The 72,089-nt window shown below is 39.3% G+C and overlaps 3 protein-coding genes and 1 long non-coding RNA gene across 6 annotated transcripts; 2 read left to right on the top strand and 2 right to left on the bottom strand.

Moving 5' to 3' along the window:
• Window positions 1-7,537: 7,537 nt before the first annotated feature.
• LOC146483213 (RYamide receptor-like) lies at window positions 7,538-9,345 on the top strand. The gene has a single exon (XM_085106250.1). It carries the CDS (start codon window positions 7,911-7,913, stop codon window positions 8,895-8,897), a length of 987 nt encoding a protein of 328 aa, XP_084962376.1. The 5' UTR covers window positions 7,538-7,910; the 3' UTR covers window positions 8,898-9,345.
• Window positions 9,346-12,626: 3,281 nt separating this feature from the next.
• Window positions 12,627-22,152, top strand: LOC146483212 (uncharacterized). Its single transcript, XR_014863905.1, has 3 exons — window positions 12,627-12,701; window positions 15,334-15,423; window positions 21,502-22,152. It is a non-coding gene; the product is annotated as an uncharacterized LOC146483212 (long non-coding RNA).
• LOC146483211 (ABC transporter ATP-binding protein/permease wht-1-like) lies at window positions 20,865-25,721 on the bottom strand. Its single transcript, XM_085106249.1, has 5 exons — window positions 25,184-25,721; window positions 24,296-24,344; window positions 23,057-23,243; window positions 22,176-22,247; window positions 20,865-21,562 (listed from the first exon to the last, which is right to left on the bottom strand). The coding sequence occupies exons 2-5, from the start codon at window positions 24,304-24,306 to the stop codon at window positions 21,389-21,391; spliced, it is 444 nt and encodes a 147-aa protein (XP_084962375.1). The 5' UTR covers window positions 24,307-24,344; window positions 25,184-25,721; the 3' UTR covers window positions 20,865-21,388.
• An 8,823-nt stretch (window positions 25,722-34,544) lies between these two features.
• LOC146483210 (sterol regulatory element-binding protein cleavage-activating protein-like) lies at window positions 34,545-63,684 on the bottom strand. 3 transcript variants are annotated; one of them, XM_085106349.1, is made up of 25 exons: window positions 62,998-63,684; window positions 61,582-61,726; window positions 60,650-60,807; window positions 59,656-59,814; window positions 57,905-57,981; window positions 56,793-56,910; window positions 55,586-55,694; window positions 55,176-55,257; window positions 54,961-55,087; window positions 53,638-53,750; window positions 52,440-52,534; window positions 51,746-51,844; window positions 50,390-50,456; window positions 49,320-49,549; window positions 48,142-48,461; window positions 45,204-45,591; window positions 43,967-44,082; window positions 43,150-43,393; window positions 42,144-42,452; window positions 40,951-41,036; window positions 39,633-39,975; window positions 39,354-39,434; window positions 38,331-38,543; window positions 37,519-37,581; window positions 34,545-37,425 (listed from the first exon to the last, which is right to left on the bottom strand). In XM_085106349.1, the coding sequence occupies exons 1-25, from the start codon at window positions 63,168-63,170 to the stop codon at window positions 37,243-37,245; spliced, it is 4,098 nt and encodes a 1,365-aa protein (XP_084962475.1). In that variant the 5' UTR covers window positions 63,171-63,684; the 3' UTR covers window positions 34,545-37,242. The 3 variants fall into 3 exon arrangements, with proteins under 3 accessions (XP_084962475.1, XP_084962474.1, XP_084962473.1); XM_085106348.1 differs by having other exon boundaries at window positions 42,144-42,464; window positions 49,320-49,546; window positions 62,998-63,678; XM_085106347.1 differs by having other exon boundaries at window positions 42,144-42,464; window positions 62,998-63,677.
• Between the last annotated feature and the right edge of the window lie 8,405 nt (window positions 63,685-72,089).

The raw sequence follows: 72,089 nt of genomic DNA, 5'->3' as shown, positions 1-72,089 counted from the left end.
GCCCTGCCACCAATACCTCTGCTTAAGCTTGTGGAACGTTTTGTGTATACCAAAATGAGCACTAGCTACATGATCATGAACATTAGACAAAATCTCGTACTTTATTGACTGTGGTACAGCGAGCTGAGAAAAGGAATCACGAACACTACGCTTCTGATTGCGATCTAAACGGTAAATCAAACCATCCTGGCCTAGATAAAAACTATCACTTGTCAGAAAAACTTTCCTTGCTCTCTTATCACTAACAGGCAAAACATCATTCGCCAAGAAATCTATCATTTCACTTAACTCAGGGTCTCTACTTTCTCTACTTCTCAAGAATTGTAGACACCTGTGGATCTTCTCACTCAAGAGCGCTTAACTCAGTATCCTCGTAAGGACTCCTAGATAAACTATCAGCGTTGGCATTCTCTCTTCCAGGACGGCGAATGGTATCAAAATCATACTGCTGAAGAAGCAACGCCCACCTAGCCAAACGACCTGTTGCATCCTTAACGTTCATTAGCCAACGAAGAGAACTATGATCAGAAAAAACTGTAAACTTACGGTTGCACAAATATGGTTGAAATTTCTTAATTGCCTCCACTAGTGCCAGGGCCTCTCTTTCGGTGGTGGAGTAGTTCCGCTCTGCACAATTGAGACCGCGGCCATTATATTGGATAACAACCTCTCTACCATTCTTATTCTGCGCAAGTGTGAAACCTATTCCCGAAGAACTTGCGTCAACATAGACTAAAAATTGTTCCTTAAAATCAGGATATACCAAAATAGGAGCAGAAACTAAGGCACGCTTCAACTTGTTAAAAGCGTCCGCGCACGACTCAGTCCAACAAAACTTATCTCCCATTCTAATTAGTTGGGGCGGGATAATTCTGTACTACACGAATCTTACTGGGGTCGGGACTAATACCCTCAGGAGTCACACCAAGATACTCTACTTTCTGTTTAACAAAACTACACTTTTTCGGATTCAACTTGACATTTGCTTCACTCAACCTTGTAAACACTTCTCCAAGATGAGCCGAGTGGTCCTCGACTGATTTAGAGAAAATAATTATGTCATCAATATATATCAAAAGCGATATTCTAAACCCCCTAAGAACATGACCCATAAGTCGCTGAAAACTAGCACCAGAATTAGTAAGACCAAAAGGCATAACTAAAAACTCGTAAAGACAATTATGAGTAACAAACGCAGTCTTTTCACATGCAGAGGGATGGAGATCAATTTGCCAATAGCCTGACTTTCAGTCCAAAGTCGTAAAAAACTGAGTGCCACACAAAGCATCTAAAGTATCAGAAACAAAAGGCATGGAAAAACTATCCTTTTTCGTAATTTGATTAGCCTTGCGAAAATCAATGCAAAACCTGCTAAAAGTGTGCAAAACGAACATGACCATCTTTGTTCTTAACTAAGACTACGGGTGAACTCCAAGGTGAAACTGATTCCTGAATAATTCCTTTCTGAAGCATTTCTCCTACTTGGCGATCGATCTCTTGCTTACCCTCAGGACTAGTACGGTAAGGCCTTTCTTTAATTGGCATAGCATCCCTAGTATCGATCACATGTTGAACAAGTGATGTTCTACCCACATGAGTAGTAAAGGGCGTGAATATAGGTAAGAACCAATCAGAATTGAGTATTTCGTCTCTCGACCAATCATATTACGGTATTTTTTGGAATGTGTCATGGCGACTTTCGATGGCGTTGTTCCTTTTTAAAAGTAACACAACAACATAATTGACATGTTTCAAATAGTTTTAATAACAAAAATCACGCAATGTTTTGTTTTACACATGTTAGATGTAGTCTTTGTACCATTTTTAGTTTCAAGTGTGAATAGAACATTCTTCCCCCTTAGAAGAGGTCGCAAATGCATTCTGGACTTTCGACTTCCATGTATTCTACAATGTTTTCCATGTCACGAATGTTACGATCTGCATATCCGTAAGGATACGTAACAAAAGGTGGTGGGGTTGACAACACGTTTATCGAATACGAGACCGTATTGTTTGGTTCTAGGAATGACACGTAATTCTTTAGTGGCTGGGTGACGCGTGAAGAAGTAGGGGTTGACCACATTCACTTGTCGTCTTTGTGTTTGGGGCGAAGTAATTTCGTTGATGACATTTTGTTTTAAGATGGGGTAATTGAGTTGACTGGCGCCACGCACGTTGCTGAGAGTGAACCCACGCACTTTGCATTCTATTTTTCCCTGGGAAGTTTGGTAGCCGTGGTTTTTGGGACCGCCTGACGTGAAGTCAACAATGTGATCACCCTCAGTCAACTCATTGGTTAATTCTCCCAAGTAGTCACCAGTGGCGAGTTTGGGTTCACCAGGACGCTGTCGGTAAATCACTGAATCGGCGTCAAAGTAGAGAACTTAATGTTGGAGGGTTTTGAGGTATGAATACAGTTTTAGTCGTGCGTGGCGTGGCGCGGCGATAAAGATGTTGGTTTTGCCGTTTTCCACACACTCGTCATTGGGGAAATTGTAGACTATTTCGAGCCGTTCTTCGTTGCCGATGCATACGGAAGTGATGTCACGTAGCGGATCGAGGACCACCTGGTAAAGTTCTCCAGGCCTGCTTACAGCGATTGTGGAGGATTTGTTGAGATTTTCGCCGACTTTTCCCCAGAAGGAGTTCAGCATGAGTTTGGCAGTGGCTTTTTTTCCTGGGTTTTTGACGACGTTCTCTGGGTCGAGCTGGATGCCTTCGCCTTCAAAGTAATTGGCCACGTATTCTGCTTTTTTGGCGGGTGTGTCAACTTGGATAACCGCTGGCTCCTATCTTGATTTTCAGCCAGGTGTTGACGTATTGCTTGAATAACCCTTCTTTTTGTTTGGATGGGGGAAAATGCCAGACTTCGTAAATTTGACGTATGACATAACCTGAAGTCACCGCTTCCTGTAATTCGGGAGTACACCACGTACCGACGAGTTGCCTTTCTTCTACACTGTGTTTGCAGATGTGACTTCGCTCCGCCATGGTTTTGGCCGTTTCTGTTTCTACACACGTACGACATAGGGGGAAAGTGAGTTTTCCACCATGACGAAAAGGTAGTAAGGATGAAACAACCCGTGGGGAAGTAGAATGGTGATTTTGGCCAATCCGAAGAATTGATTGATGTCGACATTTTCTAACCCAACGGTGATGATGTCTGGATGACCGGTAGGATAGACTTTGTACTTGTTAACCCACGGGTAAAGGGAAGTGACGTGTTGATAGTGTATTTTTTCATTTTCGTCAACGTGGTGGTGGAGTTGAACGGCGTTGGTTCTCCCCCCGAAAAAGGCGTCGCGCAGTTGAAGGGGTGAGACAAAATGTTTGGAGGCTAGAAAATCCTTTAGAGTTTGGTTGTTCTTGCACTCACGTTTCCAGTCACATTACCAGACGGTGACGAGGTGATGTCCTTCGGCTCGTATCTTTTTGGCTTTGCAACGAGTAGCGATGTATGAGTCTTGGAGGGATAATTCTGGTCGCCTCTTGGTGCATATGTGCCTTTTGTCCGGATAACAGCGTAGACAATCGTGGAATAAACACCCATTGAACTCTTAGACGGTATTTGTTGTGCTGTCTTACCCATCTACGAGGTAACCAGCAATGCGGACTTCACCCCCATTGAAGACGTATCTGATTCTGTCTGCGGCGGCAACACCCGGTTGACTCAATTGTTGGTTTTTTCCACGTTAACCATTGTCTTGGTTGGAATGATTGATTGGTTTGAGCGCTAAGCCAACCTTGAGGCGGTTCAATAGCAATCGTGCGAGGCTCTAGACACTTTTGACGCCAGTAGCAATGACAAGCGGAGGCGATGGTGATGCATTTTTCAAGAGGATCGAAGTCGGCTTCTCGTTTGAGTTGATCGATGAAGGAGCGGCATCCGGCTTTGAGGAGTTTAACATCGGATTCGCAATAGGCTTTCATTTCGTCGACGAGATTGAAGCGATAATTGGTGGCGTCTTTGTTGGCATGCCATTGTAGAAAATCGTCACGCTTTTTAGGAGACATTCCGTCTGGGTCATAGAATTGAATGTCCGGTATCGTTCCTTTGTATGCTTGGTTTTCGGCTGTGTTGAAGAGATGAGGAAAGTAGCCTTTGTGAAGTTCGGTGAGACCAAACTTGACTGGAAAGGCTGAGAGTGGCAAGGGAAGGAAGCAGAGGGAATCCTTGAAGGTGATTTGATCGGAACGAAACGACAACACTTTGGCACCGATTGACACGTTGTTTGTTACTTCTCTGTGGTTTTCGTAACAGTGTTGCAAGAGAAACATTCCATCGTAACCTTTTAGATTGTGGAAGAGGACAAACTACTTTTCTGTCAGCACCATCGACTTCTACAGCTAATTCTTCAAGTGATTCGATGAAGGCGTCGGTACAGTTTTCCCCGTAAAGAAGATGGCATTAGTTGGATTCTGACGTTTCGTAGCCAATTAATATGTTGTGTTCGTCGGTGATGGCTTCATGTTCGGCATAGACTAGCAAGGGTGGTCTTCTTTCCACTACAACCATTTCATTTTCCTCTCCAACGACGACACGCCCTAAAACATCTTCGGGTGTTGCTTTTTTTGTCTTGGGTTGATCATCGTCTTCATCGACGGGTTGAATGAAGCAGAGTTGTTTGGAAATTTCAACGTGTTTTTCACAGTTTCTGCACTCGGCCCACCCACATTTGTGACGCGGGTCTTTGGGTTTTCCATTTCTTTTGTATTCCACGAGGTAGTTTTTGCAGCACGAGGGACAGTATTTGTTGTAGTCGCAAACACTCTTGGTATTGATCGTACCTTTTTTGGAGTGGTGCACCAGACATTGTTGACCGAAGAACTTGAGATGACAAATTTGACATTCGACGTTGGGTGTGTCGTGAGCACCGTTGGCAGCCTGAGCGGCATCTGAAAATTTTTGACAGGCACGATCCAAACAACTTGGGCATGAATTCGTGTTGCATCGGTGATGCTGTATGTCCTCGTGATCATATCCTCGCTTACAATCGTGACCAAAGTACGATTTGTTTAGAAACCCTCCGTAAGAAGTACACCCGTCGAAGTGTTCACCATCTTGAATGAGGAGAAGGAGCTTTGGGGTAGCGACGGGACCTGCATCGGTTTTGTTGAGTCGGTCTGCGACGGGACCATCATCGCGGTTGTTGAACCTTCGTAACATACTTCTAACAAAACGAACTGCATAACTGGCAAAAAACTAAACAAATCAAGCTTGCAATGGCTTGGTGCACAAAACTAAAAGAACATTGTCCCACTCACAGAGTATCCAACAACAAGGTAAAGTTCTCCACCAAATATGTAGAATAGCAACCCGCTTGCAACTGCAACGGAGGAACTGGGAGTCTTCTTTGAACAAATCTTTATTCTTCTAGTGGCAGCTTAGCGCAGCTCAGACTTACAACTGACACCTAATGCTATTTGCGAACCTCTCTATATACTATAATTGTACACATGTTTGGGTTTGCTGACCAAGGGAGCTCTAGTTTCACACTCAACTGCTTAACTCAGTGTGCGAAAACATATACCTACATGCTTGACAATAACAAGTGGAGGACCACCAATGTAAACTCCATAACAAAAGGACAAAGTTAGAAAATAAACCCTAACAAGTTTAACAGGGCCAATCAAATCCAAGGTCAGCTTAAATCCTCAAGCATGCCTACTTAAAAATACCACACCTAAACTCGACAAACCCTTTCAGAAGACGGTACTACTCCAAACCTAAGGAAATGTCTCTAGAGGCTCAAACTTGAATAGAACTTGAATGACCTTAAACAAAGAACAAACTCTAACCGAGAAATACCTTTAAACAAAAACCTTTAACTGAAACTACTAAAAAGCGTTCTAATAAAAATGATTCCTTTTGACTTTCTAACACTAGTATAACAGACAAAAACGGCAATAGTATGCGGCAATGTAGTAGTGAAAATCACGAAAGGCTATCAAAATCACCAAAATGTACCAAAATTTAAGAACTTTTACCAACAAAACACTTATCCTATGATGAAGTTTACGTACATATTTTACCAAAATTTTCATGATAACTACTTACAAAAACCTAACTCAGTAACGCTACCGGTTAGTAAAGTTGGGATCTTGCCCGTCATAAAATCCCTGTCTAAATTTCAAAGTATGAAGCAAGAGATCAAAATGTTTAGTTTGGAAAATCAAATAAATCACTTGATATGTACAATAACGAATTACCACGGGGACATTTAAAACCCTATTTTTTTTTGTCCACTTGAAACTTTTGAATTGAATTGAATTGAATTGAATTGAAAAGGCCTTTTCAATCTATTTACCGCATACCACTGTGTTCTACAAATGGTAATTTTTAACTGTCTGAAAATACCCATCACACTTTTTTTATCTTCGTCTAATACTCCTTTAGAGTTAGCTCTTCAGTGGGAAATTCGTTGGGTACGTCGTGATGGAATTCTACAGTTGAAAGTGAAAAATTACTTCACATTTCTTGTATAAGGGCTTCCACATCTGTCACTTTTTCTAGCTTCAAGGTTTCAAGGTTCGTTTATCTCACACTATTTACTTTAAATTAACATAGAAAGAAAAGTGTAATTACAACAGATGATTACAAGATAAAATAATTACAGTACAGATTCTAATAAGATTAAATATAGAAATACAGTTAACTATAAAAATGAGCGAAAAAACGGAACGACGTTTCGGTGTCATCCTGGCACCATTATCAGTAAAGAATGCAACAGAAAAGATAATTTATACATAAAGTGAAGGTGCGAAATAGAATAAATTAAATAAAGACTAAAAGTAACTGTCCGGTGTTCATTCAGAAGATGTCATAAAATGAAAGTTTTGTCCGTTAGACAAATAGTTTTGCACAGATGGAGTCTGACTGGGTGTTTAGACTCGGTCTCTTCTTTCTGATCCAAAGCATTTCGAATATTAAACAATCAAGCTTTCCCTGACATTTCTTTAGGATGGCGAAGTTACTTGTCAGGTCGCCAATTGTATTCTATTTCACACCTTTACTTTATGTATAAGCTATCTTTTCTGTTGCATTCTTTAATTGATAATGGTGCCAGGATGACACCGAAACGTCGTTCCGTTTTTTCGCTCATTTTTATAGTTAACAGTACAGATTATAACTGAAATGTGTGTGGTGGTCAAAGTAGCAAAGGCTTTCTAGTTGACCACCTCCTACTTTTAAGTAAACAAAGAAATGACTTTATTGGGATATTAGAAAATGTAGGAAATGTTTGTAGAGCCTAGGATTAATGTACAAGAGAGATTTACATGTATATATAAACGAAGGTATGTTAGAGATATACTGAACCAAGCACGAAATCTAAACGGGACAAGCTTAACAAAAGAAAAACAAAACAACAACAAAAAAACATACAAACAAACAAACAAAAACAAAAAGAAAGGAAAAGGACAACACATCATCAGCAGAAACAGCAGCGACAACAAAGACCAAAATATAAGCAGACAATCATTATTATTATTATTATTATTATTATTATTATTATTATTATTATTATTATTATTATTACAATTCCTGCCGTATGACAATCGTATGACGTGATAACAATAGCAATTTGATTACTCATTGGGAAAGTCCCTGTGGTATGACATCATCGACTTCCTGTTTTTCCGACAATTGCGACTTCCTGTTCATGAGATGTCGACATCACAAAGGATCGATACTACACGAGATCACATGCCGGGATCACAACTCGGAGATGGGCCATGAAAAGCAGTGCATTTGTTGGGTCGTTTGACTCAGATCCAAATCGCTACTGAGATAGATGAAACTGGGTGTGAGTTCAGTTTTGGCGTGACAGCACAAGTAGTGCATAAATACTGCAACACTTGATCCTGAGAAACCAGACGAGTATGAAAGAAGCAACAGAAAGTCAGCAGACATGAACACAACGGAGAATGAATCGAACTGCTCTATTTGGTTCAATCCTACAGCAACCAAAATTGAACAAACCTTTGCTTACTGCTTGATCTTCGTCGTTTCGCTGCTTGGGAATTCTTTTATAGGAATAATTGTATACAAAACGCAAAGTTTGAGAAAACCGATCAACTTTTTCATCCTCAACATGGCCATGTCCGACCTGCTGTATCCAATATTCCTGGTCCCACGGGAGCTTACCTATCTGTACGCGGACTCCTGGCTTACCAGTGGTCAAGCCTTGTGTAAAATGGTTTCCTTCTTAGCTTTTGTCTCCATTTCTGTGTCTATCCAGAGCCTAATTCTGATAGCAGTGGATCGATTTGGAGCTGTGGTATTTCCCCTCCGTTCCCCAGTTATCAGTTTTAAGCTGTGTCCATTCTTCATTCTCGGCACCTGGATCGTTGCGATATTAGTCTCCTTGCCATATTTCTTGGTGCGGAAACTTACTGAATATGAAAAACAGCTGCCTTGTAGCTTACGGTGGAATGAAGCCTTCAGAGATTCCTCACTCCCTAGAAATTATTTTCTTCCAGGATACGTTGTATGTCTTTATGTCCCCGCCATCATGTTGACCGTACTTTACTCTATCATCGTTATCAAGCTCAAGTCACAGAAGATTCCAGGCGAACAATCAACCAACGCTGAGCAACAACGAGCGAAAAGGAACAGAAACGTGTTAAAGATGGCCATTGCTATAGTGTTAGTGTTTGTAGCGTGCTGGATACCCGTCAGTATTTGCAGCTTACTAGTATTATTTGCACGGGACAGTTTACCTTGTGGCTTCTTTATATATAGGCATATTGCCTATTTTATGTCTGTCTCAAATTGTGCCATCAACCCTTGCATCTGCTTCTTTTTCAATTCCAGTTACCGCGATGCTGTAAAGAGACTCCTCAACTGTTTGCGCGGTGCAACTGTTTCAGCTCAAGGTGCAGCACGGAGGGAATAATTTTCCAAAGGTCCCATCGTAACCTAGCCAATAATTCGCAAATTAACGTCGACCCGTAAAAGAACAATTAAGGCGAAACCGTAGATACGTTTGATTTCTACTTAAATTATTTTATTCCGTATTTCACGTGAATTGCAAAGTGAAGGAACACTTAAAGTGAATTATGGCTTTTTAAAGGTATAACCGCTTTTGTACAAACTCCTAAATTGTAGAGAACTGAAAAGATGCTGACTAATCGAAAATAATTAGAAATTTGCCTGTTATGCCTTACTAGTTATGTTGTTTAGCTTTTGCCAGTGCGCATTCAGAGAAACCTTGTTAAACAGCTAAGAGCCGTTCTTTGAAACTCTGCCTGTCAAAAAACATACAAGAGAGATGTCGAAAGGATTTTAAACCTTTCTTTTCTGGGATACCCCCGTTTAATCGTTTTATCATTAAGAAAACGCTACTCAGCTTACAAGATATGTTCTGATCACTGTGAAAAATAAAATCATTATTAAAATATTGTAGTGCATCATAGTATTTAGCTGCACTCTTGTGTCTCGCCTCCAACTTTCAGCCCCGCCAAAAATTAATTAAATACCACCTTAACTTCCTGTTCGATCCCATCTCCTCACTCCTCACTGTTCAGCAATACTACTTTCTCCTTGTTTTTACCCTGCATCGTCTTTTTATAAGAAAAAAAAAGAGGTGCAAACATCATTATAACTGAAGAAAGTCTAAAACGGTCCTTTAAAGTCAGCTGCCTTCCTGTGAATTAACACATGTGAAAAAGTTTGAACCGATCTCCAACCATTCTTTGGACAAAATTTGCCTTTATAATGACTTTGTTATTGCCGTGAAGTTTCGAAAGTAACGTCAAAACTTTGTGGCTTCTAACATGATAAATCCTGAAAATAGCCGGGAGCCACAGAAAGTAGCGAGACCAGGTTTTTTTTTAATTCCGTCGATAAAACAATACACATACCGGATGCCTTTTTTGTTTTCCAATCCATAGTCAAATTTTTAATGTACAATACTAATATCTTCGTGCATTGACAAATTGAACATGATAAGGCACTTTCAACAAGGGAAAGCCTTTAGCCATCATTCGTCCTTGACATCAATTCACTAAAGGCGTAATGCGAAAACTAAACTGGTGTTATTTCGTATTAACAACAGGAATGTTTGAAACTTGAAAAAAAACTTGAAAATTCTATACACTATACACTATACACTGCAGTATAAAACGTATTGGTGTGTCATGGACTAAAAGCACTGAGTTTAGCTATCCTCCCATGAGTCAGGAGAATTCGATTTCCTCTACGTCGGCTGATTCCATTCATGCGGCAGTCCGGTAGACCATCGAGGTACGTCCATTTCACTGTCCCCCCTACTAGAAATGGGCAGTGCAATACCACATTTCCCAAATGAACGGATAACTGTCTCTTTCAGCCGACGCGAGATCTCTTGCCATGTCGTGCCCAGCCATTTCGTGAAAAGCACACGGCGATCACACAGGACAAAAATCCAAGTTTCCGTATTTCTTAAACCTGACGTAAACATGAAAATGCTCATTTACTTCACGTTTCCTTGTTGTCAGGGGTAGTATATGTTTGCATATTTTGGTTAGTCTCTCCACAGTCATTTCTTTCTTTATCTTTCCCTCTTCTTTTTTTGTCTTTACTTTTCTTTTCTTTTCCTTTCTTTTCGTTATTTTGTAGCTGAGCGAGTGAAAAAAAAGAGCGCGCGCTGAGTACGAGTTCGACGGCGTAGCGGTCCCACTTTTAAAAGGCCTTTACAACCTGGGCTGAGTTGCTCGAAGCATGGTTAGCGCTAATCATTGGTTAATAGGTATTAAAACCTATAGGTTGTTATGGTATTTAACCCGGGTTAGCGCTAACCATGCTTCGAGCAACTGGGCCCTGGAATCATTAGATCACATTATTATATGGCCGTGTCTCAAAAGGACTGGAAACGATCAAATTCAAGAACCTGATTGGCTAAAATTGATATTGACGGCGGTCTAGATTTTCCTATCTAGACCGGCATCTAGACCGATTTAATTTAACATTTGTCCTCAAAAAGTTACAAACAAAATAAGAAGAAAAAATTGGCTTGTTCCTGTTAATACAGTACTAAATGGAAGAACCAGTAGCCCTGAACTTGGAAGCAGGTAAAGAGAATGAGCAAACGTTGCAAATTTGAGTCCAGCCGAGAAGGCTACGAGCAAAGATGAAGTCGAAATTGAGAAGTTTTTGCAAGCGCAAAAATCCAAAAACTCTCAATACAAGACTTAGAGCGACTTAAACGCAAGAAAGAAATTTTGTGAGTCAATGAAAGAGTCTAGTGCAATTGAAAACATACCTGCCAACGAGCTCGACCTTCCTTTGTCTGAATTTTTTATCTCCGCTCGTAAACAAGATGGCACCGAGTACGAACCGTGTACATCAAGCGGTTTCCAGCGAAGTTTTCAACGCCACTTGCGTGAAAAAGGAAGTCTGATCAACAAAAACAAGTGAAGATGCCCAGTTGAATTTTACAAAGTGTTTCGAAACCATCGTTCCGAAGCCATGTTAGATCCAGATGCTCCTTTTTATCTCGCCGTGAATCACCGACGAAAACCAAGTGTCGAAGTATGGTATCTGGATAGGCCCCTCGGAAAGAATGAAATTGGCAAGTTCCTCAAAAACGCCTTTGCTTCAGCCAAACTCAATGAAACAAACAAGAAGGTTTCTAATCACTCCGTTAGGAAGACCAGTGTTGGACGACTCCTCGAAGCAGACGTTCAGACAAATTTCGTTGCACAGCTAAGCGGTCATAAAAATTTGAAAAGCCTCGACAGCTAGCAGTTCAGCATCTCTCAAGCGACAGCGAGAAATGTCTACTGTCCTGAATCGTGGACCAGATACATCCGCTCAGTTCGAAGAAAACCAAGTCAGTGCCTCCACTACAACTCAGCAAAATGTCTTCACAGTCCAACAAATCCAACCTCAGGCAATTTTTGAAGGCTGCACATTTAACCTTAACGTTTTCTGTGGTGATGAGTCAAAGGTCGCAAGGCTGAATGAGAACTTATCGCTGAGCGATTACGGCACAGACAGTCATTAAAATTTGTTGCACTTTTGGTCGCATTTTAGAAAATTTTCGTTGAGCCTGTAGGAAAACAACGGTTACTTTCTCTTCATTCATTGACGAAGTTTGTACAAAGACGGTACTTTGAACAGTTATTTTTGTCCCGTTTGGACTGGAGATTAGTGACAGAAGTAAGCCAGCTAAATGCTTGAGCCCGCGCAGGGGAACAATATACTTTTTTCCTTTTGATTTCCTGTTTGGCCGTATAATAAACATCTTATTAACCGAGCTAGGTCGGTCTGTATGGGAGAATCTTGACCTCGGTCGCTGGTACAGACCTCACTGCGTTCGGTCTGTACTGGCGACCTCGGTCAAGATTCTCCCATACAGACCTCTCGCTCGGTTAATAAGAACTAATTATGGAATTCGTGTAAAGTTGCCACTCGCACGAGAAACGCGCGAGTTGCGTGTCAGTTCCCATGCACCTTTGCGTGTTTGAAACCGGTCAGTTTTGTCCATCTCCTACATGTAGCAAGAACTATACTCAACATGTGACAGAAAAAAAGGTCAGTAAACTTTACAACTGCGCTGTTATTTTCCCGCTGTTAAGAATCTTTTCATACCGTTGCATATATAGAAAACTTTATAAACACCTAGTTTGACTTTCAGTGTGTTGAGCTGAAAGCTAACAGAATTCGGTCTGCAAAACTGCAAGACACTGCAGCGGAGCTAAACAGGCAATGCGAACGGGTAAGCTTAACTGTCTGCTTTGTACTTTAAAGTGGTTACTGGTTTCCTTTATCAGTGCATATTATAATAAGGTTTACGAGACGAAGGGACACAAGCTACAATTTTAGACAAGGGGCTCAAACCCTTGGAAGCACAATAACTATAGGAATTTGTATGGGATTTTAGAGTTTGTGAATTTTAGGTGAAATCCGTGCATCAGATTAAAATGTATAAATTTCCATTTAATATTGAACCAAAATTTTAGGCCTAGTGGCAGTGTAACGCACTTGTCATTGGCTTCCCGAGAGTTAGTTAGGGGGGGGGGGGGGGGGGGAACCCAGGCTGACAATGCCTTGATAGTGATTGGCTAGGGTATATGGGGAGTAAAACAATGGGAAAGGAATGTGGCACTTGGTTGAGCAGGCGTTTGCAGGGAGGAGGTAACATGAGTCCCCTAAAAACAACTGCGTGGAAGGCTAGACTTGCCGAGACCTTCATTTAAAATCCGAGACGGAGACTTATCTATTTTTATCAAATCCAAGCGAGAGACACTGCGATTCAAAATCCGAGCTGAGAAGACGTCATGATCTAGAAATCAGAGCACAAGACTTTTACAGCACTCTGTGCCTTGTGCCAGAAATTATTTCTTGATAAATTGGAACCAGTTGGTTTTTTATTAAAGTTATTCACTTAATTATACAATCAGTGACAGGTAAGTGCAACTACTTATTAGCCAGCTTAGTTACTTATGAAGTAACCTCACGCCTTTTGTTGTAGTTTTGATGGTAACACGCTCTTCATTTAGCTAATCAATAAAAAGAGCTTTATTGTAGCCAAATTTATAGATATTTATTGTGCTCTAAACAAACCAGCAGGCACAAAAACAGCAATTTACAAGCAGAATTTATCCAAACCTTAGGTTTCACAGTAGCAATGTTGCTCAGTCCTTTATTACCATAATTATTCTCTGTTTTGTGGTTGTTGTTCTATGGCGGTTCATTCAGACTAACTTTCTCGTGGCCGGCTTGCGAGACTCCAGACAAGATTCTGAGACCAGCTTTTTTTTACGGGCTCAAGATTCCAAGACTCTTGTTTGAGATGTCGAGATATCGAGACTCGCAGAAAATTTCCCGAGGCCCATGATTTTTCAAGGACCATTCTTTACCCCTAATTGTGCATTTCAAAGCTCTTGTATTTTTCGCACCGGTGATATCTTACAACAAGCAATGCACTGAGAGCTGTGTATTAAGCTATAGTTTAGGGGGATACCCAGTATGTACAACGAATAGGAAAATTTTTAATGTTTTTTTTTCTTCTTGTCTTTTGGACTTTTCTCACTCTAATTTATGACCTCTTCCATCTCTGTTGGTGTGATTTATAGCACACCCCAGAAAATACATGTACCTTTTAAATGGTATATCACATGTCAGGTCTCCCAGTTCATAGTTAGCGAATATTTAGAAACATTCAGTGTTTCTCTTGGGCAGGAAAGGTTTAAGGGTAGAGCTATCCCTTCACACTTCGTTTGAGTGCCTTAAAAATTTTGTTAATGATTGAGAAATAAGCATTCTCACTGGTGAAAAGTCCTACTATTTCAAGTGAAACAAGACTCGTTCCAATTCTCCTCTCAGTTTACCAGAAGCAAAGTCCCCACATTTTCCCCAAGAGTTCGGTCGTCATTAATCTAATTAGTCCCCACATTTCCCCAACCACAAGGGCTCAAACTTGTTGAAAAAGTCCCCATTAAGTTCCCATATCCCCTCACATCAGCCTTGGGTCCCCCCCCCCCCCCCCTTCCTTGGGGAAGCCAACAACAACTGCGTAAATCCCACGGGAGAGGAATTGGAAGTGAATTGATTGACCAGTCTGCGGAATGTGGCAGAACCTGAGGAGATTTTCTTCATACAGAGTCATTTTCTAAAAGAGATAAACAGAGAGGATTTTCTTTTTTGTTAACCTTCAGGGTGATTCATTTCTTCATCTCTTGCCCACAAAAACTTACATTAATCCTGTAACTGATTTGCATATTGCCGCCATTATTTTCCCGGCAAATAACAAGCACATGGTGTTGAAGTGCGCCCACAAATCGATTTTTTGTAAGAAGCTGCTGAAGCAATATGGCGCCTTAAGTAAATGTTATGTATTGACTTCCAATTGAAGTATCAAATTACATAATTTTTGTGTTATTAATTAACAGAGACAGACAGTGTGAAACCGATTTTCTTGTAGTATTCCGACATCATTTTAGTGGGGATGGAAAGGAGAGTCGTCTTCTAGCAACCAGTTTCGAATGAATTCCTTATTTAAAAATTTAAACACAGAAGCTCGCTACTGTTTATCCTGGGGTATTGAACAAAACGTGTGTCGTCAGCTGGCGACCAGTACTGAAAATCTAGTTGCCAGAACTCAATTTTTGGTCGCATTGGCGACCAGTGAGTCGCAATTTTGAGCCCTGAGGTACATGTACAATGTAGTAGCTACACTGTGGTAGGTAGAGACTAACTAGTGGTACATGTAAGGGTTAGGGATAGTATTGTAAAGCCCCTCTGACCCAGAGCTAGTGGACCCTGTAGTATCTACCAGTCATTAATGCCCTTAGATTTGATGTATCATTAACTTGTTAACTATTATTTTTCTTTATTTTTGTTGCAAGCGTGATCACGAAATACAGTCAGATCAACTACAGGCAGAGGAAGACTGTTGAGGCTGGCTTATGTCACCAGTGGAATTGAAGAGGATCAGGGTAACCATTACACTTATGTCGTACTAAAGTAACATTCATGTTTATTCAGTAGTAGTTACACAAAGTGTAATTATTAATGATGTACAGAGGCCGAGGCCTACTTGTACAATATCCCTGAGTGAACTTTTTGAGCCTTTCTGCACGTGCGCCATTTCATTGATGCTTAACAATTTCGCATAACTGATATTATTGGGTTGGCTTGTTTTGGTTTATACTATTGCACGGGTTCAAGGCAAACAAAGTGCAAAGTGTCAACAAATTACATAACATGCACTAAATGAAATAGCAAAGTTGTTATTTCTGTCCCAAAAACCAATGTCTTAATAGACCTTCTCTATAAATGGTGGCTGATTTTTCATTCTTCTTTATTATAATTATGGACAGGAGTGTTTTACTGAAAACTAAAATACTTGTAGAATCTGTAAACCACTACATCCGGGACCCAAATGATGTATTTTCTGTATGTCACTCTCGCGAGTGACATATCAGCCAATGACATCACGACTCCTGCCTTTGTTGTTGAATGAACTAATTAATTGGCCACTTGAACACTTCACAGAGAGCTTCAGGCAGCGCTCTTGATTTTTAACATGGGGGCCAATAGTGATGATCATCTAATTTCTCCTTACGATATCACTACTTCATTGAATATGAGAATGAAGGAATTAATCAACGAAGATATCCTGATGTTCATACAAATTCTCCCAACTAAGCTCAAGGCCAACATAGTTAATTGAGGGACTGGTTAGGAAACCTTGCCATGAAAACAATGGTGCTGCAATTTATGTTGGAAGGGTCGCGACCCTGCATAATCCTTTGTTTTAACATTCACACTACAGTTGAATATCTTAACAAAAACGCTTTGATTGGTCAGTTGCTCCAACACATTCCAAATTCTATTTATTTGTTGTTTGTGCAGGGTCAAGGCCAAAAAGGCAAACAAAAACATGTAATAAAGATGTTTGTCAGGTTTAATTTCATAATCATTGCCTTTAATTAACTATGATGCCAACAAAGAGCAAAGTGTCAAACTATTAATTCTAATACTGCTAAATTTAATGGCAAAATTATTGTGTCCATGAAAAGAGCATGCTGTCTCTTTCATTTCTGGTAGAATTTTGTATGGCTTCAAAATAACAATGCAGCTCCCAACAAATTTCAGCGCCAAACATGAATTCACTTGCACTTATCACCGAACAATTTGGCTTTTGTGTACATACCTTCACAAACATGGAAAAATGGTAACAGAATGAATTTTGGTTGTTTGACCAATAACTAAATATGCAACCGATTTATTTAACACCAGGACTGCCAGGACTGGGTATAAAAATATGTCCGGTTATAAAATACATGTATGGACTGTGAACTGGCTATAACATATGGACTTCTGACTAAGTCTAAAAATAATATGGATTGCATACTGGGTTACTAAAATATGGTTCGAGGGCTGCGTATAAAATATGGACTGTGGACAGTAAACACTGACTGTGGACTGGGTAGCCAGTTTGTTTGCCAAGTGCAAGATCCTTGTTTTGTTTTTTTTTAAATAGGGAAGACATAGGTTTTTTTGTTAAGTATGAAAATTTGAGGCAGCCAAGTTGCACCTGTCTACGTATGGACATCTGGAAAAATTCCTGAACTAAATCTCCTGGGGCTGACTCTTTCATGAGTTGCGAGTTTGCAAGTTGCAAGTTGCAAGTGTTGTGTTTACCAAACATCCTGGTGACCAGATGGTCCATGGTTCACTGCAACAGTGGCGAAACAGTATAATTATGTATGTGAACATTTTGACATTTTATGATGTAAATGCGTCTGTTTATGAACTGTTGGAGAATTGACACAACTACAGAATTGTCAGGTCACTGGAAACTTTTGCATCATATTCGATCTGAAAATCAAACTACTAAGTGTTCAACAGAGAAAACCATTTGGAAAGAATAGACACCAGAGTACTGAACCTAAAAATTTACTTCTGTAGAGGGTTTCCAACTAAGATGGACGTGGCCTTTGCTTGACTCGCATATCGTTCGGACTACTCAGCTTTCCGCACACATGCCAAAAACTAAACCTGAAAGTTAATGTGCGTTTGTGGTCCATGTCTTGTTGTTTGGGTTATTCGTAGTTAACCTTAAAGAAGCTACATCACGGACAGTACGTCTTGACAAATTGGGCAATTAATTTTAAATTTTGTCAATCAATTCGTAACTTGGCTGAAATTATGCTTGATTCTGTTTGGATTACTATTACCTACTCGGTGTTTGCCCTTTGTAAGAGCATCCTTTCTTAGGTTTCTTTTAATTTGAAATCAATTTTATCCATCAGAAAAAAACTTGAGATATTAGATAAAATAATTATGGTTCTTCTAAATATGTGAAGTTGAAGTGTTCATGAAGTGTGTCGAGTTTTCATTGCATGATGTTGTGTTAACCCTTCCTCTTTTGAAAGTTACTTGTTACAATAAGAACGTTATAAAACAGCTTTTACTTTATTTGTACAGTGTTCCCGGTAAATTTTACCTCAGCATATAAAGGAGCCTTCCAAACGTGGAAAATTAATAATTTATAACAGCCACAATCCTGGCCAACAGTCTCAGGACACTTTTCAAAACCCTTGCAAATTTGTGCATCCCCCTTGATCCCCTATGCAGTGTTGATTTCAGGAGCCCTTCACATCCAGAATTATGGCACTGGCTCTTTCAACATTGCTTAGAGGAGGTGGTGGGGGTGGGGAGGGTTCACGAGGAGTGGCTGAAGTGACTCGCAAACTCACAACTTACAAACTTGCAACTCGCAACTAAGTTTATCTCAAATCTCTACTCTTGTAATAGGCATGGTCTCAAATCAACTTGGTATTATTCAATGATTTTTTCATTAAATGACCTATATCAAAATGTTAAATTAGTGTGTTAAAGGTCTTGCTATGGTGTGATGTTGCATTCATCCTGAAATTTTCTCGTAATTTGTCAAGATCAAATTTCAAACTATTCAGATTTGTTTCAAAGCAGCCAGACCTGCAGAACAGGAAGTACACGCATTGAAAAAGAAAATGTAAAATCAAACTCCGTTTTCTCACTCTTGTCAAAGGCAAACTTAAAACGAAAATGGAAAGTACAATTTCGTTTCCGATTTCACAAGAAAACGACAAAACGAAAATGGAAAATCAAATTTGAGTCTATTCGTTTGCTGATGTCTCATGAAAACGGAAAACGAACATGGCAATTTAAATTCCGTTTTCCGGTGTCACAGGAACATGGTTGGCACTTAAAGGTACACGCATTCAAAATGTTCCTCAGATATTAGTGCGTCAAAGTGTGTCGGGCTTTTACGAAATTCAAAATATTTTTTCCGTGACGTGTTACGTCTTGACGCGACTACAAAAATTTTCCATTGTCCAACTTTAGGATAGGTTTTCTCATAAGCCAAAAGCAATAAAGAAAAAGCCCAACACCCCTTGTTACCCTATTATCTCCTGATTGAAATTGGCAGTTTGTTTGGATGTGCGCCTTTACGTGACAGTGGGTAATTCAGTTAAGTTTACGTCGCTAAAATTGAGTTTGCATCCCTCTGAGCGCTTATTTATCCAATAAAATAAAATAAAAACCTTGATATTTTGGCAATCTTTTGAAAGATAAATTATTAATTGAAATTAAATAGCTTTACATTGATATGTAGTTTTCAGTGGTTTCATCGAAAAAAGCGCGCGTACGCAAGATTTCCCTGAAGACACCCGTGAAACCTATCAGTAACCTTAATTGCTTCAAGGTCTCACTACTATGTTCGGTTCGGTTTTATCATGTTTTATTGAAAAACACTGTAGGGAAATCACAATTTACTTACAACTACAAGTGTTCAGTTGTGAATTTCCGGATAACTGAGTGATACTGATAAGCCTCCGCTTATTATATTATGTGCACATACGAAACTTTTAATTGTTTAATTTCTTTTTTTCTATGTAGAAATCCTCCATAATTGGCCATGGTCTTCCAGGCATTCCATTGTATGTCAAACAACGCAAAACGTTCATAAGCGATCAACTTTGGGCAGATTGAGGACAGGAACCGGTCCCTCCCGTCTATTGATTTTTTTGTTTTGTTTTTTTTTTTTATCTTTTTGTCTTTTAATCAAATGGTATTTAAGTTGTTTTATCAGTAAACCTAAATGAGTTAGATTTTTAAATTTCCAGGAAGCATTGGCCCCCACCCTCCCAGGCTGGCACGCCTATGGTACGTGATTGCAATGTAGGCCCTCTGTTTATTAACTTTATGGATCCACTGCGGAGCTCTGCACGCAGGTTCACAACTCGCTATTGATTATTTTCGGTGTTTTCTTTTTTTCTTTTTTCCGCTTTTAGTGAGCTAGGTCTGAGCTGCAAATATACTATATTACTAGTCTCACACAAATAGTTTTTCTTGTTTCAAGATCTCGAAAACTAGTAGAGGAAAAATACTATTCATTCCAGAGGGTTTTTTTTCTCTTTTCTTATTTTCTTTTCTCTTTCAGATCCAGTACTTTACTTTTGTACCCTAGCTTAAATCAATCAGTCTTTACCATTTTTCAAAGAAGCTTTATCCGTCTGCCCCAGACGGATAAAACGTCTGGACGAATTTAATTCCACGAACGGTTTCATACGTCGTCGCTTTACCAACGAGTTTAACTTCTTGTATTAACTTACCTCTGCATTATATTCTACTGTAATGCGACGCACGAACTAGGCCTTGCTTTAAAGGGGAAGTATCATGGGGTTTTTTATATCTTTTGTTGAAAATGATGAAATAAAGACCTTCAATGAGCTGCCAAATAATTCTAGAATGACGAGAGGAGAGAAATCAACTTAATTCTTGAAAGGAACAACTCGTGATCTGTTCTAGCGCATTTTGGAAACAAAAATGCGAGAACTTGAAAAACATTAGCCTAACATTTTTCAAATTTCAATCCATACCGGCCTACTCTGTTTCTTGCCAGAGGCACTAATCGACAGTTAAATTGTACTGGGGTGATGATTTTTAACAAACTTGACAATTATTTCGTTGTTTCTGCTGACAGACAAGTATTTTTGGGTCTTGAAATGACAGCAAATTTGCGTGATACTTCCCCTTTAAACTTTGGGCAAGGAAATATATGTTTATTATATTATTTCATAAGAGGGCTAATTTCTAAAGAAATCGTGGTGCTGTGTCGGTGAGGAGTAGAAACGAATGTTTGGTTTATCAGCAGAGTTGATAAGGTACTTTGGCAATCATAAAGAATTCGAGTGCTGGCTGTTCGAGCGTTAGCCGTTACAATACTATATCTATTTAGCCGTTCGTTAGAGCGATTACGGTCTTCATTCTTAATTTACCTTGCTTTGGGAGATAAACACAAATACACTGTTACAAGGCGCATGCGCAGTTCAAACTGTTCACATACATACATACATACATACAACACCGAGAAATTCTATATTTTATATAAACCAGACATGGCAACGCTCAACAAACGCAATGAACTCCTGTCAACTTGCAGACACAAGCGAAAGTTTCTCCTCAAGTTCAACCGCATCCCTAAGGACAAATCATAGACTTACAAATATAGCTTCCTATTGTTTTCTACTTTTGAATTTTCTATTTTGTAACGGTTCTTGTAACGGTTTTTGTCAATATCCTATTACTGATGTATATGAACCCCAGTGATGCTACAGTGTATATAGAATTTAACTGATGAGTAGACCAACTCCTCGTTGGTCCACGAAACAGTTCTGTATATTCTCTATATGAAACGATATTGAGTAGACAAGTATTGTTACATACATACATACATACATACATACATACATACATACATACATACATACATACATACATACATACATACATACATACATACATACATACATACATACATACTGATACATACTGATACATACATAGTTTTTTTGGTAAAGCAGGTTGGGGAATTGGCAAGACATTAAGTCCTGATGTGGACCTGCGCTATATAAAGGAAAGTCGCAAAGGATAAACTACATATTGAATTCTGTTTTTAACCAAAAATAACCAATGAATTACCTCTGAAGCAAATGAGAGCCTTTTCTTTTCTCCTCCAGAGATTCCACGTAGCCGTCCTGGTATTCCAATGTATGTATCAGCACACTTTGTCAGGCCGAGCTGGGAAAGAAAACCAACGCTGTCACCGAAGACAAATGTGAGCAGTTACTACAAACAGAATTGATGTTCGGTTTATCAGGGGCACCCAACGAGATCTATTTCTAACTGGTTTTGATCTTTTTAGTCACAAAATTACTGACAACAGATTCATGATGCTTGAGAATGAAACACACAGAGGAGATCTTCAAAAAAGTATAAAATCCATTTAAATCAATTTAGTTCAAACATCTTACTATGTAGACAGCCGAGTCATCTCTTATTTCTATCATTTGGGCTCTTTGTTAACAGTTGTCCGAGAAAGACGCCAGGGAATCATAGATCACTGAGCAAACAAGGACAAATTTCGTCATATAGAATGCAAAGTTAAGTTTTAATCTGGCTACAATCCCACACCGAAACTGAGATCATGACACCTAGGCCCCGTACACACCCTCTCCCGTAGAAAACTTAACAGCCCAAAACTTTGGTTGTTCCAAGTCAAAACGCGGGTGTTTATTTTATTTATTGTTGTTGCCGTTGTCGTTTTAACTTTGATTAAGGGGGCAGGGGTGCTATAGTGGGCTTGTTCCGTCAAGTTCATGGTAGACTTTTTTCTGTGATTGTGGCTTCATACCTGAAGTATCACTTCCTCGACACGTTCTATCCGCTGTTCATCTGAAACGTTCTTGCCCATGCGCAGAAAAGCCTTCACACAAACATCACAACTTCATTAGGAGACAAAATACCGAAGGAGACACGAAACCAGTGGTATGTCGCTGTGTCTTAGTAAGGCAATACTTCAAATTAGGCAAACGTGTTCATGCATGTTCCATTATAATCAGATATGAAATCTCGCCAATGCCCTTTTTGCTTCCCCCATCTTTCCATAGAATGTTTGCCGTGCTTATCTTCTCCTGTTAAAACTTTACTCCATTGACTCTTAATTATCGTGCGGTGCCCAGTAAATTTCGGAATATGCAAACAGCAAAATTATTCAACAACAGTTTTCGAGAGTTAAACGAGCTGCTGAATGACCAGGAACGATATGAGATCGTTTAAAGAGAAATAATCACTGCTTCTTTGCGGTTGACGATAAAACTTACCCTTTTAGACAGCTTGTCAAGGCTGTTACGGTCGGAGATACTCAGCCACTGAGACCCTCCTTTCTGATTAAGAACTGGCTAAGGGACTTCTGAGTGTAACCTCCCACGCAGTCGTTTTTAGGGGAGTCGTATTACGTATACGGCTGGGTTAGAGAAAGCACTGCTTTTAGCCCAACATTTGAGGTATTTCGCGAAAACAAATTTGTAAACAGTTAAATTTTGCTCGATAGCGGTTAAACATAAAGCGAGGGTCAATTATCTAGACTTTGCAATTGGCTAAACGGTGGTAAAGGAATGTCGATCTCCAGTAGGCAGACGTTTGTGGGGAGGTGGGTAATATGACTACCCTAGACACGACTGGGTGGGAGGCTACTTTGAACCTTGAGACCATTTGCTTTATTTAATCACCAACCTGAAATGTTAGATGTTCCTTCACGGTCAACGATCCAACGAAGAGATCTTCTTGTTGAATGTAAGCAGATATGGCTGTGGTTTCTGATCCAATCGGCCGATCGTTTACCTCTACAGTTCCCCTGACGTCCATCTGACTGATGTTACGATGAGCTAACACATTCATCAGGGTGGACTTACCAGCGCCACTACAAAAAACAAACAGATAGGTGCATTTAGCTGAATGCCCAACGAGTTTGGAACGGTTGACTAACATGCATATGCGTTACAGGAGCCTGCGTGGTACACGCTAGAAAAGGGGAGGATAGAAGGTATTCGGATGCGCGCGCAAATCGTGGGAGCGCGAGGGAGAGGGAAAAAGAAGCTTCCTTTTCCCTCCCACTCCGCCCTCAACCACCCCCCCCCCCCCCCCCGTCGCCTCCCTTCCCCTTCAGTTTCTAGCGCTTACTTCAAATAAAAAATAAGGAAACAAAGCACTCTATTTAGCACGGTAGCGCAAACTGAGGGAACTGAAAATTAGAGAAAGTAACATTAAAAAGGGCATATATGATTCTAAAAATCCGACTGGTGGGAGACTGACCAAATGACTGTTTACAAAGCGTAACCTACGATTTGAATACAGAACCATAGAGGAACAAAGAGGACGACTTGAACTCGGAGCCTTAGGATCAGAAAGGTTTTTTCCACCTATACAACGCGTAAATAAATTGTTCATATTTATTGAACATGTTTCTGTTCAGACAGTTTACTTTGAGCGTAGTGCATAAGCTATACGACACTGACCTTGAGCAAAAACAGAGCAAGACAAAGTAAAAAGAGCAGAATCCTAAGTAATACTGAAACCTAAGGTGACGGCTGTATAGTTTATCTGTGATGTTACTCCGACTAGTAATCAAAAATGTTCGGATTGTGTTTTTGTTAGGAAGGAAAAATTTTGGACCACTTTTTTTTGGTCAGAAAAACTACACGTTTAAAATTACCTGTGATTAAAGTAGCACATGAGAGGCGTACCCAGAGCGAATGGCAGAAGCCCCGTTTTTACTTCCAATGGGAGTCCATCCTTCAGACACTTGTATTTTTGAAATTTTCGTTAGCCAAACCAAATAGAGGGATAACAATGAACAACTCACTTAGCTGAAAAGTGATTACCCAGAAGAAACACACAATTATTTTTCTTTACGTTAATCTGGGCTGAATGAGTATAAAAGGCGCGGAAAGTTCAGTATGACTGTGTTCTTACCTTGCACCCATGACAGCCAATAGAGTACCACCTTCAAGTTTTCCGCTTACTGTAAAAAAGACAAGATAGAAACCTGGCTGAACTAAGCAAAGTATATACGAAATTCCACGAGTTTGAGAGCTAAGCTTATCCCCATCCCTCTCTTGTCACATTGTTGTCCTTCTTCTTGACTTCTGGGCATGGGCATTAAATGTTTGTCATATCCAGCTGGCTTCAAAGAAGGAAATATCAACAGATTCAAAAGAGACTGACTGCTTAACAGATGTCATCTTATAGCAACATTTGGAGTATTACAATTGAAAGAGCAAAAAAATTACCTTGTCGCCACCCCTGACTTCAACATGAGAACTGAAGAACGTTTTACCATATTTCGAATAGGTGTTAAAGAGAATTCAATGAGCCATCTGTGTTTTGTGCAATCACGGGGAAGCGTATAACTCTCGTTAAAACCCCGGTTAAAACGGATCAAACCAGCAAAATATCCGCATAGCCAGCAACTACAAGTAGCACACCATGGAAGTACGGTTAGACATTTTATTGCGAGGATCATTTTATTTCTATGTTCTTCGACCACTTTATGTAAATCCCATACAAATTCTTCTGTTTTCGCAGTAACCGTTTATATTACGCAACTCAAATCCTTGTAACACAACACCACTTAGAGATTGGGCTGCCTGTGAAAAAAAATGAGTGCTTTTGGGTTTCCGGTAGTGTTCGATCAAAATAAAATATCCCCGATTCACCCAGTTTGAACATTAAAAAACTTAATCCAAAACATCTCGTATGAAAACTACGACTACTACGGGTCTACTATGGTCGTAGACTGAAAACTCTGTCAAGAGCCGTTGAAAGTATACGCCTATCTCCGGAGTCTACAAGTGTACCTACCGTTAAACAAAACTTGCTTGCTTGTCGGCTTTTCGTCTTCCCCTGCTCCGAAACACAATCGCTTCAAGAACGAAGGTCCGGGAATTTCAACAAACACATCAATGTTTTCTCAAGAAATAGAGATCGCCTCCCTTGTATCTTCACCGGCCGTACTACTGCCAGGCAGGCTAGCACAAATATCCCTGCCGTCTGAACTGTTTGAAAACCCGCTTTCTACAGAAGCTCAGGGACCAACTTAGAGTAACCTGCAGACTTGGGATATTTTTTATCGCGGACAAAGGAAGAGCGAGAGCGGTCCGCCATAATCTGTTTTAAAGTATCAGAGGTCGTAAATCACGCGCTTTGGAATTGTTACATGATATGGTCACGCAATTAATGTTTTTGTACGATTTTTTATGAAGCTTGATAGAGATCTTTCCTGTAATTCTTTCACACAAAATGCAGCATCTGCACTGGCAAAGCCTTAGTGAGAAGTATATCATGGGAGGCGATTAGTCTCTCGCGTGGAACAAAGTTTTCCAATGCCATATGTCTGTAGAGGAACTTCCTGCTTAACAGGAATAAATTTCCGCCTATACCCTAGAGCGACACCAAGCAGTAAGACCACAGGTACCCCATCCCCCAAGCTCTATGAGAGACATATATGGTGACCTTTGCGTGAGTGTTGAGCGTCACAGCGACCATTGCGTAATGGCGAAATTATAAGGATTTGTATGAGAAAAAACGATTCCTACTTCAATTTAAAAATGCCAACGAGTTTTCAATAAAAAAAAACCCTACCTGAACTCCCTTGTCTGTTGTTCTTTCTCCTATGTGGTTTTTGGGGCGATTTAGCGTGATTCCAGTGACTTTTAGTTCCATTGCTTTTCTCTCTATAGAGGATATATGGACTTACTTACACTCTTACTTGCTCACTTAATATGCTGCAATTTGATGTTTCTTTCGCCTAGATAGGGACGTACTTTTCTCGAAACCCCCCCCCCCCCCCCCTCCCCTCCTCCGGGGGTGGGAGGCTACTCTCTTGGAGAGGCTGCAGCGCCAAACGGTAAGTCGGGCATTTGAGCCGTTTAGGTCTTTGGAATAGATTTTGCCAGATAATTCAGCTTTGGCCTGAAAATGGATGTGTTTCGCCTTCTTATTCGAGATATGTCATACAGTTGTTGCTATCTGGCCATGGCCTCGGAAAGTGTCAATACTCCAAGCAAAAAAGGCCTGGGAACGAAACTTACAAAACCTCTGTTTTCTGAATTAAATGCAACTCTTTAAATTCCACGTCTAAATCAAATGTCGAATTAATAATTTGATTCAACCCAAATAGGTATTAACCCTTTAACATTTTTTATTCGATTTATCGTTCGCCGGCGAACGATAATTTTACTCGCTCGGTACAAGAGGAGAATAGCCTATGTTGGAAAACAAACAACGCCAGGTACAACGTTTGATTGAAGAGGTTTCTGACATTGGCAGGTTTAAAGGAGTACCTTTAACGTTCTCTGGCAATTTCTAGTAAACTTTGTACTCTCAAGGTACTTAAATGCAAGAAAAAATAGGTTAAAAATGCCACATGTTCATATCTGCCTGTAAAACAAATCATTCATTGCATGCAACCCACATTCTGCCAATTGTAGTGAAATATCGTGCCATAGATGTGGAGGGCAATAAAAGGCCCCCAGCTTAAATTCTCAAGCTACAGCCTGGCAACATAATGCATTTTTCCTAGTTTAAGGACCAAAAAATGTGGAATATTTGACCTTGTAACCCCACGCGGGGCCAACTATCAATGAAACGATGTGTTGTTGTTGACAGTTCCTGTCGCTATAATGTTACAAAATCAACCCAGAGCAAGGCGAACTCAAAAACATGAAAATAAAAAGAAAGTCTAAAGGGTTAAATTTGACACATGTAAAATGCGACGTTTAAACCGGGCCTTACAAACCAAAGAATTTTCTTCCGCCAATCTTGGACAAGACTGTCCAACATGTTCAGAAAAGTTTTGTGGGCCTACAAATTTCACCGCTACTGAATTCTGAACTATTCTGAATCCGAATCTGAGTCTGTTGTCGTTGAATGTATCTGAACTCTGATGTCATTGAATTGGCATTATCATTCATGCATATTTATGTTTGCATGTTTATTACGTCATATGCATCTCATTTTCTTAATATATTCAATCTCTGAGTATTCTTCAGAAAAAAACAAAATAAGATAACCAAAAAACATCACATTGAGTGCAACTTTATTATTAACAGCAAAATATATTACAATTAAATTTTAAGTGCAAAATTTGTCCACTTTTTATACAATTACAATTTGAGAACTTTAAATGATCACAATTTTGGGTTTGTAAATATCAACTACTGAAAGGTTCGATGAAAGAAGCATAAGTGACCTGAAAATTTAAATGGTTGCAAAACAGCTGTTTTTGGCAGAGTAGATTTAAAACGAGATATTTTGTCTGAAGTTAAACAAGAAATGAGCCTAATACTAGACTTTGATTGCAAGCCAAAATGGAGATTATTTGAAACAACTTGGACTAACGACCATCACATATCCCTCTTTCTCCAAGCCCTTCATTATAGAATTATGAGAGGAACAGAGCTAGCAATAAATATCAAGTACAGTCTGTAATGAGAATTATAACTGATTAAAAATTGAATCTCAAATATTGTGTGTTTTGATTGTACCTTGGACTTTCAAATTGTTCAGAAGCACCTGAATTTCTTGTTGTGGCCTTCAGTTTACCGAACAGAAAAGAAAAACAAAACATTGTGCTGTCTATCCTGGTGGCGTCTTTTGGAGATCTTTGCCTGAATGAGACAAAAACAGACCTCTTGCGAAGTTAGAGAAAATTGCCTTGCTTCTGAACAATTTGGAATCTCGACACCAACATTGGCTGGTAGCAACAATACTACCCAGAAATGCATACAATGGCAATTTTGGGAGATTTCACAACACTTCTTGATATGTGTTCACAACCACACTTTCATATTTTTTTTACTTCACTACTTACACAATAACCTTTGTACTCAGCTCAATACTATACACTATGGTTTTTGACTCATTTTTCTGCTAATACTATAAACTTTCATTTTTGGCCTAATTTTGATCCTAATACTATACACTATGGTTTTCGGACTCATTTTTCTGTTAATACTAAACACTTTCATTTTTGGCCTAATTTTTGATCCTAATACTATACACTATGGTTTTTGGACTCATTTTTCTGCTAATACTATACACTTTCATTTTTGGCCTAATTTTGATCCTTATATAATCCACTATACACTGGTTTTTGGCCTAATGTCCATCGTAATACTATACACTGTGATTTTCGGCATAATTTTGATCTTCATAATCGAAACTATGGTTTTGGCCCAATTTTCAGGTAATACTATACACTATTGTTTTTTAACTCATTTGTCTCCTTACACTATACACTTTAATTTTTGGCCTAATTTTGATCCTTATATAATCCACTATGGTTTTTGCACTTCTTTTTCTGCTAATACTATACACTGTGCTTTTTGGCCTAATTTTGATCCTAACACTATACACCATGGGTTTTGAACTAATTTTTGCTGCTAATACCATACACTTTGATTTTTGGCCTAAGTTTGATCCTAACACTATACATTAGTTTTTGGACCAATCTTTCTGCTAATACTATACACTTTCATTTTTGGCCTAATTTGATCCTAATACTATACACTATAGTTTTTGGACTTATCTTTCTGCTAATACTATATACACTGACTGTTGGCTTAATTTTTCTCTAATACTATACACTGGTTTTTGGCCTAATGTTCATCGTTATACTATACACTATGGTTGTCGGCCTAATTTTGATCTCATTAATTGAAACTATGGTTTTGGCCCAATTTTTAGGTAATACTATACACTGATTTTTGGTCTAATGTTGATCCTTATACTATACACTTTGGTTCTTGGACTCATTTGTCTCCTAATACTATACATCATAGTTTTTGCACTCATTTTCTACTAATACTATACACTGTCGTTTTTGGCCTAATTTTGATTCTAATACTATACACTATGGTTTTTGGACTCATTTGTCTGCTAATACTAAACACTTTGATTTTTGGCAAACTATTGATTCTAATACTATACACTATGGTTTTTGGACTCATTTTTCTGCTAATACTATTCCCTTTGATTTTTGGCCCAATTTTGATCCTAATACATGCACTATACTGTTTGGACTCATTTTTCTCCTAATACCATTCACTTTCATTTTTGGGCTAATTTTGATCCTTATACTATACACTATGGTTTTTGGACTCATTTGTCTGCTAATACTAAACACTTTGATTTTTGGCAAACTATTGATTCTAATACTATACACTATGGTTTTTGGACTCATTTTTCTGCTAATACTATTCCCTTTGATTTTTGGCCCAATTTTGATCCTAATACTATACACTATACTGTTTGGACTTATTTTTCTCCTAATACCATTCACTTTCATTTTTGGGCTAATTTTGATCCTTATACTATACACTATGGTTTTTGGACTAATTTTCTCCTAATACTATACACTTTGATTTTTGGCCTTATTTTGATCCTAATACTACACACAGTGGTTTTTTTGATTCGTTTTTCTGCTAATAGTGTACACTTTAATTTTTGGTCTAATTTTGATCCTAATACCATACACTGTGGTTTTTGTCCTAGTTTTGATCCTAATACTATACACTCTGGTTTTTGGAGTCGTTTTTCTTCCAATAGTATCCACTTCGTTTTTTGGCTCAATTTTCTTTCTAATACTATGCACTGGTTTTTGGCCTGATGTTCATGGTAATACTATACACTATGGTTTTGGCTTATTTTTTAGGTAATAGTAATACTATCATTTTGGCCCAATCTAATTTTGGCCCAATCCTAATTTTGATCCTAATACTATACACTATGGGTTTTAGTCTCATTTTTCTGCTAATACTATACACTGTAATTTTTGGCCTAGTTTTGATCAAAATACTATACACCATGGTTTTCGGACTCATTTTTCTGCTAATATTACACACTTTGATTTTCGGCCTAACTTTGATCGTAACACTATAAACTATGGTTTTTGGACTCAATTTTCTATTAATATTGTATCTTTGATTTTTGGCCCTACTTTGATCCTAATACTATACACTATGGTTTTCTGACTCATTTTTCCGATAATACTATAACTTTTAATTTTTGGCCTAATTCTTATCCTAATACTATAAACTATGGTTTTTGAACACATTTTCCTGCTAATACTATACACCATGGTTTTTGGCCTAATTTTGATCCTAATAATATACACTGTGGTTTTTTGATTCGTTTTTCTGCTAATAGTGTACACTTTAATTGTTGGCCGAATTTTGATCCTAATCAGATAGACTGTGGTTTTTGTCCTAGTTTTGATCCTAATTCTATACACCGTGGTTTTTGGAGTTGTTTTTCTGCTAATACTATACACCTTCTTTTTTGGCTCAATTTTTTTTCTAATAATATGCACTGGTTTTTGGCCTTATGTTCATCGTAATACTATACACTATGGTTTTGGCCCATTTTTTAGGCAATACTCATGTACACTTTGATTTTTGGCCTAATTTTGATCGCAATACTACACACTATGGATTTTGGACTCATTTTCCTGTTAATACTATACACTTTGATTTTTGGCCTAATTTTCATCCTAATACTATACACTATACTGTTTGGACTCATTTTTCTGCTAATACTGTACTATTCACTTTTATTTTTGGACTAATTTTCTCCTAATACTATACACTTTGATTTTTGGCCTTATTTTGATCCTAATACCATACACTGTGGTTTTTGCCCTAGTTTTGATCCTAATACTATACACCATGGTTTTTTGAGTCGTTTTTCCTGCTAATACTACAGACTTTTTTTTTGGCTTATATTTTCTAATACTATACACTGGTTTTTGGCCTAATGTTCATCGTAATACTATTCACTATCATTTTAGCCCAATCTTCAGGTAATACTATACACTTTGATTTTTTGCCTAATTTTGATAATACTATTCACTATGGTTTTTGGACTCATTTTTCTGATAATACTATAACCTTTCATTTTTGGCCCAATTTTGATCCTAATACTATACTATGGCTTTTGGACTCATTTCTCTGCTAATACCATACACTTCGATTTTTCGCCTAATTTTGATCCTAATATCATATACTGTGGTTTTGGCGTAATTTTGATCCTAATACTATACACTGTGGTTTTTGGAGTCGTTTTCTACTAATACTATACACTTTAATTTTTGGCCTAATTTATATCCCTATACTATACACTGTGGCTTTTGCAGTAATTTTGATCCTAATACTATACACTATGGTGTTTGAACTCTTTTGTCTCCTAATACTATACACTTTGATTTTTGACCTAGTTTTGATCCTAATAGTATACACCATGGTTTTTGGACTCATTTTTCTGCTAATATTATACACTTTAAATTTTGGCCTTTTTTCGATCCTAATACTATACACTTCGATTTTTCGCCTAATTTTGATCCTGATACTATACACTGTGGTTTTTGGCCTAATTTTGATCCTAATACTATACACTATTGTTTTTGGACTCATTTTTCTGCTAATACTATATACACTTTCATTTTTGGCCTCATTTTGATCCTAATACTATTCACTATAGTGTTTGAACTCATGTGTCTCCTAATAGTATACACTTTGATTTTTGACCTAATTTTGATCCTAATAGTATACACCATGGTTTTTGGACTCATTTTTCTGCTAATACTACACACTTTAAATTTTGGCCTTATTTCGATCCTAATACTATACACTTCGATTTTTGGCCTAATTTTGATCCTAATACTATACACTATTGTTTTCGGACTAATTTTTCTGCTAATACTATACACTTTCACTTTTGGCCTAATTTTGATCCCAAAACTACTCAATATGGTTTTTGGACTCATTTTTATTTTAATACTATAACCTTTCATTTTTGGTCTAATTTTGATCCTAATACTATACACTATGGCTTTTGGACTTAGTTTTCTGCTAATGCTATACACTTCGATTTTTCGCCTCATTTTGATCCTAATACTTTATACTGTGGTTTGTGGCCTAATTTTTGATCCTAATACTATACACTGTGGTTGTTGGAGTCGTTTTTCTGCTAATACAATACACTTTAATTTTTGGCCTTATTTATATCCGTACACTGTGGTTTTTGCAGTAATTTTGATCCTAATACTATACACTGTTGTTTTTTGGGTCGTTTTTCTGCTAATACTATACACTGGTTTTTGGCCGAATTTTTATCCTAATACTATCCACTATGGTTTTTGGACTAATTTTTCTGCTAATAGTATACTCTTATTTTTGAACAAACTGTTTTTCTAATGCTATACACTATGATTTTTGGCCTAATTTTGATCCGTATACTATATACACTTTGGTTTTTGGACTCATTTTTCTGCTAATACTATACACTTTGATTTTTGGCCTCATTTTGATCCTAATACTATACACTATGGTTTTTGGAGTCATTTTTCTGCTAATAGTATACCCCAACTGGGTTAGGAGCAATTACCGTGGAAAACACTTAGAGTTGCTCACTAGGCAAGAAAGACGAAGGAAAAGACGTTTAGAAAGTCTAACAGACAAGCAGTTGGTGTATAGACTACTTTGTTCCGTCTTGCTTGTCTTTCATTACAAGTGTATATGCTCTAATTCGAAATTTGTTTGAAGGGTAATTACTGTCATCAATAGCAGTGAAAATATAGCCTGCGAGCAAGCTCTCTTAGGGGTAGGGGGCGGGAGGGAGAAGGAGGAGCTTGTTCGCAGTTTAGTGAAAATAGTGAAATAAGCATGATGGAATTTTAGGTTGGTTCATATAGCATCACTAAGAACTACTCTTTTTATGATATAAAGGGAGCAATCGTCAAAGATTGCATGGGGAACAGGCAGATGTGTTGCACAAAATACGATTCATTATTCCAGTTAATATACCTACCAAGAATAGTAGTGATTTTACAACTAAGCCAGCAATTTGTCCAGTCCTTTTACGTTTCGCAATTCAATTGCGGTTTCCAATTCAATTTATGGTTTTCATAGCTAAACATCTGGCAATAAGTTCCCTTCTTTTTCCAATCGAAGACACCGAAACGTTGTTCGTTTTTATCGTTCATTTTCCCTTGCTTATGCATTTCTTTGTATAGCTAAAAATCTAACAATACGTTCACTCCTTCTTTGTCTCACAATCTACCACACGGAAAAATAAGGCGGCTGCACTTTACCACAATATCTTGCGAAGTTAACACGGCTAATAGGCACACGAGATAACCAGATCCTGTACTAACAAGCTTGTGTATGCTAGATTTTTTTCCCCGAAATTTTCTGTATATTTTTACGACCCTTTTTTTTTTTCGGAACGATGGATCGTTTCTTTTGGTGAAAATCTAGCAATAAATTTACTCCTTTTTTGACAGAGATGTTTACGCATAAACAATAATACAATTGAGTGTCAGAATTAAAGCGGACTATCCCAAATTATACAATGAAAAGTGACTTGCGTTTCCATTGGTCTACAGGATTTTGCGATTAGAGTACAGACTAGTGAGTACGGACTAGTGACTAGTGAGTGGTGCGACCGGCGCACGTGATCAGAGTCTGGAGTCCACTGACTGGTCAACAAGGTTTTGCAAACTGTGACCAGCGCACAGACGTGCAAAATTTTCGCGTAAAGGAAAAATGTCAGGTGAAAAATCCGACAACAACAGTTGCATGTGACCTCAAACGTTAAGAAAGCTAGAACTTCGATGTCACGTGAAAGGAAAGAAAGTACTCGCCCAAATATGTAGCCAAATATTGTTTCCAATTACACTGTAATTTAAAGGATCATAATTGCATTTGTGCAGTGGTATAGAAACGCGATGCTTTTTTAATACGAAATGTCTTGGTCTTTGTACAAGACAAATGGATTTCATTTTGCCGTGGGTCTGTACTCTGATAACGACAGAGGACATCAAAACGTGGTGAGAACATCAGTCACGCTTTGTTCTTACTACATAGTGACGTCATCTGTGCGTTAGACTACAGGACGCACGGCAAAACGAAATGTATTCGTTAAATAATAAAAAGAAAAGGAAATTGCCTATTTTGCTGGAAAATTCAATAAAAAATTTAACCCCTACCAAAAGAAGAAGACATTTTGCATTATTTTACAGGTTCTTTTGTTCTTTAACGCACTTCGTTTTTAATATCAGGAGGAATTCGCCGTTTTGTGAGTTGGCCTAATTTGCTTCTGAGGCCCTCAGTTGAACTTACTTGCGAACCTGAGATTTGTGTTTAAACTAAGCACAACCACACTCTTTTTTCACGTCCTTTTTTTGTTTTATTTTTCTATAAATACATCGGCTGTGTTCTTATAAAATAAACTTCATACATGAACATTACACAACCAGCGCTCACATCGATAGACCATTTCCGAGTTGCTTTTAACGTTGCTACAAAAGTGAGGCTAAGTGCAAAGCTTTTTCACGAAAAAATTAGCTTTGCTTGCATGTGATCATCTGATTTTCATAATATAAACAATGCACGAAGCCTCGCTTTCAAAATGAGGTTCAAACCAACTCGGAATTGGTCTACTCCACTCTTCCCGTTGCCAACCATTGTCACACTAAATAACGGCGAACCGGGATCACATATGGTATCCATCGGGCAGCCATATTTGATCCCGGAAAAAGTGTAGCGAAGACGACAATCGAGTATGTGTCACGTGACAAAATACTACACGATTCGTGGAGGATTTTACAATGTGTCCCAGAGGTCTTCGCCGCCGTCCGACATTTAGAATATCGCGAAGGCCCTGGGAATGATGTCGAATTAATGTTGATAAGTAATTCTTAAACTTGTTAATAATTCATACAACAAATAATATTATTCAGTTACTTTAAATCACAGGAACACCCACATCAGTTATGAAGAAAAAAAAGTTCAGATTGCAGTTCGTGTCTTTTTTGCGAACAGCAGCAGTTTTCAATAATTAACAATTATTCCACGTGAGCGCGTTGGATATGAGATGATAGATCATGATGATCATCTCATTTCCAACGAGCGTGACTGAAATAATTGTTTTATTGAAAACAATAAGAAATATTGCTAGATCTTGCTGTATGATTTCACTTCGCAAGAACAACAGGAAGACGGTTTAATGGTCTCTATTTCTCGGGCATGGTATAATGGCTTATATACCATGGTCGCTAAGCCAATCAAAACCCTGGAATTCAATTATACAATGATCCAGTTTGTAATAATTGAGATTATATGAACAGACGAAGGGAGAAATATACTGTGAAATATTATTGACCTTAGGCTCGGTCGTTTATCTAAAGAATTGCTCCAAAATTTGAGTTTCGAAATTCCTCGGAAATTTCCAACTTTACTATAGTTTTCCCAATGGTTCCGAAGGAAACTCAATTTCAATCCTCAAGTTTGTCGACTGTGCATAAATTATTCAAAATGTTCGCAGCTCGCAGAAAAGGCATGAAATACAACAAAGGTTGTTATTGTATTTGTTTCATATTTGACGTGAGGGGCGCCTGTGCTCTGGTGATTTTTGATATTATGAAACATGAACTCGTTTTTTTTGACAGTTTAAACTACCGTACAAAACGTCGTATATTTTACCTTATTAAACCTATATGTTTCTTCATTTTGTGAGCAGCGTTGCTACTTTTTACGAAGCAAAAGAATCGAATCTCTTTGGTAGCACCGAAAATCGTTAAAACGCCATGCCCACGAGGATTTAACCAGCCAATTTTACAAGAGTTTTGCAGTATGCGCTTAGCAATCTGGCCTTTGAGTGGAACCGAGCCTGGGGTTGACTTTGTTTTGATAGAAAATTTAGTGCTTTTAATGAAAGCTTAAATACTAATTAGTTAGCAAAGAACATACTTTTAATGTGAAATACAGTGCGGGTTGGATCAAAACAGACTAAAATCCAGCCTCGCCACCTCTCGATGGCCAGGCCAACAAACAAACGACTGAAAAATGGCTATTCTTAACCTCATGAAAATTTAGAACATTAGGATTTTCCAATGATCATGAATTGTGACTCGCTGGTTATTTTTGAAAACGGGGTGAAGATGGGCACGAGCCTGCAATACCCTCATTTCAGATAGCCTTTCGTGTCCGTATTTGGAAGAAATAAATCATGTTACTTAAGTTTGAAAAAGACCGACATGTCTGTCTTCATCTTGGGAGAGAGTAAAAGATATTCGCAATTCAAATTACAGACTGAAAACCATTTTAGACGGGAAACCCTTCTAAAAAATGAAATCTCGGCTAATAAAGTATAGATCTTTGAGGATGAGTTTTCCGTCGTAAACTTCTCCGTCCATTTCTCAGTTCAAAACGAGGAGAAAATCACGCGAAAAATTCCTCTTAGACGAAAAATCTTCTCCATTTCACTTGACACGAGTAAAATGGGATGGATCTTCGCCTGTCTTTTCTTTCTTTTCCCTGTTTTTTTAGTTTTTGCCACGGTCTGAGAGCAGCTTCTCGTTTACTTATAATTTCCGTCTATTAAAATACAAAAGGATACCAACTCCAATAATATGGCCACCTTAGAGAAGTGTCCCTCTTTGAGAGGCCCTACGCAACATGTCCGTCTTCATACCGTAGGCGTTAAACATGCCCATCGGAGAGGGACTTAATTAAGACAGTAAGTAACTGAACGGGTCATCCTTAGAAATATGAGACGGCGTAGAGCAAAGAGCCACGTAACCAAGTCGCATGTGTTTGTCTTTAGAGCCGCATCGATTCAAAGCTATTGAAAGACAAAAAGCTACCACCTCCAATAATACGGCCACCTTAGAGAAGTGTCCCTCTTTAAGAGGCGCTACTCAACATGTTCGTCCTTATACCGTAGGCGTTAAATGTGTCCATCGCATAAGGACTTGGTTATGAGAGCAAGTAATTGAACGGGTCATCCTTTGAAATGCGAGACGGCGTCGAGCAAAAACCACGTGACCAACTTGCATATGTTTGTCTCAAAGGAAATTATCGTTATTCTGCTTTATCCATAACAGCAGGAAATGTCACGATCTTCACTTCTTTTCCGTAATCACAAACAACCGTCTTGTTATCGCAGACATTCACGTAACGAACGAACACGGACATGTCGTCATCTCCCAATAAAACCGTCTTCACACGCCTTCCCGTCAGGACATGCCAGACAGAAATGTGTCCCTGGAGGGGAGGGGAAAGGAAGAAAAAGAAAACGAGAAGTGAGCAAAAGTGAAAGTGAAAGAAAAGTGGTAACAAAACCACAGTCACACCAACCTGTCCACCTGTGATGAATAGCGTTCTCGATAACATGGCTACGTTCGAGCACAGATCGGCGAACTAGAAAATAAAAATTAACCTTCAGTTTTGCTCACAAGGATGAGATTTTGAGGAAGGGAGGGCGGAGGAGGAGGGGGCGGGGGTAGTGGGGTTGTTCTTACAAAACCGACCAGGCAAGTGAAACCTACCTAGACTCAAATTAACAGTAATGCAAGTTCATTAACCTTAAAACAATTAACAATGCGCAGCATGTGAAAAAAAAAATTAAAGGCAAATAGAGTCCATCATCCATCATTAGCTTTGCCATGCTGAAATTAACAAAACTAACTCCATAAACAATCTGCTTCAAATTCGAAGAGATAAAGTTCCAGGAATACCCGTCAGTAAAACATTTAAGTCAGTTTACAACATTTCTCTACGGAACCTCACGTTTCCATTCAATTCCATTTCACGAACTTTGATTTAGTACACCGATACAAGTGATTCATTTCAAAACCCCATTCCACCAGCGGTTGTACCACAGGTGACGTACGGCAGTTCTTACGCGAATCTGTGGACGAAATCCATTCAAATCAAAGCTACTGAGTAGAAGCGTTCTGTGGTACTGTTTAGTATGCTGTACATGGTAGTTCTAACTTTTAAGTTTGTGGATACGACCACAAATAGTGACCATTCAAATGAAAGCTATTTAGCAGTAAGTTCCTACGGTGTTGTTAATTATTAAGGGTTCCAAACTTTTAAATCTGAGGTTGAAATCCTCAAGTGTAACCAATCAAATCAGTGTTACTAAAATCGAGAATTTCAGTTACCTGCTTGAGGCGATGCAAACACTCGCCACGTGACCTATCCCAGATACAAAGCACGCTCTCTAAACTCACGCTCAGCAAGTGCTCCGCTGTACACGTGACAGCAGTCACGGACTTCACGTGACCTCGTAGGTGCTGGAGGCATTCACCGCTTATCACATCCCAGACGCGCACGCCCCCATTGGCAGCACCGCTGACAACCTGGCGGTTGTTAGTCTGAAATAACCAAACGTACACTTATCTAACTGCACAAGACTGAAGATCATTTTCTACGGGGAGGAGGGGGGGGGGGGAATGCTTCCGAGGGGAAGGCGGAAAACCCTATTAACAAAAAGACTATCGCTGCTTAGTGTTGTTATGACTGGCACGCCGTTACGCCGGCTATTAACCGCGGCCATACCGCGGTTATTCGCTAAGGATAAGGTTCTTAGTTTGAGACCTCAGAGCTGAGAAGTTTTTTTGTGAGTCTGTACGTGTACTAAATCATTATACGATAGCGCGGTTTCCAATTGAGTGTCGCAAAACCAAAGTAATTACTCTGGCCAATCACAACAGATGTAAACAACACAACGAGCCAATCAGAATTCGAGGCAAATACATGTGACTGGCGCCAAGCGCGGGAAAACGCGTGCAGCGAAAACACGATTGGTTTTGGTTTCGGATTCCCATTGGTTGAGAAAATGGCGCGAGTTTTGTTAACCAATCACAGAGCGTAGTAATGCAAAACCAAAGCAAACGCGAAATTACAGTCGACACTCAATTCAAAACTGCTCTATACGTTTTCAGTAAATCATAAAATGATTTCTTAAACTGACATAAAGCTTTCAGCTCTCAAAGTAAAAATCTTTTTTTTCAACGGACTTTTCTCATCTTCACGTTTTTCGCAAAATGACGTCGCCTCAGCGCAATAAGAAGATCCCCCAGGATCGCGATACAAAATTTAATTGAGGGGGGTGCTGGATGAAAATGCATAAATATTTCATCGTTATTAGCTGGGACTTTAGAATGCTAATGTGAACTAGATACCTTATCCACTGTAAGAGCAGTGATGCTGTCTGCATGACCATGTAATGTGTACACACAAACGCACTCATCAGTACGAAACACCTACAACAAACAGAGCAGAGGTTAATTCAGTACACCGCACAGATAAGCAACAACAAGAATGGTGAAAAAAAAAGGAAGAAAGAAAGAAAGAAATGTTCCGCCACATTGCAAGACCGATGTGGAGATTCAGGACCTGGCTACTTCCAGACAAAAACGTTTCTCTTCGTCAAATATTAACACCAAGGAGGGCCCATTTACCTTGAGTGTTCTGTCATGACTTCCCGTAATGATCCGTCCCTCCATGACACCCAATACACTTATAGGCTGGTGGTGAGCCCGCAGTTTGTGGCTCACTTTGTAGAGCGGACTATCTGGCAAACTGTATGCGTGAGACACACTGACACTGACTGATGGTGAGCCCTCGTTGTTTGACGCGGCAGGAACGCTAATTGGTTGTGGACTACTTTTTCTGGTAACCCTTGGTGAGGAACGCTTTATCGGGGAACTCTCCTGGAGGGGTAAATTCAAGCTGGGTCTTGTGGGAACGGCAAGGCTTAGGAACTCTAGGGTGCCATCCAAACGAGCAACCACGATCTGAGGACTGAAAAGGAGAGTTATAAATAAGCCTTCGTTCTACTCTGTGCAGAACCTTGTTAGACAACTATTTACATAGAAGCAAGCAAGATAACTTCTTTACTCTCCCCCCTTATTTTACTACAATCTTGGACATACTATTTGAGAAGTTACATTTCAAACTCCCTTAGGAAAACACCGTCTGGAGAGTAACAAACCTTCACTCCGCCTGACTCAATGTTGTTTTGAAAGCCGGACGATTGCCCAGCCTTTTTTTAGGGGCGGACAAATTAACTTTGATAAGCATGAGTGGGGGGGGGGGGGGGGGGTAGGGGGCTGAATTGTTGATGTATCACTGTAACCCATGGAATTTAAGGCTCGATAACAAGTTTCTTAACAATTTTGTCCAGGATTGTAGTTCTTGCTAACGAGTTTCTAGTGCCCATTTACATAGACCTCTTTCATAATGGAGGGCATAATTAGTATTCTTTTATGTGCATGCAAATAAGCCTTCTTGACCTCGCTTTTGAGTGAAAATACTTTTGTTTTTACACATGCTAGCGAGGACAGGAAGGCTAATTTAAATGCATACAAAAGAATAACAATTAAGCCATCCATTTATGAGAGAGGTCTATAAACACCTGGAAATCTGGATAGCTTTCGAGACAAACGTAAAACGCGCTCGAATTTATCAATTCTAAATCATCCACAAAACCACATAAAATGCCACTATTCCCCTCCCCCAAGAATATGTTTCCTTGACTTCACTTTCAGAGCAAGACAACATTGATAAGGGGGAGGGGGTGGAAGAATTTTTGATGTCGAAATTTCAATGTCAATTGAAATCTTTCTCAACAGTTTGTCCAAATTTGTGCATAGTGAGAGATCATTTCGTCCAAAATGTGTTGTTGTCATCCAAAGATTAACCTAACTTAACAGTAATCTACTCCTATTAGGTTCTGCTACTTCTATCGTTTTCCAATTATAAAATGCCGATGCTTACCTGCTCGACAAAAAACTAAGCTTGGTAACACCAACGGAACTGTCACGCGACACGTAGACTTGTGTACCAGAAAACACACTCCAGATCTAAGAAAAACAAACGTTAAAATTTATTAAAGCTGTTTACAGGGGCGTTTTTCGACATGACTTTCTAAAGTACCGGTCATTTCCACTACGACTATGAAGATTATACGTAGACTCCCTCGCAAACGCTCTTTTGGCTCGTCACGCAATCTTGGGTAGGAAAGATTGCGTGACGAGCCAAAAGCGCGTCTACGAGGGAGTCTAGATTACACGGTGATTTAACGATGTTGTGGCTGGAGAACGACGCATGCCTGCCATCCCCAAAATCTTTTAAAAGTTCCCTTTAACGCCCCTTGAAGGCAGCCTTTAAGCTAATATTGAATGCGGTCTGCCTCGATAGGAACTCAAGGGAAAATGTGAAACATACATGAAAGAAAGAAGAAGAAGAAGAAGAAGAAGAAGAAGAAGAAGAAGAAGAAGAAGAAGAAGAAGAAGAAGAAGAAGAAGAAGAAGAAGAAGAAGAAGAAGAAGAAGAGGAAGAAGAAGATGATGATGATGATGATGATGATGATGATGATGATGATGATGATGATGATGATGATGATGATGATGACTTATAATAATAACTTAATCAAGTGACGATATCAATTGATGAAAGACGTTTAGTTGAGTTTAGACTAGGAGGGAAGGGGTGTACTGTTCATGCGCCTTGGGCCACTATCAAGACTTATTACAATACCTCATAGAAATGAAAGTCAAAAGGACTACTGCAAGTAATATATCAAACACGAGACACAGTGTTTCACCACATATCAAACACCGACGCTACGACGCGTGGCAGAGTATTTTTGACGAACTTCGAGGTTTTTGATATTGTGATGAAACACTGTGACGAGTGATTGATATAACTTCTCAAACAAACTGATTTTGAAGGGGAAATTAATGATGCAAAAACGAGGAGTTTTTCATCAGATATCCAAACACGTCACGGTGCATGATTTCCTTTGTCTTTGGCTTTTGAATTGTTAATGAGTTTGAGAAGGAATGATCAAACAACGTGAAAAGGCTTGAGTGTACGATATTTCGACTGGCCAATACCACTCTTCTTCATGTTTATTACGACAACGTTCACGGCTTTTCCTGCATTATTTACACCTTAATTTACAATACCTCAATTGTGCCGTCGCTACAGCCTGCCACCAACAAATCACCCTTACAATCAACACACCACACCGAGGCTCCTGTCAGCTGGCTGTCATGGAAACTGTTAGTCTGAACGAAGACTTGCTCATCACCAGACCCCTCTGAGCTTGATATCCACCCTGGGTCTTCTCCGTCAGCGCTGGACCAGGAGCTTGTGAACGAGCCTCTGGAACTCGCCCTGGGGGACCATGGGGGAATGTCTGCGCCATTAGCATATTTGCTGAAGTCATACCCTGGAGATTTTGGACTCCCACCTGACTCATTCACGGAACTCTCCTGGTGTAACAACTAAAATACATAGAGTAAAATAATTAATTAATTACTTTATTTATTTATTTATGTATTTATTTATTTATTACACCCATTTTGAAATCACTGGTGATCCTTGGAATCTGATTGGCTCTTAACAGTGCGATTTATTCCCAAATTGCACCATTTTTTGCTCTAAATCGCATCCTTTCTTTTGCCCATCAAAATGGAAATGAAGTAACAAAAATAGAATGTTAAAATTGACAATAAAACTCTGTGATTTCAAAATAGGTGTAATAAAGTGATAATTGAACTTTGTGTCGTGCAATTTTGGTCTGAAATCATACTTATGATTTCAAATCACGCGTATGATTTCCGACCAAATTGCACTCCACTCAGTTCAATTACCATAATTAATTAATTAATTAATTAACTAACTAACTAACTAACTAACTAACTAGCCGTTTACATGTATCTACTCAGTTTCGATTATCGCTTTGATGCGAAAATGGAGACTTCTTATCCAGTTGGGTCTTTCGTCGACAATTAGACGGACTAAATATTCTAAAACGGAAATTCTTAAAAACGCTCCTTATTGAAAACGGAGAGATCTGTCGTCTTTGTGTGGACGGCAAAAGAGAATGAAAACAAACGTACCATGGCAACAAAGAAACAAGTGATCTGAAGATATCGTTCATGAGTGTACAGCGAAAACGACGCATACCTCGTGTTCTCCTCCTGTTTTCGGAGATGGCAACCCGCCATTGGTCACCTCTTGTTCTTTGTCATCTACACTGAAGAACTGAGGCGACGTGCACTCCGAATCCGACAGAGGTCTGGGACTGGACAAGCGGTCTATGTACCGCCCAGTTGTGTAACCGCTGTCCGGTTCTGTACTGCGCCTGTGGGGCTTGGACTTCCTTTGCTTTGCTTTACGTCGTTTGAGTGCAACGGCCAAATGATCAGCACTGTAAAAAATCACAACAATTAAAGCAAAGGTTTTGCTCTTTTTCGTACTAATTCCGTTGGCAAATTTTTAATCAGTGGTAGATGATGGTGATGATGATGATGATGATGATGATGATGATGATGATGATGATGACGATGATGATGATGATGATGATGATGATGATGATAATGATGATTCCCTGGACGAACGGGCAAAAGCAGGGAAATAGGACCGAACGTCAGCTCATATAGGCGCCGATGGTTGCTGCTATCAGTCCATTTGTTGCTCCCGCCCCCCCCCCCCACCCCTCCCTTCCGTTTATTTGATTGTGAAACAGGGCCAACTTGAGATAGACACCAAGAGTGGTCACTGCCAGAGATTTATTACGTCCCTAGTGGTTCTTGGTTCTTTTACGTCCCACAAGAATGATCAGTGATAGTGCTGTAAGACCCAAACCCCCACCCTCTTCCCTTACAGGATCGTGCATTTGGCGCTTGCAAATCTCCACTGAGCCGTGGACCGCAATCCAATGACGCTAGACCTGTTTTCTCAAAAACTGTCTAGAGCCCTAATCGATGAGATTAAAACACACCTTTTTCTGTTGATTACTCGCAAACGATATCCGGTTGCCATATCCCAGACACAGATCTGTCCGCTAAGACAGACACTGATTATTGAAGACATCGTACATTTCAAATGTTCCACATTCTAGGATAAAATACAAGCAACGATAGTGAGTAATGTCCAAACTAAAGTTTAACTACAGTTGCATTGTAATCGCATATTAACGGATGTAAAGGCCAATCTCTAACCACACTACTATTAAGATACCAGAAAGGGAGCAGGGTTGGCGCAGTTGTTGAGCACTCGCCTTCCACCAATGTGGCCCGGGTTCGATTCCCGGACTTGGCGTCATAAGTGGGCTGAGTTTGTTGGTTCTCTACTCTGCTCCGAGAGGTTTTTCTCCGGGTACTCCGGTTTTCCCCTCTCCTCAAAAACCAACATTTGATTTGATTTGATTTGTAATTATTTGATTTGTGAATATTAGCTTTCTTGGATTGTAAAGCGCCTTTGATCATTTAGATGTTAAAGGGCGCTATATAAGTATTAAAATTTAATTTAAATTTAAGGTTAAACTGAGGACAAAGGGAATAAATAACCGTTTCAATTATAAATTTATTAGATAGAGAATGACTGCAGAAGTGTTTAGCACTGCCGTGCTAATTGGGAATAAAAACGAAATAAAAACGATGGATAGTCAACGAGGCGCGTAGCGGCGAGTTGGCTATAATCATCTTATATCCAACAAGCGCGAGTGGAACAATTGCTTTATTAAAAACAATCAAGTCGCTATAACTCAGTTATGGTATAATAGCTCATATACCATGGCCGCTAAGCCAATCAAATCCCTGGAATTAAATTATACAACTATGCAATATTAGTATAAATCTACTAGCGTTCTATCACGAATGCCGTTCTCTGATTGCCTTCGCTACTCGCCATCTATTCTGTGATAGATAGTGAGTAGCGGATTTCATCAAAATGGCGGCCGCTTCCTCGCGTTTTCGAAGTGTCTGCGATGAGGATATAGATAATTTACTTGTTAGCTTTGAACGACAAGTAGATTTATACTAAAAGAATTAGATTATTCGCTCTCGATTTCTATGCCTGATAGCTGATTCGGGCTGCGCCCTCGTCAGCTATCACGCGATATAAATCTCGAACTCATAATCTTATTGTTAAATAGCCATAATACGATTACAGCAAAAGCTCCAATACAATACGAGGAACAGAGGCGCGTGTTTCTTGAGCAACTGAGCTATACAAACCTGAGTATGTCCTTTCAGACTGATGGGCACACTCTCCACCAGTCCATCATGACTGTAACCCGTCCCTTTCCGTCCGCGCCCTGACCTGGGGTTGACTTGAAGATCGTTCAGAAATTTACAGACAAAGAAGAGAACAACCATGACGACTACACCAAGTATGATGCACGATAGAGCATTGTGGTAATACTTGGGGTCTCGGATCTCCTCGTCTACCGTCGCCTTCTCCTGCCCGTTGTCCAAGGACTGCTCGAGTTTCACTGACTCGTCTTCAGCGTGAAAGCCCTGGCTACCTGTCAACAGTTCGCTTCCATCTTGGGATGTGTCCATCGCGAAGATGTCTGTGTCAATGTTGACGCCAAGATGTACCGGCGGCAACACGGTCACGTATCTAATACCAAGAAAAAATGCTTTAATTTTAAATTCCAAATAAATTTCTTAAGCCTTGCTTTCACTAGCGACGCAAGCACAAGCACAAGCATAAGAGCTTTATGTCAACTGAAAAAGAACGCGACGCAAGCACAAGAAAAGGAAAAAATTTGATCCTTGTGCTTGTGCTTAAGTTTGCGTCGAGGCCGTTTTCACGGTGAAATAAGCATTCTTATGCTGGTGCTTGTGCTTGCGACCGTGCTTACGTCGCTAGTGAAAACCAGGCTTTAGAAAAATAGATTATTGTCCCAATCTCAACACATGTGCATCTTTCCGCAAAGATCACGAGTGAATCAAAACTCGGCGCGCCCGCCCAATTTCCACTCGGCAGGCGAATTGTTCGCGCGAGCCTGCGTATTCTTCTCCAAGACTATTCCAGGGCAAAATATCCTTGGGCGAAAAGACGGATTGTTCGTAGCCGGCCATAACGACCAGTACACAAACAGAATGCACTGATTTGAAGGAATGGTTAGGTGTCATTCGTTCGTATTCCTGTAAAATGGCGCAAAACATCTTCGTAATCTGCCATTTTGAAGAATCTTGGAAATGACGCGTTCCATTCACAGACTGCCGGGTCAATGATCGGCCGAGGATGAGGAATAATTACGGAGCTGCCACTTTTGCACTTGCTTGGGTTTAAAATTTGGGAAAAAATTCCCTCTAAATTAAAAGAAACTCCCATACAATAGCTTCTACAAGCAAACACCTTTTAAATACCTAATGAGTATTTGATTTCTCTGCCCTGACTGTTAATTATCATTTCTATTGTTTTTATGTAAAAATCGTCCTTTGTCTTGTCTTTTGTTCTGTTCTACTAGTTACACGTTAAACGCCAGTTAGCTGCACGTGGCAGCAACCAACTCGAAAGCCTAAGGCCTAGGGCAAACGTCGAATCTTAGTCGAACTTAATTCGTCGAACCTATTAATTTTGAAATAGGCGCATGAATGGTGCGACGTTTGCCGCAATTAAGTTCGACTCAAATTAATTGGTTCGACTCCAGCATAAGTTCGACTTGCCAAGTCGGATAATGCGACAGTGGTTCGGCGTTACAGCAAACGCCGTTCTAAACACGCGCTGAACTCAATTCATAAATCATGCAAATTACAAAGTAATTGATTCAAATGTGATGGACTGCGCAAAAGTCACAAAAATACCGACTCCCTCATCTGCCAAACGCTATTTCCCCCCCCTGACGAGCATGCGCTGTACAAAGACAATTTCGCGACCAGAAATGGCGAGTTATCGAAAGTCATTGCTGACATCGCACAGCGTGATGGAAATGTGTTTTTCGTGTTTCATGAACACTAAATATAAATGATTGAAATGCGAATTGCCTATTTGCGATAAATGCTCAGTGTTTGAGTGTTTTTTTTTCTATTTTTCGCAATTAATTGCCAAAGAAAAGCCCGATGAGCACTGTATTTCGGCATTTCGCTAGCAAGTCCTAGCAATAACTAGCCGCACATCGAGTGAATAGGGACCTTACGAATGCAAGACGGTGACGCCAACGCAAACGTCATTTGAAAGTATAACTTTATTTCATTTGTGCTACTTCGCGATTATTTTAACTCATTCAACTTGTATACACAAACGACAAACTAGCCAGGAACCAAATTGGTAAGAGAACCTTGAATTTGGTCATTTCACGTTGTTGTTTTGCAGAGGACGACAAAGAAATGTACCAAAATTTAAAACGCACGTGCAGAGCGATTGTTTTTGCTCATTAAGCTTTTTGTGTTGTGGCGTTGTCGTCGTCGTCGCGCCGTGGTGTTTTCGTAAGGTCCCTAATAGCACGGGGACACGTGCTTATTCCCGTGTTTCACGAAGTGCAACTTGAGAATTAGGGTCTACGCAGGTTCGACGTTTGCTACCACACTGGAATTAAGTCGACTCTTTGTCGAACCTATTTTTAATAAATTCGACGCGACTTAGATTCGACGTTTGCCCTAGGCCTAAGCTCCTTTGGTCGCTGCGCACATTTTACCTTTGATATTTATGTAATTTAACGCTGTCTTTATGTTACTTTTGTGATATATTGTAATTTCCTTTAGTAGTAAACTTTTGAAATAGTGCATAGATAAAAAAAAATCTGAATCTGAATAAGTTCTGACAAATGCGAAGCGCCTTTGGACGAAAAGAGCAACTACAGATGTTCACGAAAATGACTGTAAGGAACGCCTGTGAAATTCATTCGCAATAGAGCGGTTTTCAATTGAGTGCCGTAAACCAAAACAAAAGTAATTACCGTGGCCAATCAGAACAGATGTAAACGGCGCAATGAACCAATTAGAATGCGAGGCAAATACATGTGTTACATGTGCATGTAAACCGGCGCCAAGCGCGGGAAAACGCGTGCAAGCAAGTCACGATTGGTTTGGTTTTGCTTCTCATTGGTTGAGAAAGTGGCACGTGTTTTGCCAACCAATCACAGAGCAAAGCAAAGCAAAACCAAAACAAACCCCAAATTACTTTCGACACTAAATTGAAAACCGCTCTATTAACAATATTTACCTGCCAAGAAGACTGATATTGTAGTAATTTAACAGCTCAGGCCAGTGTCTTCGATAAAGACCTTTCCAAAGTTCAACGGAAGGAGCTTTGAAGGAAAATTCTGTCCTTTTGCGTCTTGTTGGCTCCGTCTCTCTTTTCTCGTCTGACCGCAAGTTCATCCTATCCCCTCCCTGGGTGAGTTTCATTTCGCTACCTTCGTGATTAAGACTATACTTCTCAGAGTTTGAATTTTCACCTGACTTTAGCTTTTCCTGGGGTTTGTCCACAGACTCTGAGCCTGGGACACTCATAATGTATATAAAATAAAATATAAAGCAGATCTGTGAATTAAAACAAAAAAAAATCGAAAGTTAATAATCATTATAGTTAATTTTCGCCTTTTGCTTAACACAAGTCCCAAGGTATTCATCTGTTCGAGTTTGGAATGAAACGAAAGCTACTGAGCAGTACGTTCCTGTTGTGCTTTACAAGGTGCTTCAAACGTTTTGAGTCTGTTGATGAAATCATAAAGTGTGATCATTCTAATGAAAGCTACTGAGCAGTATTTTCCTGTGTTGCTGTTTACTATGCTACACAAGGCAGTTCTAACATTGAGTTTGTTCATGAAATTTTAAAGTGTGACCATTCAAATGAAAGATACTGAGAAGTACTTTCCTGTGGTGTTGTTTATTATGATGTACGAGGTAGTTCTAACCTTTTAAGGACGGTGCCTACTAATACAGTAGTATTTTTGTGTGGTTTATGACTATGGGGGAAAAGCAGATCTTAGCAAGGGCTATTGAAATCCAGAAAGAAAATTGGGGGTAACCGCGCATTTTCAGAGATAATTATGCAACAATATTTCCAAAAGGCGCCAAAATATAAAGCAATGTATAGCAGTTTTTGCTGAATAGAAGCTTAATTATCCCTGAAAAGTACATGGTTACCCCGAGCAAGAGCACTTGTTAAGTTCTGTTTTCTCTGCTTAGTTTTAAACCGCGCAAAAATATCCCTGTATAAGTGAGCACCACCCATAGGAAACCCGAGTATCTCGAGATGCGCAGAACGTATGCGCAGTAACAATAGTAGGCACCGTCCTTAAGTCTGTAATGAAATCCTTCTTGGTGGCTATCCAAACGAAAGCTATCCTGTAAAAGGTGGCTCTCACTTCTGAGTGCGCATGAGCAGCACAGTCTTACCATACAGGCCTTCTGTACAATCCTTGTTCTCGCCCAAAAGTAGGCAACATCGAGCCTCTTGGGTAGCTTCTTAGGAATCACCGGGCACTCCCTAGGGGGTGTACTCTGAGTCAACAGCGATGACGGCGGCAATGGAGGAAGCAGACCAAAGAATTCCACCGGCTTGGAGGAATGAGAGGGGCTGGGTACTGGTGACGGCGGACTTTGAACTGACTGTGGAGATGACGCTGCTTCAAAGAGAAACATTCGAAGAAAGCGTTGTGTTTTAAAATCGCGTTTTAAAGAATAATGAAAAAGCACAAAGAAAATTTAAGGCCAAACTGTTTAAAAAACTATTGATAACACCTTTGCAGTCCTACGTTAAGGCAACAATGATCTAAACTTTTTTGTTTTTTTCATTCTTAGATGAAATGATAAAATTGACGACATTGTCACATAACGCGGGTGTGTATTTTGCACTGAAAACTTCCCATGTTTTTGAAATGCACAGTAACAGCTTACGTTTAGTGGTTCGTGTTACAGTAATCAGTTGGTTGGTTGGTTGGTTGATTTCAAATAAAGGTAAGGCAACTTGTCGCGCAACAATGTTGCACTGCAAGTTGCGATTGTTTGTTCCTTGTATTACCAACCTCCGCGCGCAACAAATCTTCACGTTTCAGAAAGTCGACGCTCTTTCTACTTTTTGCAACAGGAAAATTTGAATGCTACTAAACCAGAATTTATGCTAGACAAGTAGGATCTAGGCAGAGATTACATACTTTCCCAAGGGCGCCTAATCTTTGTCTCGATGGTCTGCCCATTGAACCAGTGACCTCTGCAAAATCTCTTAGCATTTATATTGACGAAGATCTCTCTTGTAATACTCACAATGAAAATGGTCATTTCATAAGACAAAACCGAGAGATTCTGCTGCGCTTTGGTGTGCTCTGGAACTAACAGACTGCTGGTTCATGACACGACAGAGGAACATATTCATGTATTGGGTTAGAGTTGTAAAACGCGTCACACAAAAATCCCTTATAAAATTCCCTCGTTCACTCACGGCATTTTAATTTTAACACTTGACTAACCTTGTTGTGTACCGACTGAGGGAGTCCTTTGCCTCGGGGTTTGCTGCAGCCGCTGAAGATCTGAAAGCTGATTAATGAACAGAACAGATCCTGAAACTATCTTTGATGATACAGCTAAGAGATGAAGAAAGTTTAACCCTTAAAACTAACACGCATGTTCTCCTGTTTAGCATTGGGAGAAGATGCTCAAACCTAAGACTTGTTATTTTTGTGATCATTTCCATAAATTCTCATCACCTGTATGTTTGAACAAGTAATGATACTGTATTAAGGAGAAGTAAGATGCTTGTCACTATTGGGGGCCTAAAGGGTTAGACAAGACGTTCCGGCCGCTATAAAAGGCATAGGCCCTACATTGCACTTCACTTCAGTCCTTTTGGATGTAAAATCCAAATATTGACAACTTTCAGTCATGGCACAATGTTTTCTCTACAGCGTCATGTGAAATGAACATGGTTCAAAAATTCGCTAAGAGCAAAACACACCACTTCAAAATAGAGCGGTTTTCAATTGAGTGTCGAAAGTAATTTCGCATTTGCTTTGATTTTACATTACTACGTTCTGTGATTGGCTAACAAAACTCGCGCCACTTTCTCAACCAATAAGAAACCAAACCAAAACCAATCGTGTTTTGGCCGCACGCGTTTTCCCGCGCTTGGCGCCAGTTACATTACTTCGAATTCTGATAGGTTCGTTGTGTTGTTTCCATCGCTGCGATTGGCCAGAGTAAGTACTTTTGTTTTTTGTTTTACGACACTCAATTGAAAACCGCTCTAAGAGACAAATTAAATTATTAATGGACCATTTTCACGATGGCGTCGTTTACTACAACAACCAGATTCCTTCACCGCCCTCTTCTACACTCGGGTGCGACACTCCGCCGATGTTTATGGTGTTAACGATTGGCACAATGTCATCTTTATCATGCTTACCACAACATGAAGGCATGCAACAGATTGCCAATAAGGACCTTAAGCAGCGATGACGACGACGGCAACGACAATGTCAAAACACAGCGGTTTAGCAAAAACACTGACCCTGCACGTGCGTTATTAATTTTGGTACATTTCTTTGCCGTCCTCTGCAAAACAACAACGTGATAACTGAAATGACCATATTCAAGGCTTTGTGGAAAACGTGAACACACGACGATGAATTTTTCTTATTTTCTTTCTTAACATGCACGCCACTCCTACCAATTTAGTTCTGGGTAGTTCGCTGTTTGCGTAAAAGTTGAACGAGTTGACATAATCGCGAAGTAGCACAAATGAAATAAAGTTATATTTTATTGGCGTTGCCGTCTTCGCTGCTTAAGTTCCCTTACATTAAAAGAGAGACATTCTGATAATATATTACCTCCATTCTCCTGATGTCAATGGACAGAACAGTGACGAACAGCACCATTTGAAGGAAGAAGTCGGAAAGCAAACAAACCAAGGCAAAAACACAAAACTCCTAAAAAAAATGGAGAATGTGATTGTTTTAGATCTTCTTCTTCCCACCTGCTAAGGTATTGGTCGAATCGCAAACTAGAAAATTTGCTGAGACAACCATTTCCCTCATACTCAGGCAACTTTCCCAAAACGTAAGAAAACTGGACCCCAGCTAAGAAGTTAATTTTAATGAAACCGTAGTGCTGCAACCAGAGCCTCGTACAAAATAGTGCATTTTCATATTCTTCGTATTGAACTGGATCTACGTAGCTTGTAATGGAGGCTCTTGCACGTGAAACGATTTCCTCGGGGGCTTTAGTCGCGTCTGTGAGTTACAATCTTCAGTTGGACAAAACCATTGAGAAACAGTTTGTGGACCTCCAAATTTCACCGTTACATTCATACATCAACAACTCAGGCCAATTTCCCCTTATGAGTGTTACAGTTGTATTTTGGCCGGTGAAAAAAAATATTGGGGAAGCAGGGATGGCGCAGTGGTTAGAGTACAGTACTCGCCTCCCACCAATGTGGCTCGGGTTTGTTTCGCGGACTCGGCGTCATATGTGGGTTGAGTTTTCGGTTGAGTTTGCAACAGAAAATTTGAACATACACCATACCTGTATAGCAGGAACGAAGGAGCAGTAACCAGCTAACAAAACCGCTATCTCTGTTCCCAGGTTCTTCATAATATACCAGCCTTCTTTACTTAATCCTAAACGAAAAAAACGACATGTAGATGTACGACATAAATGGTGTTTCTGCGACTTTTAAATTTATCACCTGTGTATCGCCTGCTTTCCCGTCCGTCATTCCGTCCATCCAAAATAATGTTTAAGATAATCGGTGGCCTAGCTGACGCCGTCATATTTGTCGGACATGTTACTCGTAATAATTCACTTAGCGATTACGGATTACGTTCTTCCAGGATGAACATTGAGCTCCCCAAAAATAGAATGAACTATTTTGAAAATACCTTTGCATTTACGGGTGCAAAAGTTCGGAACAATCTTCAATTTCCCTTAAAGAAGAAAATCCTTAGATAGGTTTAAGAGTGAACTGAAGTTACTTTCGGCGTCAACAAATCGTCCGAATAGTTCGTAATTTCTTGACCAGTGTAAAAAGTCTTAACTAACTAATCTATGTACGGATTTCATGTAATATTTCCTGTATTATAATATGAGAAAATACCGTGTTGAAGTAAATATATCCTGTTCTATCCTATCCAATCAGTCAGTAAGCCACTCAGTCAATCATTAACTCATTCACTCACTTGGTTATGATTGGAAACCAGCATTTTTTTTGTTTTTCAGTACTCTACCACGAGTATTAAACTAATATCAAACAAGAATGCACGCTTCCTTTTGGGGTCAAAATCCATGATTTGGTCATTTTTACACGTCTTAAACCACCATAAATGTTACTTGAGTGCCTTTTGGAGCATCAGCTAAAAAAGGCACAACGCCAAAACACTGTACTTGCAAAATTGGCTCTCCTTTAATAGTGGTAAAATGAATTCAAACCACACCCACAAAACCAGGTTCTGGTACTTTTGTAGGCTGCGAGCAAGCTCTGTATTAGGTCAGCAAGAGGGTATAGCGGATCGGCAAGCAAAGTGAGCCACAAGAGGATTGGGTTTGACACTAATAGAGAGCTTGTTCACAGGCTTGTAATTTTAGGGGGTGGAAGAATGGGGGCCAGGTAGTGTCCACGGGTATGAGTCTATTTCAAATGCGATAATCAGTAAAAGATGATAAATATATAAGCTTGCATGGTATATTCTTTTGTGTGTGTGTTAATAGAGGTACTTGGAAATACCTTGTGCAACTCTTATCTTAACTTCTAGATCCACTGGAGTTGACACCACAGACTTTGTGATCACCAAGATGTTTTCAACACCAACCACAATCACAAGATATGGAAATATGTCGCTGTAAAAACAAGTCACAAAAAAGGAGTCACTTGATGTCTTCTTCAGTGACTATTTGGCAAATTGATTCTTTATATTCAACAGACAGGTTAATAAATCATCTCTGCATCACCAGTGAATGAAATGGTCGCAGCATGGATGGTTGAATGACAAGAAAATCCCAAAATCATGGTTAGGAAGGGAGGTGCTCCTACGTGCCGCAAAACTTAACCCAGCTTCAAAATGCCAAAACACACAATGCAACATTGCACATGACCTTGTGCAAAAAAGCGCATCCAACGTTGCCTACACAACAAGCTGCTGTGTGTAAAATTGCTTGAAACTTTGTTGCAGAATGTTGCAAGCAATGTTTCACACACTGTTGCATTGTGTGTCCTAGCCTCTAGTTCGTTCGTTCGTTCGTTCGTTCGTTGATTGATTGATTGATTGATTGATTGATTGATTGATTGATTGATTGATTGATTGATTGATTGATTGATTGATTGATTGATTGATTGATTGTGACAAAGACAGAACAATGAACAATGCTCCAGTTGCAATTTGTTCCATCAGCAACATCTTTACATGAATTTGCCTTGTGCCAATAAATTGATTCCATGGCCAAATGTGTTATTCATGTAAAACCAGGACAAACTCCCTAAAATAATTTCTAAAAGATTACTCAGCAAAGACTATTAATAAGCTGAGAATGTTGCATTATTTGAAGTGAGTGACACAGGCATACTCAGAAAAAGAAAATCCGAGGTCAGAGTTCTCCCAATTGGAGTCGAATCTTTGACCTTCCGATTACTAGTTCAAATGCCCTACCACTGAGCTATAGGAGACTCGTGGAAGCTAAGGCCATTAAACTGCATGTCATGTTCAAGAAATAGAACAGTAAGTAAGTAAGTAAAACCTTTATTTAGACACGATAAGTATTTAAGCTATGCAGCTTGTGGGGTCATGAGTAGGGAGTAGGGAGCTTAAGCAACGACGACGGCGACGGCAACAACAGCGCTGCAATACAATAGGTTAGATGAACAAAACAATCACTCTGCACGTGCGTTTTACACTTTGGTACATTTCTTTGCCATCCTCTCCAAAACAACAACGTGAAATGACCAAATTCTAGGTTTTCTGGAGAACGTGAGCACACGACGGTGAAAGTAGAGTTGCAACCCCTCCCCCCACCCCTTCAGAAAGAAGAGTAAACTAAGAGATAATTTTCTCACCTGCTGTCTAGAGTAGTAACAAGGCCAAAGAAGGAGCATAATCCTGAAGCCATGACAAGAGACGCGATCACTGAGATGACGGCACTGAAAGCCAAACCCCACTTGCTCTTCACCATCTCTATCTTCCCTGTAAAAAATAATTTATCTCCGATCAATTCTCTTGCTTTAATTTAAGTTACTCTGTAAATTGTATTTCAAAAATGGCATCAACTCACCAACAGAGAATGCCAAGTACAGAAACACTATGCAGTAGGTAACACAGAGGGGAAGGAGTTCAATGAGCTCTCTGTCCTCACCCTGAAAAAAGTAATTATATATTTAATTATAAACCACAAACATGTGTTGGACATGAGATGATAGATACTGTATAGCTAACAAGGCACATAGCACAGAATAGGCTATAATCATTACATTTCCAACAAATGTGAGTAGAATATAATAAATTGTTTATTAATAACAATCAAGTGCTACAATCACATGCAATCACAGTTGTTGATTGCCATGTAATTATTGTGACAAACCAACAAAAATACCACCGTTCTTTGCAAAGGTTTCTGTCAAGAAACATCCACTTGCAACCTCTACTTCTTTTATTTAACAAGAATATTTCTGCCTTCATCCACACCTTGTAGTATATGTGCACGACATCATCTCTTTCAACACTGCCATCTTTTTTTGTTGGGGAAGCCAGAGGAAATTCCTTCTTTAACTGCTTGCTGAGTTCATCTATGTAACTGGATAGACGGAGATTAAATAAAAATACCATAATTTTTATAAATAAATGATTCCTATCACGAGAGAAATGTGATATTATAATTGACATTTTTTTGGTCAGTGACACAGCAATAAATGTACTTGGGAAAAATATCTGAGCTCCGCTCTCAAGACGAGTCAAATGTTGTTAAATAAATAAACAAATTTGTAAACTTGTATTGCGCATGATTCCATGACAAGAAGATCAAATGGCTTTACAGTATGGGAATGCTCTCCAGATTGAATGTGCATTTGGAAATGTTGGTTTTTTAAGGAGAATAGGAACAATGGAGTACCCGTAGGAAAACCTCTTGGAGTAAGGATGATCAATCGAGAACCAACAGCAAACTCAACCCCCACAACGCCAAGTCCAGGAATAATTTCCGGCCACATCGATGGGAGACAAGTACTCTTACCACTGCGCCATTCCTGCTACACTCTCCTAGTTGGCAGATGTTTGATTCATATGACTCATTTGCCCTATTGACTGATGTATCAGAGTTAAGAATCTCATATTTACATCTTGAGTCATGTGATTGGGAAATTAATATTGCTACACCAAATCTTCAGTTACGCCCCTTACAATGTAATACTCAGGCCGGCCTTCAAAATATTACATCAGTTGACATTAATAATGGAACATGTGCCCTTAACTGAGGTGTCAGAGTTGGGAATTAGCTATATGGTACTGTGAATCAGGTGATTGTGATTGAGGAATTAAGATTGGATGCCCCTGGATAAATATTGAATTAAAAAAAAAATAAATAAATAAAAAATGCCAAATATTCATTTATGCCCAGGTTACAATGTAATACTGAGACCTTCAAAATTTGACATTGACAATGATAAAGGAACAAGGGCCTTTAACTAAGGTGTCAGAGTTGAGAATTAACTATATGGTACCTTGAGTCATGTGATCGTGATTGAGAAATTAAGATTTTTATGCCAAATCTTCAGTTATGCCCCTAACAATATGCCATTCAAAACGTTGTATTGACCTTGACATAGGGACATGTGTCCTTTTTAAAACTGAGGTGTCAGGCGGGGTCATAGTTGAGCCACAATGAACAATATTGTACCTTGAGTCGTGCGATGACAGCACAAGCGTTATGGCATACTGGATGACATGATTGGGCCCATCAGTGTGCATATTAGGATAGATTCCTGTCTGTCTGAGTGGCAAACCAAGTATGTGCTCTGTTGATAGCAAAAAAAAAATTTTAACATCTTACTTTTAGTCACAAAAAAGTTTATTAATAATCTTGACTGTTGTACATCATGTCCACTGTTAACTTAAACGCTGACTTTCACTACTTCATTACAATATTTTGTGTATAATTTGTACTAATCTGTAATAACTTAATATCATTAATTAAAGGGCTGAGAGTATAACCGACTTAAATGACTTTTCAGATCACTTGTTGTTGTTTTAGCTCAGCCTTGTTCACCCGAATTTCTACATGTGGCCTTAAATTCCTTCAGGAAATGCTGCTCCAATGTTTTATCCGCTGTTTTGAGCTTCATTTTGTAATTAAATGGAAATCTTGCCCATAATCACAGGTTGTTATTGCAAGTGAAGTGCAAAACATCAATTAATCACAGGTTATCAGTACATTATAATGTAATATACTGATAACCCTTAGGGCAAAATGACATTTTCTCCAGATCCAGGACTACAAACTCAATGTCCATAATGATATACCATTTTAAAGCTACTCATGACTGTATTTCATAACTGATATAATTATGAATGAGAAAAGCTATGGCTTTGAGATAAATGGCCTTAAAACGTAAAAAGTTTAAAAGTTCAAAAATGTCCCAATTCTTGTGTATATTAGGTATACCCCTAAACTATAGCTTATTTTGCAGTTCTCAACATGTTCATTAGTGTGAGAGATGCTTTAACTTGGTCAACCATATCACATATGGGAGGGAGTTAAGTTTTCATCCTTTTAATGAGAAGATCTTCACAAGACCATCTTGGTGTCAAAAATTCATACAAAACGGACAAATGTTGACAGAGTTATGGTATTATGTGCCAATTCACACTCTTAGGGATTAAAGGGTTAAGAGAGTTTTGGTGAGAAATTTCCAAGCACCACAATGGCTTGCTTCAAATTGAAGGACTTCAAGATATTGAATGTGATGAACCCTGATTTCCTGACAACAGCCACTGGATCCATACATGTACCTCTCAGCGCAGTATTGAGTGATGGCTTGCTGTGGTCTAAATAAAGATCATCAAGTATTGAGGGGTCTTCATCAAACCTAAAATGGCAACAATGTAAATGTTATCAAACGTTACTGCCATGCACATGTATCATGCATCAATGCTTATAGTGGCATGCAGAGGTAATGAAATTTATGTTAATTTCTTGCTATTTTTTCTATCTTCTTTTTGGCAGCTATTTCAGTTTTCAAAAAGCAAAGATGTAACGTTACAACTCAGTCTCTTGGCTAACCAGTTGAAAGGGGGTAGAAAGGAAGGGGGGAGGGGGGTGGGGAGTAGGTGAGATGATAGGGTATGAGCGTCTGAGGAGCTGTCCAAACAACTCAATATCAACATTCGATTGTTTGAACATACAGTGTATCTCACCAAGTAGATCTGACTGACTGACTGACTGACTGACTGACTGACTGACTGACTGACTGACTGACTGACTGGCTGGCTGACTGACTGGCTGGCTGACTGACTGACTGGCTGACTGACTGACTGACTGACTGACTGACTGACTGACTGACTGACTGACTGACTGACTGACCGACTGACTGACTGACTGACTGACTGATTGGTGCTCGATAAAAACCAAATATTCATGACTGACTGACTGACTGACTGATTGGTAGCCAAATTACCTTTACCAACCCAGTCAATAAAAACCAAATATTCATGACTGCCTGACTGACTGAAAGACGGGCAGACAGACAGAAGGACAGACAGATTACAAGACTGAAGGAGGCAGTCCTGAATAGATTAAACAATTTTATGAAAGAAAAGCTACATCAGGCACAGTGCTTTACACAGCAGAGTTCCTTTCCATCTACAATCGTGGACAAAACTGTTAAGGAACTTTTACGTCAATCTCCAAATTCGACCACTAGAGTTATGATACGTTAACAACACAGCCCCCCCCCCCCCCCTCCCCCTCATCAATGTTGCTCTATCGCTGAGAAAAAGCCTGGGTCATCGTCCGGGCTTCAAAGCAACCTACTGATTTAGGGGGAGGGGGGAGTTGCTACTCTCCACGCGGTGTTTTCTTTAAGATAGATTTAAAAATATGCCCAAAATTTGCAGTTTTCTTAACAAGTTTTGTCCATGATTGTAGCTACATCAAATTAGAATTTGGAAATGGTGGTTTTTGTTGAGGGAGGGAAAGAGGAATCCTAAGAGCAGGGTAAATCTAAGACAACCCACTTAATATACAATGTCAGCATGAAAGCCAAGATTGGAATTCGAACATTACGAACATTACCCCACAGCTTCTCAAATCAAGTTCTCTATTTACGTACCAATTGAAAACAAAAATTGAAGAGTTAAGTACAAGAGGAGCATTATTTTTAAGTGATAGTGTATCTGTCTGTTCTTAAAATCACGATAACTCCAAAGAAGCTCTATTTTGGCAGACAGACTGAATAACATGAAATGCAATGTTACAAGTTTTGTATTTATTTCTTTGCCTGGAGACTGTTTGAACCATACATACAAGTAAAGAAGTCAACTAGCAATGCTTTAATTTTTTGTTTGAGTTGCTTTTAAAAGTTGTATGAAAAGTAATGAGAACATTTTTTGTGCCATTTAACCAGTCCATGCATTGAAAAATGCGCCGAAAAGAAGCTACTTTAAAGGAATCTGACTTCAAGACCAAATCAGCACTTACAACTGTATGTCCCCTTGTACAAAGTCCTAAATGAACTTTCAGTTACTTTTAATTACTCTTTTACCTTTGTATATTTCTATTCCAAAGATTAGCAGGTGAAAGCAAAAGACATCCTTTAGAAGGAAGATATGTCTGGTCTTTGATTCTGTAGCCAGACAGAAGAGCAACACTTGAACCAGACTTCACTTGTAAACAAACATCACTTAACTTGATGGTGTTGCTCCTATAACAGAAGGCAAATGCGGTCAAGTTAAGGCAGTCTGTAACTGAATTACAACAGGTGTAACATTAACATTGCCAAGTCATGCACACCATAGCCAGTGTTTCAGATGTGAAAGGAGTCTTGAGTCAAAATTAGAATTCTGTTTGGTGGACGTGATCTGAACAACTTTTTGCCTTAAAGGGACCTAGACAGCCACACCTTTGTTTTTGTTTATGTGCGAGAGTTTGGCTATTATATTTAATTCAGAGCATGTCGAAAGGAACGAAATCACCGTGAAACTACTAAAGATAATGAAACATACTTTCAGGAACACAACTTACAGTAAAGCAATAAGATTTCGCTTCACCATGCAATATCATTAATTTTGATGGCATCGAAAATGGCGGAGGCTGACTAGGGTCCTTTAAGAGGTACCAAATCAGATGATTGACATTTACTTCTTGTCATATTTCTTGACTCACTAATACCCTGAACTGTATCACTATACCTCTCATGGAAGTCATTTTAGATTTGATTACCCAAAGGGGAACCAAACGACAAATTTTAACTCCTAAAAGGTACAATGATCATCCCCATCAGTTTTAAATAGGAGTCCCCTAATCCCCCACTCCCCGTAGTGTTTTCCTGAAATCACCTACATGTAGATCTCTTAAAAAAGCCCTTGTTGCATCAGTCATTTCCAGTAGTGCCGACTCCCCCTCCCCCCTTCCCCCACCCCAGGGCTGACCCCTAGGCATTAGGATTTTTTTAAGACAATCTGCCAAAATTGCTCCACAGCTGGAACAGTTAAGTTGTACCACAATGACAATTTTTAGAACATCAATGGATTACACACCCCTGTCGATACTGGAAATCTGTGATAAATTTTGTGATGTTAAATGCAGGTTTCAGTGCCTCTTTTATCACCAAGTTATTCTGCAGGTGTGGTCTCCACGGACTGACATGTGCCATTAAAATAAACTGCTGGATATAAAGAACTGGGTCACCTACAAACTGGAGAACAAAATGGTATTAGAAAACTTGAACAGAAGTTAAAAAACATACTGATACATCTGATACATGTACACTGTACCACGAAAAAAATGATGGGTCTGAACAGGTCCTGGCATAAGTCCTAGGTGGGGTTAGGGGGGGGGGGGGGGGGGGGGGGGGGGTAGAGAAGAGGGGACTCCCATGGAAAAGTATGGGGATGCTCATCAGAAAATTTGAGTTTAACTCCTTCAGGAGACCAATCTGAGTATGGCTGTACACAATCCCTAAAAATTACCATTCTAAAATGGACAGACAAGTGATTCTTTGTTCACAACCCTAAGAGATACCTGGATGGTTGAAAATATTAGTACTATGACTGAGGCCATCACTAATTGAAAATTTACACCCCTAATTGAGACAACAAGTATCCCTGTACTTTTCAAAAGTGAGTCCTCCCCCCCCCCCCCCCCCCACCAAGGGAACAAGTATTAATAACACCCAACTTTCATTTCAAGGACAAAGCTGCATTGAGGCTGCAAACATCCTTCTACAGTGATGGGCCAACTAGGGCCAACTGAGGTTTTAGAAAAACAAAATGAAGATCTCTGGACTTAGAGTTAGATAAAGTTAATATCAATTTACAGTACATGGCAGGTACTAACTCTAAATGTACCTTGCCAATATAAACCCAACTGTGCTAGACAGAAGCATGTCTATTGAAGTTCATTACATACATGCAAGCCATATAAATTTACTACAAATTATTATTAAAGTACTTGTAACTCCTTATCTTACCCATCTTGGTATAGTGCTGTCATTTCCCTGTAGTAGTCTTTGTGTTTGACCCCTGCTGTCAGCAACAGACACCCCAGAAGAACTCAATGTAATCCATTCTATTGTTGCTGAACCCCCAAAAAAAGGTACTGAAAGTAGGGGTGCACTTAGAAAAAAAGAAAAGAAAAAAGAATTAGTAATTCAGTTTACATGGAAAATATCAAGGAACAATTGCCTCACTAGTTACTGGTTAATTTGCAATACAAGAAACTATTGATTGTTATCCCATCCCCAACCCTCCCCTTCCTCCATCTCCCTGTCAGTGCCCCCTCGAACCTTATGAAATGTCATTGAAAATTCCAAGAGCAAGAGGAAGGGTGTTAAAACCATTTGACACTTTTAAAATGAGAGTACATGAAACCAACCTGCAATTTCCAAAGAGTTGTGGATGAGAGGAAGGGTAGGGTGGGGCTGTGTAAATAAAAAACCTTCCCCAGAAGGGGATGAATATTTTCTGTTGATGGATAAAATCTAATGCTGTGAACACTTTGTACATGAAAGATACAGTAAAAACCTGCAACTAAGAGACTACATTTTTGGGAAGTAGCCAAAACAGGTTCTGACATAAATGGAAGTTAACACAATTTTAGGCTACTTAGGTTCTTAAAAAAGGTTCTAATAATTCTGGAGAAAAGCACTTAATTTAAGTGACCACTTTTTGCAGTGTTACATTGTTCAGACTGCATTAGCGTGGTAATCTTCGTATTGCTGTGTAAATTTACATAATGTCTTGCACTCTTTTTTATTTTTTTAAAAAAAATCATTTGTACAGTAATGAGAATCTTCTTTTTTTTCTTCAAATAGGTTCTTGCACTGCAGCTGTAATGTACTAAAATATGATTTAAGAAAATAAGAACTGGTTTTCAATTTTTAGGCTAAATAGGTTCTTGTTTATAGGGGGTATAAAATCCAAAATTGGCTAACAGGTTCTTAATTTTCAGGTTCTTAGCGGGTTGTTACAGTAAAAAAAAAACTGCATTTGACAAGGTTTCTATACAAACTTGCACTTAACAGAAACCTGTCTGGATAAGCAGTAACCATGGATACAGCACGAGTAAAAAAAAATTGCGTAGAAACCTTGTAGCTTGCCTAGTGTTTTATTTCCTACGTACAGTTAAGCTACTGTAGGTAGGTTTTTGTTTCTCAGTATTTTTTTTCCAAATGATCATGAAACTGTTTGATTTTCCTTTATTTCTATTATTAGCGTTCGTCGGAGTGAAAAGGGTTCATGGATCCATGGAAAGTGTGTCATCGCCAGGGAATCACCCTCCCACCGTACATCCTTTCTTTCGATTTGACTACAATGGATGTGCATGTACAACGGCACGCTTTAATTTGACTACAATGGTTGTAGGTGTACTTTGGTACTTAACTCACCTGCATGTAAAAATGACCACTGCCGTAAAAAATATGACTATTTTCGGGTGTGTAGCGCAAAAATATCCATGTTCATAACACAGGCGAGAAATCCAGTCTCTGCCACTCTCGCTCTCCTCAACATTTTCAGAGTCTTTCGTTTCGCTTTCCATCATGATCCCACTTGCCCTCATGATAACGTGAAAAAAGATTTCCTTCCGCCGACATTAATAACTGATCTACGCCCTTTTTGCAGTTCAGAGTTCCTTTCCTGAATTTAACTCAAAGCTGCAGACTTCCTTCCTGACAGCCATCAAGAAATGTGCTCCACGGACCATGTGACACGATCAGGCCTTCGTGTAACTTCGTATCTTGTCCATGTTTAGAAGAAATTAGCGGAATCTTTGCACTTCCTCAATCCACAAACGCCTCTCCTTCTATCGCTTATCCGTTTGCTGCCATTGCGCTATTCAGATTGTGATATAACGAACAAAAATAGTGGCTCTATAAAATTGTTCCAAGTCTAAAATTGGACTGACGCCATTGTTTTTGGCGTATGACCGCGAGGTACCTTTTACCGTGGGCTCATTAATAGATCAGGCGAGATCGAACGATCGAACGCTCTTTTGTTTAAAGTCAGGTGAAGTGGTAAGCAATCCAACATTAATGAGAAGAAATATTGATTCCGGCCTAAAAATAAGATTTCGTCAGAAGCCCATTTTGTTTTAGGGGTCCATTTACCTATCTCGTTGCTAAGTACACGTACACAACAGTCAAGTACAATTTCACTTCCGGGTTCCGCGACCGACGAGTTCACCAATATTAATAAAGTATCGAAAAGGTAACTGCAAAGTAAATGAGAAAAGTATGCTTCCTCTGAAAAATGAGAAGGGTACGTTAGCCAGAAATTAAAAGCGGATAAATATGGACAAAAACCAGACAAAAAGATCGAGAAACGTGGGCAAAAACTTCTTGACGTAAACAAACGGGTTTTATTCCAAACAACGCGCGTTTGGGTCGACAGACAAGTATCATCCCAGATTTTTCCGCTTAAAAACATGAATATTCAAGAATATGACTACTTTAGTTTATCATGAAAATTGTTGCTTAGCAAGAGAACAACACTTTTGGGGGAAAAGGGTCCATTTTCTTTCTATGAGGTCACATCGCACAGAGAATTTGAGAAAGTGAACTACCAAGGTTATATTTTTGTTTAAAAGGATACAAGAAATAAATGCATCTGTACAAGTTCCCGAGGCCGTGTCTGCTGTACGTAGTATTTAAGAGTGAAGAAAGTGAATTACAGCTTGGAAAGGTTTTCGGAGAAGTAAGATCAGTCACACCGCTCTTGGAACCCCAGCCTGGGGTTCAAAGGGCGGAATCTAATGCTCCGGAAGCCGTCACGCCATGAATTGACTTCAGTTCTTTAAAGAACGCAAGTCTTACGGCAGACACAGAAGGATTGCTCCTACTGAAGTGCTAGAGGTTTGCCAACAATAGCCACCTCTTCGGATAAAGGACTAACTAAAGCTTGAAGTAATTCAGAAACGATAACTACACTCCAGACTGAACAATAAAGTGAATGCAAAGTTATTTAAGTTCCGCTCCGCACTTGTGGCTTTACGACTTCCGTTTTTGGGGGAGAAGAAAGTCTAACTACCCTCTTTTAAAGTCAATCGAGGGAGAAGCTGTTTTTCTTGAAACGTAAGGTTAGCATGCTTTTTGCGAAAATACAAAAAACAGAAATGAAAAGCAAAAATTGATCAAATTAAGACACTTCAAGTAAGCTTTATCCTTTTCTTAATTTTTGACGAAACGCAAAACGAATGCTACCAATATGATGGAAAAAGTACTTGAGAAAAGAACAACTTACAATGTGTTTTGCCACATTTTTCTGTTTTTGGGTCATGTCAGACTACACGCGTGGGGCAATGACGTCATCGATTGAGCCAAACTTAGCTTAATGAATACCACAAAATTTGGTTTGATACGACCAAACTTGTGCTGAGATATAGCAAACAGATTTTCCCTAGCAACGGCCTCACGAGGTTGCTAGGAATACAGGTAGATGGAGTGAGATCGTCTTCGCAATCCTCCAAATGAAAGTATTTCAGACCAATTTCAGACCTTTCTCGTTTTCAGGCGTCTTGCTTTATTTGAAAGTGCAAACATGGGATTTGTGCAGTGTTTGCCAGCATTTGCTATGCTGTAAAATATTCAATTTTGGTATGATGAGCAAATCTGATGCAAATTTGTATGGCATTTGTAGATTCACCTATGTTGCGAAACTGGGGCAAATTAGTATATTTACTCCTCGAGCAAATGTGAATAAACTAAACGGCAATATGCATGCAGTTCTGCATCGTGGTTAATGTGTTCAATCGACAATGCAAGCATGGCATTTGTGCAGTGCTTGCCGGCATTTACTATGCGGTAAAATATTCAACTTTGGTATAGTAAGCAAACCTGAAGCAAATATGTATGGCATTCGTAGATTTACCTATGTTGCAAAACTGACGCAAGTTCGAAGCAAATATCAGATTTAAGCAACAATTGCACGCAAATTGAGCAGAAGCAAATTTGTTTATTTGCGTAACATTTGTATCAAAGGAAAAGTTGTGTCAAATTTAGAGCCTTAAATTTGCTACAGATTTGCTCTAGTTTCAAAGTTGAGTAAATCCGTTTTTTTCGTGCAGTGCGGGTATTGTGGGACTGTTGTATCCCTCCCATCAATCCCCGCGCCCTTGTTTTTATGTCCGTTCCACGAAATGCAGGCCTTGGCGCCTGAAGGCTGCACGAATAAAATTCTCATTACACTGAAACGACGAAACTGATCTTTGAAGTCTATCGATACTAATGTGAGTATCAGGCTTTCAGGTGGGTGGGGGGGGGGGGGGGGTGGTACAACGAGAGAACTGTAAAAAGGTGGCCCAACTTGGTTTTCCACAAAGAACAGGGGCACCCAACGGATCGCTTCGGTAAATTATCTGTTCGGAAGGCCCTTAATCCCCTACAATTTTCTGAAGGGAATTTTCACTTCGAACTTTCGTGATACGGGAAATTTAAGGCCTAAGGACAACATGAACTAAGGAGCCTAAGGACAACATGGACAGATTATTAAGGCCTACTGTTTTCGGATTGACAAAAATGTCGTTTCGGGTACCGAAAAAAGGTCAGCTAAGATTTTCGGAAAGGAAATAAGACCTAAGGTTTTCGGGAAATGGACAAAAATGCCCTAGTAGTTTCGAAAAGACTCAAGTTCCCCTAGAATGACGGAACAGATAAAAATATTATAGCGCAGCCTAAAATGAACCTACAGGGCTTTAAAGGCACTCCAGATAGCCTAAAATAGCGTTTCAAAGGATCTGAGAGAAAACTGTCGTTAGGTGCCTCTGAAAGAAGCACCATCTAAGGCGTATTATAAGACAATACTACATACTCAGTAGAAGCTAACTTCAATTAGTAATAGATTAATTTACAATAACCAGTGTTTCTGTGGCTCAAGATCAATTAATAATAACTGACAGTTGTGCTATAGACAGGTTACCCTGCGAGCAGAGGCCCCTCGATCTTCCTAGATAAGTCGACTTATCTAGGAAGTTCGAAGGGCCTCTGCTCGCAGGGTATAGATAGGTTTGCCACTCCTTTAACCTTGGCCAAGATCTCCTTGAAGGTTGAGGTTAAGAAGAACACTTAACTATACTGTTAATCTTATTGCTTAGCCTTTAATCTATTTCTAGTTACCCCATTTGTGTTGTTTTCTCTCCTTTGGTGTGTTTTTATAAACCGTATTGTTTATCGCTTGTGCGAACCATCTGTTCCTAGTTCAGGTAGAGTTACAGACATGCCGTTACAGCACAGTATTAAGTAAGGCTATAAGCTCTGAAGTAAGTACTTAATAGTTACTAGTTACCATACTAGGAGCCGTGAGTTTATAACTATAGTCCTAATAGTCGTACTTGGAATCGAAGAACTGAAGAACATGTCATGCACTAGTAAGGAACATGGCGGTTTAAGGATATCCTTCCGTCAGCCATGCCTTCTAGGAATGAGTCTTTCTAGCTAGGTGGGCTTGACTATAGATCAGTCAGGCTTTCGTCCACAATTCCCTGTTCCCTGGTTAGATTGACAGCGTACATGACATCAAATGTCACTCGTGCTTACAACCCCTTTCGTTCAGTTGTAAGTGTGCAAAAGAAGAGCAAGTTGGCAGAGCAAATAAAGTTGATTGCTAGAAGATTCCCGTTACCTCTACGCCCGGGGGGGGGGGGGGGATACTCCCTTATATGAGCTATATAGGTATGTGCGACGCCAAAGGGTTTGGTTTTTCAGCCGCTTTGGTCATAAATAGGGTATCGATTTTAGCCGTTTTGCCGTCATTTTGATAATAAATAGGGTATCGATTTTTGCACTCTAGTCTTGAATTCCTTTTTTTTTTTTTTTTTTCATCATGATGTTTACGGCAACTGTGTACGTGCCGCAACGGCTTGTCACGCGCGCTCTGGTCACGCGCTGGGCTCCAGGGAGTTTTGAACTGAAGTTGACCAGACACTATCAGGTCATAAATAGGGTATCAAATTTTTGGTCAAGACATAAATAGGGTAGGGAAAATCGCAGATTTGGGTCATAAATAGGGTAAGGGTTTTGGCCGTACACCCCTATCCAATATTTTTTGGAGTACCCCCCGGGCCTCTACGTTTTTTGTCAAGCAAATGCCTAATAGTAGGTTTAATTTGAAGGTTGAAACCGGCCGACTAAGGATCACTAAGACTATCAATACGACCTCAGACGCTGGGTCCGCCTCGAACAAAACTGAACTAGTAGCCCGCAGAAAAAGTATTATGTAGAAGCTATAACTATTGATCAGTGTTCACAGGCCCTTTCGAAATGGTCGAGCTGACAAGAGAAATAACCAAACTGAACCGAACGGGCGGACGGAGATATGTCTCCAATCCCTTCTCGTTGTTTGCGCATTTCAGAATCGCTCTTTTTTTATAGGGCGGCTCTCGCTCAACTATCCAGAAAGGTGGCTGTCACCAGTCTTTTTTGATTTGACAACAGAATCAAAGGTCGATGCCTTAAATTGGCCGTTTCAATGTATATTTAATTCCTTGCCAATGTATTTTTAGTATGTTCTCTTGTTTTTGGTACTGATGAGATTGCCGGAAATATCAGTGCGATTTATGGCGTCTATCGTAGCCAATCTTAGCCCATACAAAGCTTAAAATACGTTATAAAAACAACAAAACAAATATAAATCCCACAAAAAATGACCAACACCTTAATCCGCCCTGTAAAAACTTCCTGTTACTTGGCTCTATTTACTTCCAAAACAATTCGCGTATTTCAATCAATAGTGCCAGCTGTGAAGTTTTTCTTTTCATTAGTAAAAGCTAGTGATAAAAATTGCTCCGTTGGGAGGTTTCAATAACAATTACCATATATAAAAGGCTCTCTCATCTGAAGTCCCGTGTATCAATAAGGCTTTGAACAGTAAAATAGATATAGTAGAAGGATTATTGGGCCAAGGTGAGAGCACTCGCCTCCCATCTATGGGGCTGAGTTACTGAGAATCCCGGACTAGGAATCATGAGAGGGTTTAGTAAAGAATCTCGGTTTAGCTCGTCGTTGGTCCTCGCTTTATCGAAAATCTCCTTTATCCTCCTTGTTCGACCAAAATTGGCCTGCGTTTCTCCTTGTCACAAGGCACAAAAATACATAACAGTTCATCTTGTGGCTCAGTAAGCTGCCGTGAGAACAGACAACCACAGTCTCTTGTTTTTTATATCATTGCCACACAAAAATACAATTAATTCTACATCACTTTTTTTTTTATCTTCGTTCCATTTGCAAACATGATCCTGCTTAACTTGAGATTATTTTTTATTAAATTGCTAAGTAATAAGCTTAACCACAGAAATGCATTTATATTATTTGCCTTGGTTTCCCCAAACCCGCTTATGTCAACTTTGATTATCTTTCTCAAGTAACATGGTAAGTCTGATTGGAGGTAAAATAGCCACCATATTTTGCCTAGTTGGGGGAAAGGGCGTATTTCGCCTTTCCTATTTAAGATAACGTTAATTTGTGATCCAAATAGTCAAACTCTAGGATTTCGTCTACGGACTGAAAAGTTACAGCCCCGTGTCCAGCCGAATAAACAATGCAACAGAGAAGTACTGCTCAGTAACTGTTTCAGTTCAAGCGGCCACTCGCCAAGGGACTGGTTCTAGCCGTGGTTCCGCCATCTTGTACCAAATCATGCAGTTGACCTTTCAACTAAAGTTGTGTTCAATACAACGGCGTCCAGTTTATCTCATCCATAATACTTCTACAGTATCCCTTTTAGATTTTATCCACAGCTAAGTTAAAAAGTTATAATCACCATATTTATCTGACAGTATAGTAAACATTATCCAAGGAAAGTCAGTAGCGCCCAGAAGCTTCATTTGAAATCAGGTCACACTTAAACACGGTCAATCACTTCTTAGAGTTTATTTCTTCATTTTATAAAATTCTTAGATACTTAATCGTGTAGATATTATTGTTAATTGTTTCTCTTTTCTTTCTTTTTTCACATTTGAAGATAATAGCATCCTGTGTGCTATTCTGAAATTAGAATAGGCCATTTTACAGTTGTGTGTTTAGTGACCTGGCCTTGGATTGGAAGCGAGGCTGGGAGTGACCTTGTTTTGATACACGGACCTCATTGCTTTTCATATGTAAATGCAAACTAGTTAGCATAAAAACAGCATAATCTACATATGAAAAGCAGTGAGGTTTGTATCAAAACAAGGTCACCCCCAGCCTCGCTTCCAATTCAACGCCATGTCTCTAAGCACACAACTGTAAAATGGCCTATTGAAATAAAGTTGATGTTCGTATGGCTTGAATCAGTGGACTTAATCTACAATCACTAGCTAGAGATTAGAACGACCTCTTACATCTTAGAGAATTTTACAGTACGTTCCTTTCCGTGGAGAGAAAGGGTGAAAGAAATATAATAACAATAAAACAATGAAAGAAATTATTATTAATTTCAGGTGGTGAGGGGCCATTGAGAAAACCACTTGGATGAGTAACGAAATCTTTGACGAATATTTGTCGTTGGTGTTCAAGAATGATTTCTTATATTATGACTTCTAACAAAAGAATCTCCACCGTGTTATTGACAAAAATAAAAGATGTTTGGCCACCTTGGCCCTCGAGGTTAGCGCAGTTGAGTGTGCATTTATATTAAGATATCCGTATTTGGGTTTAAATGAACTGGCTACTTTGTCCTGAGATGAGTTAACACATTGAACTCTCATTTTTTTTCTCATTTTGGTGATTAAAGAACTGAAAGCACTCTGTTAACACTTTCAAACAGCTCATCAATAAATCAAGCCGGGCAAAATTATAGACAAAATCCAATTTATGCTTCAGCCATCTCGTGAGTTTCAGTAATTCCTGAATTAATTGAAGACAAATCCAGTTAGAATGGCGTCCAAAACTTAATGACGTTGTTAACGTCTAAAAGATCACAGACAATCACGAAAACAGGTCAGGAATATACCAAAATGCCGACTATAATGCTCGACTGCAGTTGTAGGCTGTTAGAGACTGGGATCTCGAGACCAAAAATCACCTAGCCTGTGCATTGAGGGTTTTCTGTTTGTTTGTTTGTTTGTTTGTTTGATTGACTGACTGACTGACTGACTGACTGACTGACTGACTGACTGACTGACTGACTGACTGACTGACTGACTGACTGACGGACTGATTGGTTTATTTAACTGGACCAAATATTTTAACAGGAAATTTCCAATTCGGTTAGGGACCGTTCATTTTTTATGAGCATGGGGGGGCTGGTGGGATTTAGGGGGGGGCCACGAAAAAAAAAATGGCACTAAAGGGGGGGGCTACCAAAAAAAAATGAGTGAAAGAGGGGGGGGTCACCAGAAATAATTGGCTAGTAGGGGAAATTGAAAGTGGCTCAACACAGAAACAGATGAAGAAATTGAATATTATTTCAATTTTATTTAATGCGATTTTCCTAACCACTTTTAATTTGTTTTACATACTGAGGTCGAAATCTGCATTTTATATTAACAACAACTGAGGAAATGAAACATATCCGTTGGAAAAGCAATAATGAATATAAACTGAGGTAGACACCTATGTTTGTACAAGTTCAAATTAATATAAAAACGTATCAGTCTCACTATTGAATCATCCTTGGGGGAGTAGTTTTCTACAAAGTGGTTGTACTCTGAACTATATCAATAGATTGTTTAATGTTCTTTTTAATAGTACTCACTTTTATAAAGACTGTTGATTAGTAAATTATTTGAACCCAGGAGTATCAGTAGACTCAGTAGTATGCCTAGTGTGGACATCCAGATTAGTTTTAATAATAGAACTGTTGTTGGTGACTTCAGTTGACGGTAAATCTGAGCCGTAAGCCATCTTCAGAAAAGCTTGTAACTGTCATTTTTAATAGCAGTACTTTAATATCCAGGCGCGTAAGAGGGGGGGTTCGAGGGGTTCGAACGAACCCCCTTTACAGATCAGTAATGGCGGAAGAGAAAGCACTTAATGAGGAGGTTGAACAATTACATGAGGTGTACCATGCGAGAGAGTAGAATGTCTGCCCTGGTTCTAATGCATGTCAAATATGATATGCCTGTCAATTTTGACGAGATAGTCAATTTGTTCGAAGGCCTACACCCGAGAATGATGCAGTTTACCAGCTTGGTGTATGACTATCAGTAGATCGAATAGCTATCAGAACTCGACAGGGCGCGGAATGTACATTGAACTTTCTTGTTTAAGTTGAAACAATTATGCCGTAGGAATGATGTATGTAGCTCAAAAAGCTGCTGTAAAACAAATTTGTGATTTGCCTAAAATGGGTCTCAAAATGCAGGAAATGAGGTTTCTGGGAACCTAGATTTTCAAAAATTTCCGGGGGAGCATGCCCCTGGACCCCCCTAGTAAGCAAGATTTGGGGCTCAACGAACACCCCTATCTAACCCTTACCTACGCGACTGATATCTGTGCGTCCGCTGTTTTTTTCTGTTTAATATGACTCGTAATCGTTGATTGGTATGCTTCGATCCGTATTTTGTTAG

Source organism: Pavona decussata, unplaced genomic scaffold (genome assembly GCF_977016875.1).
Source record: "Pavona decussata unplaced genomic scaffold, jaPavDecu1.1 SCAFFOLD_40, whole genome shotgun sequence".
In the NCBI taxonomy this organism is placed as follows: Eukaryota; Metazoa; Cnidaria; class Anthozoa; order Scleractinia; family Agariciidae; genus Pavona; species Pavona decussata.
Note: the sequence above shows the minus strand (reverse complement) of the source record. Positions and strands in the feature narration are given on the sequence as shown.

Bases quoted from the DNA above. Each gene is read 5' to 3' on its own strand.
- LOC146483213 (XM_085106250.1), top strand. From the start codon at position 7,911: ATGAACACAACGGAGAATGAATCGAACTGCTCTATTTGGTTCAATCCT.
- LOC146483210 (XM_085106347.1), bottom strand. From the start codon at position 63,170: ATGAGGGCAAGTGGGATCATGATGGAAAGCGAAACGAAAGACTCTGAA. The intron at 53,751-54,960 runs GTGAGAAAATTA...TTGTTTTTACAG, and splicing joins GTTACTACTCTAGACAGCAG to CGACATATTTCCATATCTTG. The intron at 49,550-50,389 runs GTTAGTCAAGTG...TTCTCTTTGAAG, and splicing joins CTCAGTCGGTACACAACAAG to CAGCGTCATCTCCACAGTCA.
- LOC146483211 (XM_085106249.1), bottom strand. The intron at 22,248-23,056 runs GTTGGTGATTAA...GTTTGTGTGAAG, and splicing joins AGGAACATCTAACATTTCAG to GCTTTTCTGCGCATGGGCAA. The intron at 21,563-22,175 runs GTATGAAGCCAC...TTTCTTTCCCAG, and splicing joins TCGAGGAAGTGATACTTCAG to CTCGGCCTGACAAAGTGTGC.